General features: G+C 36.5%; 1 protein-coding gene across 4 annotated transcripts; it reads right to left on the bottom strand.

Moving 5' to 3' along the window:
• Positions 1-21,635: 21,635 nt before the first annotated feature.
• On the bottom strand, positions 21,636-54,610 carry LOC135690240 (uncharacterized). Of its 4 annotated transcripts, none has more exons than XM_065207780.2 (7): positions 54,446-54,610; positions 37,058-37,209; positions 35,795-35,943; positions 31,784-32,043; positions 29,596-29,803; positions 24,503-26,384; positions 21,636-23,425 (listed from the first exon to the last, which is right to left on the bottom strand). In XM_065207780.2, the coding sequence occupies exons 1-7, from the start codon at positions 54,537-54,539 to the stop codon at positions 23,315-23,317; spliced, it is 2,856 nt and encodes a 951-aa protein (XP_065063852.2). In that variant the 5' UTR covers positions 54,540-54,610; the 3' UTR covers positions 21,636-23,314. The 4 variants fall into 4 exon arrangements, with proteins under 4 accessions (XP_065063852.2, XP_065063919.2, XP_065064070.2 ...); XM_065207847.2 differs by lacking the exon at positions 54,446-54,610 and adding an exon at positions 41,354-42,860; XM_065207998.2 differs by lacking the exon at positions 54,446-54,610 and adding an exon at positions 38,941-39,598.
• Positions 54,611-56,411: the final 1,801 nt, after the last annotated feature.

Raw genomic sequence — 56,411 nt, 5'->3', positions numbered from 1 at the left:
ACATGAAAATTTTGTCGCAACATTCGATAAAGAGCCGCATTCAGAAAGGATATTTTTGCTAAATGTAATATTTGTAACATGTAGTTTTCAGTTTTGATAAAATTTCAGTAAATCTTTTAGAATTATCTTTCCACTTCCAACCACTAGCAATAATCAAGTTTAGCAATCAAAGAGTATGGTTTAAATTCATCATTTAATGGTTTTTTGATGGTTTTTGTATGTTTTCGATAGGGTCAATCTACAACATGAAGATTCTAGAAAAATTTTAGGCATTGGGACTGGCAATACTCAAGGCAAGTTTTCATAAAAAATTATTGGTTCATTTCGCAGTTTTTGTTATTGATGTTCCCAAAAGCTACCACAATTTCAACTAGTGTCTATAAATTCTCCATATTACCTCTATGCTCTTATTTTTCATAAGATTTCCTAATATACGGAGAAGGTTTCAGAAAACGATTGTATACTTCTACACTCTCAATTCGTTTCATTAGAATTGATAGTGAAGTCAACCTGATAAAAATTTATTTAAGAAAATTCTAGCTGTCAATTTCAAAACACGATCGAGAACAACTTGCTATGAAGACACTTTTTAGGTATGAAATGCATCAAGAAAATTCTGATGGGGCTTTAGATCAATTAACTGTGAAGTTAAAAAGTGTCTTTAAAGCTTCACATTAACTCCTTTAAGCATTACGTTCAAAGATGCAGAATCAGCCTCAAAAACGTTTAAAAAGCATTTTGTTTTAAAAATTTGCTTGTGAAAATTGTTCCTTCTAATACGATTCTATGAAAAAATTTTCTTTAATTTTTATAAAGCTTTCCACGTTTCAAATCCATGCTTCGGAAGGGCATATTTATAGACAGACAATCATTTTAAAATATTTCTTAAAGGTAGTTTGCACAGATCAGATGGCAAGAAGCAAATATTACTAGAAAGATGGCAAGAACAAAATATTATTAGAAAGTCTCTAAAAGGCAAGCAATTTTAGATTTTCCTTTTCCATGCTATTATTTTAATGGTAAATTCTATGGCAAATTTTAATGGTATATTCTATGGTAAATTTTAATGGTATATTCTATGGCCAATTTTAGAAGACAGAATATTTTCTCGAGAGAATATTTTCAAATTACAAAGCAACACTTTGACGGAAATAAGAATATATCGAAGAAACTGAATTAAAAAATTTAGAAAAAACTGAAAGATGAAACTTCAACTTACTTTTTGGTCGTTTTAGATACTTTTGGTAGAAGGAAAGAGGTTCATTTCTTCTGAAATCTTTACAGTCTAAGCTAAATCAAACAAAAAAGGTTATTGAGATGTTAAGCTTTAAAGCAAGGATTTCGATTATAATATTCAATTATAAAGCAAAGGAATTTCTATCTAATTATATTATTTTATCAGAATAATTAGAAGTCTCAGAACGAAGGCATAGCTAGTTTCTCATTTTATCAATGCTTTGTCTCTTTAATTTGCTATACTTATAATACTTTTTTCTTTTCAGGTCTGGCTTCAGTTTTTGTTGTTTTTACGAAGATATTTGAAGACATAAATTTTTTGCATTTTTTATTAACCTCTTTTGTTACAGCTTTGGTTGTTTTTGCTTCTAGAATTTCAAGTGTCCATTTTCGGTGAGTATACTTTGCACATCAAGATATGAAAATTTTCTTCGTCATCTTTCTTTCATAGAGAATATTGACCAAGTTTATTAAAATGTTTTCATTGTCAGGAGCAAATTTAGGTTATTGACATTTAATTGATATCAATATTTGAAAGCTTGATGAGAACAGTTTTTTTGCGGTACAGAACTTGAAAATTGGCTTTGAAAAAAGAACATTTGATAGCATATTGGCTAAAAGATTTTTCGTCTGATACTCTTTAGAGCATAAAACGTCAGAATAAGGGTCCGAAAGAACACGATAATAAATATGTACCCAGTTGTGGATCGGAATAGGCTAATCAGAGAAGGCTTTTAGCCAATATGCTATAAAATGTTTCCTTTTTTTCAAAGCCATTTTAAAACTTGGTGAGTATTTCATTAACCTAAATTCGATTGTTTTTTCAGAGTTTCGCAAATTGAACAATAATAGAAAAATTTTGAGAAAACCCAAAGCAGGATTTTGGGTAAGTTACAGGACTCTTCATAATCACTGATAGTTTAAAGAAATCTGACAATGTTTCATTAAAATTGAATTTTCGCAGTTTTTTAAACAAGAAACTTAGCATGCAAATTATACAAGACAATAAAAAAATGATAATTCACTTTCAGAATGATGATAGAAAATTATTGATTTGCTTGTGAAATTCTTTTGAAATTCCTCTGTCTTATGATTTTTCTTTTTCTTTTTCAGGTTTTGATTTTTGGAATTTTTGCTTTTAGAATCCTTTTTCTTTTTTCTAACTTTCTTTTATTACAGCTGGCATTAAGTTGCATAAAAGTTCATATTTTGGAACTCGAGTTTTGGTGAGAAACTTTTAAGCATTATTTACTATAAGGTTATATATTTTGATAATGGTTGCAATTTTCGATAAAGAATCATTTTCAGAAGAAATTTAGAATAATTTCAGTAAAATTTTTAAAATCACCTCTGCATTTACAATTATGCTTATCTTTTTTTGAAGAGACAACAATTAAAAGATTTGATTTTTCTTTGGTATTTTACGTACTTTATCTGGTATATTTCTTTTTATATTTTCAGGCTCAAACAAAGGCTTAGAAATTTTCAGGAGTTTTTTGAGACAGGGAAATATTTCAGGTGGGTTTTTTTAAGAATCTGTTGGTTTCTTGGCAAACCTTGTATTTGAAGTTAACCCATTAGATAAAATACCTAAAAGCTAACAATATACTTCATTTGATTCACAAGTGAAAAATTTATATGAAAAATTCTAGTTGCTTTATTTTGATGAATCAATCCCATCATCCTTCAGCGTATCAATAAGTTCCTGGAAATCATGTTATTTCAAAAGAGGTTGTATGTTATTTCAAAAGAGGTTGTTTAAAGAATCTTCAAGCTATATAGTCTAAGACGTAATAAAAGGAACACTCACAAGAATTTAGATACGAATGCATCAGCTTAAACCCAAGTGAATCTAAAATGCGCTCTTTGAGTAATCAATGGTAAATTCAATTTGCTTTAGCTTTACAATACTTCACTTTTAAGTTCCATATACAAAGACACAGTTAAAGTTTGCAAAGAAATTTGAAAAACAATCACTCTGTCGTCAAATTTTGTGTCTGAAAATAAATATTTGATTACTACTTTTCACAGTATTTGAAGATCAGAATCGTGCAATTAAACTTTCTGTTGATACAGAGTTTCTTTAGGTAGCTAGAGGTAGTTAAGATTGTCTGCAATAGTGCAATTCTTTCATTCTGTGATAGGATGTTACGTTCTTCGTGTTTTGCAAGAATTTTAGTACAGGAATGATAAGGGCTAATTTAGGCCGAAAATCATATATTTTTATAAAATGATTTTACACAGCAAAACAACACCATGAACTGTACCTTGGGAAGCCCAATGCGAAATTGCTTAATCTTGGTTGCTACAATTTATGGATACTAACAAATTATTTCTATTGACTGACATTACATTAGATAAAAATGAAAGCTGTACTGTGCAGATATAAAAAGCACTTAATGTAAATAGTAAATACCGATTTATTTTGTTAATTTGTTATACTAAGATTTTTTTATTCATCTAGGTTCTTGGTGCAGTAGACTGCAGGAAGAGAATATCCACAAAAAGGCAAGTAATTTTAAGTTTTCTTCTATATTACATCACTTCTGATTAAAATTGGATGAAATTGGGGAAGAAAAGAAGACACAAGATATGTGATTTACAGCCGATTTAGAAAGAATACAGCCAATTTTTGCGTGTTTGAAAAGTGAAACTTTGTGCATTACAAAATCTTGAGTTTGCACGAAACGAAGGGAAGATTTTTGTAACATACTGAAACTTTTATCAAACACTTCTCAGACAATGAAACATCGAGCAATGACCAGATGTTTAGAGGTGACTAAATTCCGAATCAATCATGGGAAGTATTTATGCCTGGAATGGAAAATTTTCAGCCTGTGTATTTTCTTATTAAAAGAAGCTGTTAGCGTTTTTTTACAGAACATGAAAGCCGAAATAAAACGATTTTTGTCAGGTTTTTCCATATTATGCTAACAATCAAAGCGAAAAGTATACAGTGTGTTTTTGGCTCCGATTCACATAATTTTTTTCACAGTTCCATTAATAAATATGTTCTGGGCATCAAAGAGCTCAACGGTGAAATTTTGGGATTTTCAACAATATTTGGCTTACTTTTAGTTTGAATAAAATTCCATAATAAAAATAGTGCACGGGCCAATCTTTAAACGCTGCTGACACATTAAGAAAAATCTGCTATGACCACTTAGGCTATGAATTGTTTGCATTTTGAGAAACTACAGAAAGTGTGCTTGCATTTTAATTCAATCTTTACTTTTACTGGTTACATATTGAGTTTGTTTGGGTCTGGCGGTGGCTGGTTTATTGGTTTTGTTTGGTGTCGAGGTATGTTTGGGTGTTTTGAGGCATCGTGGTTTGTGACTGGGGAAGTAAAGATCGTTTTAATGCAAATACACTCTCTTAATTTTCAATAAAAAACAATCATTTCTAAAATCATTTTCAAAATATTAAATAAAATTTCATAAGTCTAAAATTCGTTTCATCTAATAGTCCAGTTAAGTGTTTCTTATCGTACCTCAAAAACGTGGCATGACAGAAAATGCAAAATTGCTATTAAGAAATTCAAATTAAGATATTAGAAAAAATCATAGTATATAACAAACGTTTTTCTAAAATACTACTTTGCAGCGATTGGAGAAACACAAAAAATTAAAAAAACGCCTTTAAACAGGAAAAAAGCTTAGAAAACAGTAAGTCTTAGAATCATTGAACACGGTTTTGTGTAGGTTTGCTTTTCAAAATTGGAAGTTAAGAGCTTTTAAGCAGCTTATTTTATCTTCAGACAAGCATCCATATTGACATCTTTGCCTGCTCAACTTGTTATACGAAATTCAGATATATTTTCAAAAATTCAAGACTTTGTTGTTACACGGGGGCTTTCAATATTTATTTCTCTAATTAGAAAAAAGCTCACAAAAAATAGATGATTTTTTCCTCAAAGATATTTAGAAGCTTTAATTACAAAACATCTTAAACAAACAGCTAGGATGACCAGATGACTAATGTGTAACTTAATTCCCAAGAGATTTTTGGGGGCATGCTAGATTCCCAAGGGGTCCTCTAGGGCAGCTTCACGTGAACTACGCATATCCGCTGTTTATCTGAACGGGACGACAAAAGTTTCAATCATTTGAAAAAACTTATCTAGAATATTTTCATCATTCTATCGTTTTTCTGCAGCATGTTAGGGCTATGTTGCAGGACATTTCCTTTGATTGCTCCAAGTTAGAATAGCCGTCATAGATAAGGACACTCTTTTGCAAATTTACAAAATGTTTTAGATGAAGATACGATCCTTCTATCTTGCATAGGTTTACCTAATTTGAACGCTTTTATCAATCTATCAAAAAACCACCAAGTTTTTCTTACACATTAAACAGGCAGGCAAGAATTAGACGCTTAGATAAACTTGTATCTTAGGTATCAAAGGCCGTGGGTAGATCTTTCTGCTCCTGGAGACCATCTGTCCCTTGAGCCATGCACAAGAATGGCTGCACGGAGTCTGAAATAAGCTTTCAAAATTTTCACAGAAGATGGAATTTTCTCACAATAGAACACTGTAGCCTTGATGCAAAAACAAGAAAGCTGTTTACTGTTTATGGTCTTCGTAGTAAAATTAAAGATTACTGTTATCATTCAGGCACAAGTTTTAATCGTTGATTTTATGCTGCAATCGTGGTTTTATGTTGCATTCTTAGTGGGAAATTTTACGTCGATATTGCTGGCTTTCGTGTTGTTTTTACAGATCATGGATGTGGAATAACAGAATTGCCTTTGCGATGAATATGAGCACGAAGAAGAAGACGATCTCAAGAAATCATTAACTTCTTATCGTAAACGTGGACTTTTTGGTTGATTAATGAGTATTTACATGGAGCCTTCTCGCAGAATTCCAACACCGTCTTAGTTTAAGGAACCCTCGAAAACATCATGCCCCTTTGACAAGAGTAAGATAGATTTCGGAGGACAATTTCCCATAAAGACCCAAATAGCAACAAGGAAATATAGTTATTAACATGCTTAAGGATTACGTCATCGTGAATGTTGAAAATAGAGGTAAACAGTTCTTAATATATATTAATTGAATATCACTTCCCTGTCAATTCATTTAAATGTTAGGTTATTTCTGGTGATGTCGCAAGCCCCGATCAAGGTTCTCCTGACTTAAGATCTACCTTCGTTTGAGATTTTGATATTTCACCCTTCCCATAGTTTCAGATTTTGATATATCGCCCTTTCCATATCAATTCATTTAAGGGCATCTTATTTCTAAATATGTTTAGATATTAGGTAATCCCTAAGCAGGCCCCGATCAAGTTGGATTGGATTTCCCCTTAGCCCGAATTTTGATATTTACCCCTTTGATCATCGTGCGTATTTCTATTAGGATTTTAGCGATAACTTAGCAATGCGAGGAGGCTTTTTAGTAATATTTTTGTATCGTTATCTTAAGCATTGCGATGGTATATCCTTCAAGTTGATGTGAGCATGGCGCCTGTTTGCATCTTCTTTTAGGCTAGGCCAAAGCTTGCATTTAAAATTACTTGTAAAAGTAGCGTTACTGATGTAATTAGCTTTTAGATCGCCTAGGAGACAGTTTTTAAAGTTGTGCTGGGGGTTTCTTTTTAACAGGGTATTTTACTTAAGGGGTTAACAAGATGTAAACCCCATCTTGTTAACCCTTTATTTAAAATACCCTGCTAAATCTAAACCTCCAGCTCAACTTTAAAACTTTCTCCCGGGCATTTAAGTAGAACTTAATATTGTACGTAGAGTAACAATATGTGGATGATGAGGAGAAAAATCGAATCAAACGGCTTTATAACCCCCGTCTTTCTGCGGTTCCAAACGAGGCTAGACCCCCGTCCTAGAACGGGTACCAGAACGAGGCAAAAAGGCCACGAATAAAGGAATCTGATTGGCTCTTGAGGCATAAAAGCAGGGCTCTGATTGGTTTAGAATACCGAAGTCTGATTGGCTTGAAGACAATAGAATTATTCATAAGAAGCGATTTGATTGGGTAAAAAAACAATAACTGAGGCCAAAATACTGCATTTTGATTGGCTAATAAACAATGGGAGCCGCTGGCGGCCAAAGGAAATAGAATATCTTTAAAGCAGCAGCTAGCGGCTCCAGCCCGCAGCCACCAAAATGGGCTAAAATGGAGCAATTTGATTGGCTAATAACAATGACCTGTCAATCATCAGCGGCCCACTGCCCTAAACTCTGTGGCCACCCGCAAGGGCTTAAGTTTCGTCGAGAAGACAATGGAAAGACGGGGGATATTTCTCTGAGAGGTAGCAAGAAATCTTTTACAAATCTCTAAGACTTTTCAAAAGAAAGATGGGAGAATGCTATTGAAATTGTCAAAGATACCAAAGAAATATTTGAATAGATTGGAAGTCTAGACAAAAGATATCCAAGTTTAAGTTAAGAGAAAATCTATTGTATCCACAAATTTTACAAAAGAATATACAATAGAGGTTCTAACTTTTGACAAAAGAAAACGGGGGAGAGTTCAATACGATATTTCTTTTCGAACAAAAGAAAACGGGGGACATTTGAATAATGGATTTCGTAGAATACAAAGAAATAACGGGGGAAAATTCAAAAGAAAACTTGATTTTCAACAAAGGAAAACGGGGGCTAATTCAAAAGAAAATTTCGTTAAATACAAAGAAATAACGGGGGGAAATTCAAAAGAATATCATATTTAAAACAAAAGAAAACGGGGGGAATTTCAATAGAAAATTTCGTTAAATACAAAGAAATAACGGGGGGAAATTCAAAAGAATATCACATTTTAAACAAAGGAAAACGGGGGGAATTTCAATAGAAAATTTCGTTAAATACAAAGAAATAACGGGGAGAAATTCAATAGAATATCAATTTGATGCAAGGAGAAAACAAAGGGGGTAAATTCAATAGAATGTTCTGCTTTTAACAATGGAAATACATTAAGAACAATAGAATGGATGGGGTGAATTCAAATAGCATGCGACAAATCAACAATAGGATACCTCGGAGGGTAATCACGTTGGAAACAAAGGAAAGACGGGGGCTTTGTAACTGGGGTTCTGCTTCCAAAGAAGGAGGTAAAATGCGAGCGATAAAGAATGACGACAGCGAACTCGGGTCGGGTAGCAAAGACGCAGCAAACAAACTTAATTCTGACTTCAACATAATTAATCAAAGCGTTATCTGTTTATTTACAGAAAAAATTAAAATCATCAAAAACCGTGGAAGGGAGGTCTAAATATATACAGATAACGAAGCCGTTAACAGAACTACAAAAACAAAATGTTAACGATACCGTCCATAAATTTAAAAAATGTTCTTCATTTTGTTAAAGTTATGATGTGAATGTCCTCAACTTGGGGAAGCAACTTCTTGGTTTCAAATAAGTCCAACTTGCCCGGATGCTTCAAATGCGAGTGTATTGACGCGATCAAATGACTTTGCTTCTCGGTAGAATAAGCTAATAAAATAAGAAATAAACCTTATCACAACCAACTCGAATTTTATTTCAAATCACAGTGGCTTGTTAAGTTCAGTTTTTAATTATTGCTCATGATCGTTGATTTTGGGGGAAATGTTTACAGCCGCTTACATGGCTAGATATAACCTTCTTATTTAAAAGCTATCTATCTATCTGTCTATCGATGCTAAAATAAGGATTTAGGAATTCATCAATAAATAGGAAAATAACAGTACCGCGGTAATTTCGAAACAAGGACGATGGCAATATTTTTAAATCGCTCATGCTGACACTGAAGACACGTGGGGGCATGAAATCTGTAGCGAATTTTCTCAAAACAAGCCTGAATAGCGATCTTAACCCAAAAAAGACATATTATAGATAAATGCAAAACATAATATGTTTACAAACCTTTAAATGTTGCAATATCCCTTTGAAATGTATAAATTTTCGTTCAATTCTGCAGTTTGCAGGTAACATTCACATGTTTGTTCAGATCAGGCCATGACCTAAGGTGTGAAATGTTATTGTATTAAATTCAAAAGGAACTGCAAGCATTGAATTTGAGGAAAATGGAAAGCAGTGGGCTTTCGTTTGCTGGTCTGAGTAAAAGGGATCGCGGGCACGGCTGGAGGATAATGAGCACTTACTGATGTTTAGGAGTCCACGGGTTATGGGCGGACAAGAATTGAAACGGCTGTGGCCCTTGGACACTGTAGATAAGGACACTTTTCAGCGTTAGCAAGGGAGAGGAGACTCTTCTGAACAAAAGCTGCACTACACTTGAAGTAGGGATTTAAAAGTTTGGGTATACACATATGTTTTCTTAAAAACAAATTCAGTAAGAATATTGAGGCCCGAAATATCATTAAGTAAGAATAATAGCCAGGCTCGAATTTCCTCGACTTTTAAGTAAACTTAAAAAGGTTTGCGAAACACTATTCAAGCCTAATTTACTACAATCTTTTCGTGATGAAGAAAGACAGTGGCAAAGATTATAAATTTTTTAAAAAACGATTTAAGATTTGTTTTAGGCACAGAGTCATAAATTTTTAAAAACATCGAGGCTCAACAAAAATTAAAGTATTATTTTATAAAAGTGGTTACAGCTTTCTAAAGTTTTTACTCAAGGCAATAAAGATTGCAGTCATTCCTACATAACGTTAGGCGAAATATGAAAATTCCCTGTAGGTGGAATTTTAGCAAGATAGTTTGGGGACAAATTGTGACTACGCAAAGATACCAGGAGGTATAAGCAAAAGGAATCTCCATTGACAAGGTACGGAATTCCCTTCACAAAACCTACAAATTGTGGACAAAGGACGTTTGAAGCTTTGTTCTTTAAAAAGGTTATATATCTATCAACCCCTTTAGTTACTAAGAACCCCAGTATTATTGCACCCGTTCTCTTTGTAAAGGACAATGTCTTTTACTTTTCTTGTAAATAATATATTTCCAGTAATAATGTCAATTCTATCGATATTTCCATCTTCCTTATGAATCTGAAAAATAGAGGAAAAAATTCTCAAGCTTAAAATTTTCGAACACAGGCCTCTAAACACGCCACTGTAAAGTTATTTTGTAATTCAATATGAGATTGCGAGCCATTCTAATCTAGAGAATCTCAGGTTAATATGAATAAAAGAAGAAACCGAGGCGACAAAAGGCGTAATTATGGATGATAAAGGGGCGTCACAACTCATAACCCTTTAGCGGCTACAACCCTTGCCGAAATTGTTGGGACACTTGCGCAAAGCTGAAGCTTTTTTTGAATCCCCCCCCCTACCTCCCACTACAATGTTGTTCAATTGGGCTGTTTTGATCCTGCAGGGCGTTATTTTGCCCGTGACCGTGTGACCATTGGTCACAGGAAATCAGTTAGAATATTTTTCTCATAGGAAATTTTTCAACCATGGATGAATAATAGAAAAGTTTTATACACTTAACAAGAAATTAAGCAGGTTGGAAGGAATCTAAATGCTCAGAAGAAATCAACTCATTGCACTAAAAAAGATCAAAACTATGTTTCAAAAAGTAATACTGTGCTGAGGGAGCTCAAAGAGATCAGCTTTCGTTGCAAAAAGTAACAAATTATGTCATTACTGATATGTCTTTACGACCCCATACCGTTATTAGTGTTTGAGATATTTTTAAATGCAGGCTATAAAGAAAGAACCAACGTCCCGTATCACAGGTGTATTTTGGCAAAATATTCCTGCTTGTAACTCAATCACAACACTACAGATAAATCTCCTTTGTACAAAGTTATAGTTTTTGGTATGAGTCTTTCATAAAATCGCTTTATTTATCAAGACGCAGGAATTGCCATTTTAATACTCACTCATTTATTGCAATGTTCCATATTTCTTTGCTAACCCTTTGAAAGAGTTTTGACAATAGCATCCACTATAAGTGGGGCTGCTGAAAGGGGGGATGAGGGGCAAAATGCCCCAGGGGGCCTCGGGGTTGATTGCGCTATGTTAGGAATGGAATTAATCAATTGTAGCAAAAGTATGCTTAAGAACGTAAGGTGTTAAAATATTTGCAAGAAATGACTGCAAGAAATATTCTGAAATGCATTTTAAGCTAATCTAATCTAAGCTAATCTTGGTGACAAATATTTTCTGTTCCCTCCGCTCACTGGGGGCCTTGACCTTCGGTTTTGTCCTAGGAACTCCGAAACCTCTGTGCAGTTCTGATTATAAATATGGCAAAACATTTTTGATAAAATCTGAACTTTCATTTTTCACTAATGTGACTCCTTTTGTCTTCAACAACATAATCTTATCGCATTTTTGAGGTTTTTGAATCACAAAGTCCAAACTAATTTCACAGGAAATTTTTTCAAAAAGTTTACGGTCACAAGAAGTTTTGAAGAAAATAACACTCTGTGACCCTGAAGGTAAAAATTTCTTCACTGAAAGCTGTATAAAAGTATTGAGAAAATAAATTAACATTGTACGGGGGGAGGGGGTCGAAAGTTTTGAAGCGGCAGTGATATTTTGGTAAGGTAGTTTTAGACTTGCTTTGTTTATTTGCATGCTGCAATGGGAAGGCGTTCCAGTTATTTTTGGCAAGGATTGTAGCTTCAAAAATTGTGTTTAAAGGGTACCTCGACCTCAGCAAGATGTGTTGGCAACTCTAGCAGGTTTGAACAATGACTGAAGTGGTAAGCATGCATGTGGGCATCAGTCATAGGAAAGGTTGGTCACAGGAATTTTTGAAATCCCAACAGAAAGACTCAAAGCTACAACATGACAGCTCGATGAAAAATTGAGAATTTTGCTGTTAATTTTTGTCAAAGCACATACAAAAAAGTATGCATGGATTATTTCAATCTTATTGTCCTCACAATGAAAATATTGTCTTGATCATTTTAAAGTAGACTGTGTTGGAAGTTTTCATCGTAGCTGCGCTAACAGGACATAAAAATTGCATATTAAACTAGTTCACCACACTAAAGATCTGTGAATTCTGAAACAAAAATCTTTGAATTGATCTTTATATTCTTTACTTTGGATCAATGCAAATCCAAAAAACTAGCTATAAAAAGAGAAAAATGTAAAAAAGGAGCCACCCACGAAAACACAATAAGAGTGTTACTATTTTCACGACCACAAAATGACGTCAATGAGTATAGTAATCAAGCCAACTTTCAATACAGCAGACAGTATAAACGTAAGATTCTCAAAGATAGCACCCAGAATTACGTGGCACAACTCACGACGTTCTTGTCAGTAAACTTGAAAATTCATGACACCTACAGTACAAGGACTGTGGAGCATAATACAGATCGAGGAGGCTAAATAGGGAGGGGAGGGGAGTGGCTAAACATGCTAAAACCCAAGGCAATTGTTTGCATTGTTTTAAGTACATTTTGGAAATTATTTGGAGGGGGTGAGCCCCCCATCCCCCTCCGTTCCCGCGGTCTCTGCAGTAGAATCAGAGAAAATGTTTTTATAGGCATAGAAGGTAAAAACTAAAAAGCCAATATGTTAATCAAAGTATCAAATCCAAAATAGAAAAATGAGAAAAAAGGAGATAAGGAGTAGTCACTACCACCTGGTTACAGCCTCAAACTCAGATGGGGGGTGGTTGTGTGTGCCCTTGTATGTTTTAAGCAACTAGCTTGTAAGTGGGCAGAAAATGATAAAAAAGCAACTCATCAGCCAGAAACCCACGAGGGACATTTCGGGGCTTTAATTCGGTATGTCCATTTCTCGTAGGCGCCCCTCGCAATCCTGCGTCCAGGATCACGGTTGCAAAGGTCAGGAAATACAAATAAAAAATATATATATATATTATAACGGTCAACAAAAAGTAGCAATCGACACAGAGTGCTTACTAAAGTAGGACTGTAGAGTGTATGGAGGCATTTAAATTGAGTGGGTGAAGAGGATAAACATGGTACGGCGTGGCTTTGGGAAAAAGGGCAGGGTTAAATGGGAAGGGTTAAAAGTATCACCTGTGCATAACAAATTAAAGTTAGAGTTGGCGGGGTTGGGTGTGGCTATGGGAAGGGCGTGCCAAATGGGTTGGGTAGAGGAAGAAAGGGTACCTGATCTGGGAATGGGTTTGTATGTATAGATTGGATGGAGGACAGGGCTGTTGAATGTTTGGAATAAGGGGGGGGGGGGGGGGGGAATTGGGATGCCTTATCTGTTTCAGGGGCCCCATTTGAGGCCCCAATTAATTAGTGTAAACTTTGTATTTCAACATGTGTATGTTTCCTTGTATCATACGCCACAATATCGTTGTCCATAGAGAATGTGGCGAGATTATTGGTGGAAAAATGTTTGTTTTTGTTATAGTAACAGTTATATCAACGAGCTCTAGTAAAATCACACTTACGAATACACCTGATGGGTCTATCGGATGAGTTGTAATGGCAGTTATGTGACATATGTATGTCACCGAAAAAGCCGTTTGATTTGGACATGAAGTTTAATTGTTATATTTCCAATACGAGGGAATAGTTAATCAGTAAGTGTTGTCATACTGGCCTCATACCAAAGAAGAAATAGATAAGAAAACATTGGCGAGCCGTGAATTAAATTGCTAGCACTGCACCAGGGGATCATTTAAATGTGTAGTAATTATATCAGTTTAAAAGTGTTATTTTTATAGGTTAAGGTATTTCCAAGCAGTAGAACATTTAGTAGTTACTGTTGTAACAATGACCTTGTAAAAATGAAGAAAAAAGAATAGAAAATTTCCACAGGGCCGTAAATACAAACTGACCACTGGCTCCAGTAGGCCTGTTTTACGAATGGTAATTATTATGTGTGGCATTGAATAGCCTTTTTATTTGGAGGTAGGCAAATCTTTCAGATTATGCAAATTGTGAGGCAAATCGTTATGCCTGGACATGGAAAAACGTAATTGTTTTTGCTAAAAAGCTGGATTGCTAATTATTCAGAGGAAGAAGGCTGTTGTGTGGATGTGCAGCAATTGAAACAGAAGAAGGGAAGAGGCGAAAGGGGTACAAAAATAACAAACAATAAGGTTCTTATTAAAAAAACCCGAGTTTCATAATTGCAAAGAGGGAGTATTCATAAACCTAAAAAACGAGGCAACAAAGTAAATAATGACTGGATGACAAGATAAAACTTGAGGGCAGTGTGCCTGTACAAGAAACATGCTGTAAAGAGGGTGTAGGTTGCTCTAGACCACAATAGTATGGCAAAAGATCTAAATCAATGAACATGTAAGTTGCTTGATCAAAAACAGGCAATTACGATCTACATGAACACGTCGAGAGAATCCATAAGTGAATATGTTTTGATCATCGAGAATATGACCAAAGATAGAGTTCATGGAAGGTATGCTACATACAAAGGCATGGATATGACAAAGACTTAAACTGATAGCAATGACTAACTACTTAAAAAGATCATTTCTGGAAGTAAAAAAGCACTGGACTATTTAGATGAGCTGAAGTCAAACCAGGAGTCAGGTAAGGGATGTACAATCCAACGATCTTTTCTTGAAAATGGCTTTGAAAAAAGCAAACATTTAGTAAACTAAAGCTTTTTATCTGACACTCTTCAGAGTTTAAAACCTCAGAACATAGACCGAAAACTCTACGCTAGGAAATATACATACCCAGTTGTAGATCGAAATAGGCCGGGATCTTTTCTTGGTACACTTTAAAAAGACAATGGGGGAAACATAATCACAATGCTAATAGGGAAACAATCTTAATTAACAACATGAAATATACATATAAAGACTACATCACGCAAAGTCTATGGTTCGCATTTACTGTTGCTATAGTTCTCTGGAAATTCGGACCATTGAGCGATACTCCTTAGGAGCTACTTTGTGATTAAACCATTCTTTTAGTGCCATTAGTCCCAGTAGAATGTTGACCTTAGGGCTCGACCATCATATCCTATGCTTTGCAATTTCATCTTGTAAGGCTCTCGAGCTAGGTTATTTTTATAGTGCAAATCAAGAAAGTCTTGTCATATCAAGGTGTCGAGCAGAGGGACACAAGACATGCTTTCAGCAGGCCAAGAAGAATTATGAAAATAAAATAGACACTAAACTGACAAACTTGCAAAGCAAATATTTTATCATTGAATATTATTGCATGTGATTATCTTCATTATATTGTTCAGATTATTTCTTATTATTGTTTTTTATAGCAAATTAACATTCTTAGCTATATATCTTCCTTTATTTATTGTACAGTGGAGTCCCGTTAATACGGCCACCAATGGGCCGTAATAACGGGTGGCCGTATTAATGAGGAAAGGTCACATTTTGGAGTTTAAGGGGTAGAAATTAATTATAACCTCCTAAGAAACAGTTCTCTTTAATAGAATTCTGGAAATGTAGATATGCTAAATGTAAAATATGTTAAATGACTAGTCCAAAAACAAAACGGACACGGAAGTTCTGGGTTCTTGGGCCTTAATCGCCAAATCATGTTCATCAAATCATGCAAAAAATTTGTGAATTTCGACTGGTTAGTTGTGCGTTCCAGCCAATCACAGGGCAATCACACCTGAAAGGGCGTCTAATGTGTCATTGTTTACTTTTGACTCGAGGAAACATAATACATCTTCAAGGCAAGATATTGCTTCACGATACAAATGGCCGTATTAACGGGGTGGAATTATAAAGAATCTAGCTGTTTGGGATCGCAAAATATGGCCGCTGGCCATATTAACCGGAGGCCGCATTAACGGGGTTTTTTATGAGAGTATGTATGGTCATTTTTCCGGGCCAAACAAATGTGGCCGTAATAACGAGGTGGCCGTATTAATGAATGGCCGTATCAATGAATGGCCGTAGGGCAGGGTTCCACTGTACCTAACTTTACTGAAAAAACTTCATTATTGTCAAGATCCATTGTATTATATATTCGGTGTTTTCTGGTGTTGGGATGTTTGGTACAAACACATGCTGCCCCTATCCCTTGCAGCTGAGAGCTTTGGACTTTCGTGATTAAAAAAATGCTGAGATCATACAAGGTTTCTTACAGGGTTTTGTTCAATCACCAGATATTTTTTCGTTGTCCAGAGAAGTGATAATGATAAAAGTTAGCATACATGGGTGGTATAATGGAAAATAGAGATTATTTAAAAAAATATCAAAGCAAAGTTGAATGTGCTGACAATGGGATGCTCGTTGGAGTTTTGGAGAAAGTAGTTTTCTTTGAGATTGTGGAGAAAATCTAACCATAATAAAAGGCTAGGTTTGCTATTGAGATGTAACAAAAACACAAACAAACAGTTTAACGAGGAAGAAAAATCTTCAGTGTGGAAATTAGTAGTAAACGGCAGTCAAGAGAGTAGAGAATTTCAGTTATTTAATGGAGAATTCATACCATAGCTGATTGGAGTAATGATACAAAGAAAAGAAAGTTTACCAAAAACTGGCTAGTGGATATTCTAGCAAAATAATTGGTCAGCACAGGAAAGTTTGAAGGTGAAAATGACCCATAGGGTAGAAAAACAGTAAATATGCAAAGAGGAGTGGGAAAAATTGTGTTGATAGACGCAGTACAGGTCAGTCTAATATAAAAATTTTTCCTCTCTCCAAAGGCGACTTTCTTGTCTTGGAACATTTTTACTTCATGATTAGCAAATTCTAATTGCTTGTTGAAATCTGAAACTCGATCAAGCTCAAATGGGCATACAGCTCTATTAAGCCCCCTCTCTCTTTTAAGCCCCCCTTTAACAAGCCAAAATTTAAAATAAGCCTTCCTCTCTATTAAGCGCCCTCTCTATTAAACCCCCCCTTTCTATTAAGCCCCCTTCTTTAGCCCTTGATTTTGAACAAAGAAAACATGCGTGTTGAGTAAGGTATCTTGGTAGGTGTCATGATGACAAGATCATATGCATTAGATATGGCCCATGTAATGATTTCCTTGTGCACCTTAGAATTCAAGAGAATACTGATGTTGATTCTTTAATAGAAATCCCAGAGCGTAGTGGCCTTTTTATATATTTTTGAATAATTAATAAGCCCCCCTCTCTAATAAGCCCCCTCTGTGTTAGGCCACCCCTCTAGGACTTAAAAAATTTATAAGCCTCCCAGGGATTAATAGAGCTTTAACAGTACCCTTGATTTTGAAACATTAAAAACTTTTACCCCTCTATATTCGATAACATCAAAAAATGCAAACAATAACAGACACTGTATATTTGAACCATAAAAGTTGTAGAACCAAAACTTTGAGATAGGATTTTTTGATGAAGGATTTAGTTAGCAGAGAAAGTATCTCAAGTGAGGAAAAACCTTACCACAATCAGTCTTGTATCTTTTTTCAGTCACTCATCCTTGATCGTCTGTATGTAATTAAAGATTCCATGTAGAATTATGCGGTTCCTGGAACAAGACAAAAATCAAATTGATACAAAAACTATGAACTGAAAAGCTTTTTAGGAACTTTTGAAATAAATCTATACGAAAAGATAAAAAATACAAGAGTGATATGCATAAGTTGCTTATATTATCTGACAATTATCTTATAAGAGGTTGACAATATAAATCAGAAACAAAATTGAGCTTTATTTTAAAGTTTGCAAGACAATGATGGATCGATGTTCACTCATAAGGCAAATAGACTCATCAGGGATTATTGATAGGAGGCAGGCACATAGACATTAGTGGAAATGTGGCAGGATTAGAGAACATAGAGGCCAGAAAGAGTGGGAGGGAAGGATTAAAATTTGGCATCTTTGAATACGGCTGTCCTTCTGATGTGAAACAGGAACCAGTTTCAAAAAGTGTGAATTGAGTCAATGTACAATAAACAACAGTTATAAGTGAGAAGAGAGCACACTAGCTTGTTTGGGTTAGAATTAAGAACAGGAGGTGAATGTACAAAGTACATAAATCCATTGTAAAGTTAAAAAGAAGCAGAAAGACGAAGGATAAGCTTTGTAATTACAAAATTATCATTTAAGATAATATTAAAGTGAAAAAATGACCAGACTCAAAGATTGCTAATAAAATGGAAGCCCTCGCAATTAAAACAGTAGCAGACAACAAGGAAGAAACCAAGTTGAAAATAAGGATAAAAGGTTGGTCTATTTGAGCACTAATGTTGCTCTAAGCTTCAAATACCTATGTCTAGACAAGAGATCACTTAAGGGAGAAGATCAGAAGGAAGATTAAACAGAATTGGTGAACCATATGACTTCTTTTTATCTTTTAATGATTCTTAGAGTTTTCATTATCAGCCTTTCATATCAATGTCACTACACCTGGTGTACATTGCCCTGGCAATCATGAAAGCGTTTCCTTACTCCATATCATACAATCTGATAGGAAAGTTTCATGCTTTTCTGATAGATTTCAATAATAAGAAATAGCTGCATGTACAGATTGATGTTCAAGGACAAAGTTGTGTATTGTGGTGTGAATCAAGGCTGCAGTGGTATGACTTGAACAAGAAGAATATCTGAGAGTATCTCAAAAACAATAGAAAAAAGTTACCATGTGGCACTTACTCTAACTGGGTCCATTACAGTACTAATGGGAAGAAGTCAGACACCAATACTACAGTGACAACCCATAATGATGATCAAAGTGGGACTAAAGTTGAGTTAATTGAATTGTTTAATGGAAGGGGACTTGGAAAATGAATGATCTTCTCTGAAAAAGAGGCGAAGAAAAAGGTTTTCTTCATGAAAAATATCTTATAATGTTTCCAACAGTTTGGGCTCCTAGACTTACCTGGCACACATGGCATTGCTCCATACTGGCTGTTCATCATCTAGTTGAAACAGTGCATTGTCCATCCTCCTCAAGTAATTAATTATCATCTCATCAATCTCAATTCATACTCCAATTTTCTAGAACTAGTATGATATAGCAACATCACGCAACATCATTTTGGATAGGATAAACCTTAGAATACTAAATACAAACAAATCTAAAGACAGAAAGTTTCATCCAGACATTATAAACATTCTTCTTTGCAGTTTGGAAATTTCAACAAAATTTTTAAGGGGCTTAGAAGATTCCATTTCTTGTATTATTTTTAATGAAAACCAGTTGTTTTCAAATACATCAAGGTTTTGACTTTGATGGTGTTATTGTTCTTGTTATTGTTCTTGTTATTATTGTTCATATGTTATTGTTCTTGGAAATTTATGTCACAGTTGCAACCTAACAAGGTTTAACGTCTTACTCTGATGAAGCCCTGTATGCCGGGGAGAAATCTTAGAGTACATATATTCTTTAAATTTAATTTATTTTGAAAATTTTATCTCCTGACATTGGATTCTTCTTGTCGTCGTATTGCTTTGTTCCTGTATATCTTTAATGTCTTGCTTGAAAATAAATGGTATTTGCGAAGAATTATTACTTGTCACAAATGATTGGACAAAAACCAGCTAGCAGACGCCATTAGGCCTAACCAATAGTCAGCCTGTCCTGGCCTATCATTCTTTGAATTTTAGTCAGCCTTGATAACTCATTGTTCTTGTAAATAACATGTGTTGTAGACTTGCTGCAACCAAACTTTCTTTCTGTTTCATCAAACAAATGAAATGCTAGACTCAAATTCTTTATTGTTTCTCATTCTCTTTCTGGTTGTTTTTGCGTTTTGAGCATTGAAACTAAAACATTGGTATTTTTCATTTCTCCTTGACAATTTGTTACCTTTCTGTCATAGAAAGGTAAGAAATAAATTGAATTTGATAGGATTTGCATTTTTGCTGAGGCAATTTCTAGAAACCCGTCAAAACAACAGGATTTGTTCAATCAATGTCAGAATACTAGTTTTAGGGATGCCATTTTGTTATTCATCGTCCTAATACTTTTGTCACACAAGTGTACAATATATTTATTCATAGTATTCATTGACATTTTGATATATATATTATAACTATAGTATATTATATGTATTCATTGATATTTTGGTTCACTAGAGGCCCAAGAAGCGAGCACAACAAGTCCAGCGTCGCTGCAAGCATTTGCAAGTTCTCCAGCCTGGAACTGTGGAGTACAATTTTTATCTTATTCTTTTCATGTTAACTATGAATGTACGTGGCTTCCAGAGTGCAAATCATTTTTTTGTGTGTGGGGAATTATTTTTTGTCACTTACGCTTGCGTGGGAACAAATCATGTTGCAAAATGACAGGTTGCAAGCTGTGGGATTTCATTTTTAAATAGCATTTTTAAGGCACAAAAGTCCATGTTCGAACTGCGCGATTTAATCTAAATTTGCAAAAATGCATGGACAGGATTTGAGCAAAAAATTATTGCGTTCCCCGCGCATACCTAAACTTTGAAGTCTGGCGAGGCTTCATGTTTAGTATGCCAACTAACAAAATTTTATGTATGCCAAAAAAATGTTTATAATTTGTTTACACGCCGAACAAAAAAAAACGTTCCACTACTTAGCGTGTGACATTCGAATAGACATTCAAATAGACATTAGCATAGACATTCAGACTTCGATTCCTTCTTACAAAAAAACTAAAAGATATTGAAAAGATTTTTTAGTGGGGAACTTGGCTGAATTCTCTGTTGATTCGTGTATCTTGTTCATAACATGGAATGGAAATGTTCATACATGGAATGCACCCTGGTATAAATATATAAGAACCTTTCTAAGCTTCAGCTTCTTGGGGGATCTTGTTTTATGGGGTTTAGAAGATTAAATTTCAGCCTCAAGGTTTTTACAAAAACAGGTTCTTCTATGCAGGTTAAAAATAGGACAAAAAACATTAATTAACTAATAAAATGTTAATTGGATCAGCAAAAGTTATCAAAGTACGCAAACTGAACTCACTTTTCCACCTAATCTTTCAGCTTCAAACTGCTCTTCTATGTCAGTGGGTTAACTTTGCCGCCATTTTGACTGTACAAATATTCCAATCGAGGCAACTTTGGGAAGGAGGTCATCACTCATCAGCTAAGATCGGAAAATTTTGTTCGATATTGTTGCAAAATAATTTGATATCAGCAGTTCCATAACATTTAAAAACCGATAGGGTTTTGTAAATAAAAATGTAAATATGCAAACCTGCTGGTACTCAAAGGCACAAATCTTATATCAATTTGGACAAAACTTTAAAATTCTCTTGGATTTTGAGGGACTAACTCACCCAAAGTCAGATGGCAGCATCATTTCGAAACGATTCTAAAATTCTCACAATTATCAGCCACTGATGACAAGTTTGCAAATTTTTTCACGATTTCCCATCAGAGTTTTTACCAGTAACTTGCCAACTTCATTTCACAATAGAATGGCTAGTAGACAAAGAAATGAATCCTGGTAAAAAATTCCAGAATAGATCGCAGATTTCTGGATACTTTGATTTATTCTTGTATTTTTCCTTATTACCAGGCAAACAGCAAAAGAATGAGAATCATGTGAGCCTTGCTATAATTGCGATTATAGGTAGACAAGACATTTCATATTTATCAATCAGCTGGAACAAAACAGGTCAATAGCTTCAGAAATACAGATAATTGCACAAATAAGGCATTTTTTAAGCCGACAAGAATAAAATGGTCATTCATAACGATCTATGGCCGCATAAATACACGAGATTTTAAAATTCAAATAAGGTCTAAAAAATACATGTTATACTCTCAATTGAGTAACAGCTATTATTAAGCTAAATAAAATCATAGCTAAAGTCCTACTGAATTCTAGGGAATGGCATTACAGGGTGAGCAAAACTTTCGAGTTATGGTTTGAAGATTCTTTCGCATTATTTCTTTAATAGAAAAACGTAGCTTTCCGAAGTAATAGGCACAGGACATCCCTAAATAAACCAGCCTCTTTCACAATAGCAAATCGAAGGGACAGATACGTCATATAAGATGGGGAGAATGATGGCACATAGCACGCTTGGTTGCAAGGCGAATTCTTTTGGGGAAGCTAAAAGGGGTGATTGGAATGGGTAATAAGAAGGGATGTGTTGCTATGTGTACAAGGGGTCTCACGAGACGTTTATAAAAACAATGGCAAAATTAAAAAAGGGCTACTTTTTGGTCTTAACAAGGGGAATACATTTAAACTGAGCCCCCAGCTCTTCCCCTCTTTTACTGAGATAATTTCAACTGGTTAGGGAGATAACAGCGATACAATTCTGATTGGAATGAAGAAAATTTATTGCATTTAAAAACACTAACATTTGTATATATTGATCAACTTTTGAGCAAGGTCAAAAATAACTAAAGCGACATATGTTAATTTAACTGTAATATGATTATGTTCCTAGGTTCTTTCGAAAAAAAAATAAAAGGAGAAGGCAATATATGGCAATACTATTAGTAAAGCGATTGTAAAGCTGGTGAATTTAACGCCTTCTTATTTGCAAAAAATATACCCTCAGATGTAATACCCTCAGAATATGTAAAGGAAAAAGAATATTTCATTGATGTAATTAAATCTTAACTTTATTCTAAAAACTGTAAAATAATTTTCAAAAGCAAATTATTTCTCTTTTTTCAATATTTTATATCAGATTATACCAACAAGTGTATGATGCAACATGTCATACAATTTGCAGTCATACAATTTTCGCTTTATGTATATTTGTATGCGAATAACATACATGTGGCAGACCTATAAGGTAGTAGTAACATGTATCAAAGCCATATTCCATTATTGCTACATATATATCACTGAGCCAATAGCCATTATAGCTTCGTTTAAGCGTTATTATGTGATATGCAATCTATACACAGTAAATTCATTTCAAGTAAACATAATCACATCAAACTGGAAAAACATAATTGTCTGTGTCACATGACCAGTGGAAATCACAGAAACCAAACGATAACATGACTAGACTTACTCCACGAGCCTCTGTTTCGCTACTGCCTCACAACAGCAATCATTGCACAACAGAGGTAGTAGCGAAAAAGAGGCTCGAGGAGTAAGTCCATGACATTACCGTAAGGGCTGCTTCAAGTGATACAAAACAGGTCACGTGATACAAACCGGTCATCTGACATAAACTGATCACATGACATACGATATTCGATTGGAAACATTAACTCCAAATTTACTCTAGATCTACTGCATTAAATAAAGAATTGAAATTGTCAAATTTATAACATTAAATCAATTGAAGCGATTAAAATGAAAGATTTAAGAGCTAAAAAATTAACCGCAAACCTGTACAGTAAATGTCACTTTATGAATTAGGAGAGCTCCGTGTTGAGCTCAGTGCAATTCTTGAATTAATACTTTTTTCCAAATGCTCACTAATATCAGGATCTGACATTGAAATCGCGTGCATGAGCGACTGCAAGATCAAAAAATGCGACAATTAGAATAAAGAATGGTTTCCATACATTTGTGCATTCAAATCAAGCAGTCCACGAAATATCCCTCCCATCACATAATCGAGTGTCGTTTGGTTTTTTAAGCAAATCTTATCAAAAAAAGCCTGGTGTGATAGCTCGGTGATGGCACACTGTCCTCAAAGTACAACTTCGAATCTCGGCATAGATGGGTAATTTGATGCCGGAGTAACAAGAAGGGTACCTAGCTCTTGTCTACCCAGGAGTCAGTAGGTACCTAGCCGAAGCTAGGAAGGCAAAAAGAGCTGAACAGCTTGTAATACCCCATCCCCTTGGCATACAAGCCCTTGCAAGGCGGTGCTACTTTTTTAGCTATTTCTCCAGGCAGGTCAAATCAAGCAATAAATAAATATTATAGTTTTTTCTCTTTGATGTCTAAGGGAAGCTTGCAGCCAAATATAGTATTTGTCACTCTTTGTTACTGAGCCCTCAAATCTTTACTCGCAATAATTTGGCTTCAAGGTTCCCCTAACTTGTAGCTTGAATGTTATTTTATTCGTTTTGTGTAATGGCCTCGGGGAAGACATAGCTTACTGATCTCCGGGGTTTCGTTCTAGTAGTATTGTATAGTAATTTTGTAAGTAGAGTGTTTCGCAATCTGTAAATTGTAACTTTTTAGAGAAATAAAAAAAAATAAAAAAAATCAAGCAAAAAGAGAACTAGATCATTTGACATGGCATTCTGATTACGGTAACCGACAAAAATTTGCGCTTTACAACATACAATAAATATTGCAAAGGAGATGTATAACAAGGCTTTTAGAACTCCTTCAGAATATCCTAAACGACAAAATTTTCCAACAAATGTAAACAGTAAGTAAGAAAAGGAATCGTTTTGGAAGCATATAGTCCTATAGCGGTTGACTGACTTTGGAGATTGGACTTTGGAGGATGGGTACGCAATTTACAAAGAAGCGGTTATCTTGTCAACATGTTTTACTCTGTTTTGAATTATGTAACAGCAGCTGTTTTAAAAAATCATGGATTCCATGAAGCTAAAAAGGATTTAGGCAAACATACCCTGTGATGTCTTTGTGATTCGGGCGACCTTGGTGGTGTTAGTGTCACAACTGGACGCTTTACTCGGCCAAATTGAGGTGAACCACCCTTGAACGCATCACTTCCCATTTGCCGGTCTACTTCCCACGGATAGCCTTCCGACCGCCTCTCAATGACAAGACGCCTAGAGCTTCCATGAAGGTTTGCCCCCGTCAACCTACTTTGTTCTAGAGAGGATTTTTTGAAAGCAGCCGACAATGAATCCGGTTTCGGGGGTATTGGAGGTGGTGACACATTCTCTGAATTCTCCTCGTGACCTGAACATGGTAAAGGCGTCGAGTTTGGGGATCGTGGTTGCACCTTCGGGGGTGTATTTGTGTAAGGCCGAGTTATGCTGCCAGAATCGGTGGCAAGATTAGTTCTAGGAAAAGATAACTGCTCCCTCGGTGAAATAATTGCCTGCGATTGGTTGCGGTCGGGAAGGGGTGGGGGCGATGAACGGCTCCTTGATCTACATCTTTGAACCTTACCTTCAGTACTCCTGGGTGGTCGTGCCGGAGCATTGCTATTGAATGCTGATGATAGAGGGGGCAATGCCCCGGTTCTTTCCGTGTCATTTTCATTAGAGTCAACGATGTTGGAATTATGGAATTCTGGAGGCAAGGGACTCATGCTCAACATCGCGCGGGAATTTTCAATCCCTCCAGCACATTCAACCTCTTTGATGACCCTGCTTTTCGGGAAACTTGGCACTTTCCATGTGCATGCTGAACAATTGAAGAGGCACATATCGCGTTCGAGGTCATACGGGGATTTCATCGACAATGTTGGTTTTAAACCTTTATGTCTACTGATAGAAAGATCGGTAAGCGACGATACAGCATTAGATTGCGTAAGGCCTAAAATTGTTTTGCTTCTTTGTTTTCCTATCTGTACTTGCGTTGGCAATTGACATTCATTCGCTAACAATTCAGACAAACTTCTTGGTCGTTCGTGCACTCCATTTTCGTTTATAGAATTATTCGGCGAGAGATGTTGCTCTCCATCCGTAGCATCGGTAAAACTAACCTCGTTTATTTTTTCGAGACGAAGCTTCCACTGCGTGCTCAACGCACTGCCTTGCAAGTCCTCCTCGGATGTAGCTGACGTGATAAATTCCCTCGAGCCTACCGCGGGCGCACTCGCTCTTCGCGCCTCGTTAATTTCTGTTGGCTTTCCCTGTATGCCACCAGTGCTGTTGCTTTTAACAAAATTGTTCCGTTTTTGTGGTTCTGTGAGGTCGGCTACAACTTGCGCTAGAAGGGTCGACGCCTCATCTGAACTAAGCGGCGTATCTCCCTCTTCGTCGTGTATGATATCAACATAAGAGTACCTGTTCGTTTCTTCCTCGAACTCGTTCGAAGAATTTTCGTTATCACTTCGCGAATCGATCATAGTTTTTCCAAATGTTGACGATGTTTTCCAACTTTCCGCTTTTGATGTTGCCACAGTTGTTGTCACGGTGTCTTCAAGTGATTCTTCGAAAAAAAATATATCTTTACTAACTCTGTCAACGTCACAAACCGAAGCGTTTACCTCAGGTGTCGCAGAAATTGGATGTAATGTTTTACCCACTGCTTTCCCCATGTTGGGTAAACTGATTTCAGGACTAGCCTCACGGCCTACGTCGACTTGGTTTATGACGCGTTTACTGACTATGCGGCGCGGCCGAACTGACACGGTAACGCTACACTTTTCCTCCGACTGACTGCGACGAACAGCAGGGTGAACTGCTTCGGCATCGGAGTCCGAAGAATTTCCGCTCGAAATACTCTCGGTTGAAGTCGCTCCTCGGATGTCTCGAATGATTGACTCGGCGTAGCGTGTTTTCAAACATAATCTTCCTATCCCAAAATGGCAACGCCTTGAAGAAACAAGTGACTAAAAGTTATCAATTACAGCGCGCTACTGTTGATAACATTAAACCATAAAGAAGATTGATGAAAGCAATGCAGTAGATTCCGCCTTAGATAGATAAAGCTCGCCCGGAAACACCCACGATCCACCCATGCTAAACCCATTAACTCATACTGCCATTTCACTGTAAATTTCGCTGTCTGTCTGCAAAAAGGTCCTGTTCCACTAAGACTGTTGTACAAATATAGATATACGAATCTCCCGTACAAAGACAGAGATTTCCACAAAGCGCTGTTTAAAAGAAAAGCTCATTTTTTATGCAAACTCAATCTGACAGCAAATGCTGTAGTTTCGCTTCCTTATTAGTTTGAAGAAAGTAGAGACAGGGGCGGATCTAGAAATTATTCTGAGGGGTGCTAAAACGTAAGGCTTGGTAACCAAGGGTGTTGCTATGCACAAACTCCGTACCCCCTGCTAATAAGCCATAATGAAATGAAAGTCTTCCATAAACTAAAAAGCCTGGATGCCGTGATTGATATAGTAATTTTTTGCTACACTTTGATCAGAACTATGAACTTTGGCTTCAGCTTTTATGCCAAACGCAATTTGCAGCTCTCCCCCTCATATTCACTTAGGGTACAAAAGTATAGAAACTGTAGCCAAATATGATATCATTGCCCGCAGTGGCAAAAGGCCCGAGCCCACAAATTTCCAAAGCAAAGTTTAATTTTTGACTCTTTGCAGCCATTCATTAGAACTTGATCATGGCTGGTGGAATGAAGCCCTTGAACTTGAAGTGCAGTGCACGTGATTAGAGACAACAGAACAATAGAAAAAAGTCGGACAAAAGTTGAACACAGGGATTCGAACACAGCATGCATGGCATGCATCGACATATGATACCAAACCAAACAAATGAGGCCCTGAACGTTTCGCCTGGGCCTGCCGTTTTGAGTATTTTTATGAATTTGAAATCTTTAGAGAAAAAAGTATTCGTAGGAATATAAGTAGGAATAAGAAGAAAACCCCTTTTGGTCAAGAATAGTATGGGCAAGTTTTTGAAATGTTTTGTATGTAGTTCTTGAATGATTAACAAAAGAATACCTCATGGTCTATGAATAAGACGTGAAACACGGAGTTGAAACTTGAATCCGTTCTGTTATATAAACCAAAGCGTTTACAAGTTCTGCCGTTACAGCATCGAGCACCAGGTAAAGATCGTCAAAAGACCTACGGAAATTGCAAATTTGCACTTTACCTAAGCAATCGTCGCGTGCTGTATCATAATTCAACTCCCCCTGGTCAACCTCAACTCCCCCTGTTCAAGCTCAACTCCCCCTGGTCATAAAACCACTATACATTTGACTGTAGATTGAAGCGAAGAAACTCCCCCTGGTTTGGTCGGTATTCTTTGATGTTTTGGATTTTGAAATCCATGGGTTCTCGCGCCAAAGTTTAGAACCCCTCGACCTGGCACCGTGATTGGCTAGATTCACTTCCACGGGTGCAGAAAATCGTATAATTTACAGGCCACGGGTGCCTCAAGTGGCTGGTTATAAGAGGAGACAATGCTTTCCGAGTCTGTAGAATGCTATACAGTACAACCAGGGGGAGTTTGATAACACTTCAATGCATGGACTGAAATAACAATGTTGAACAGTTGTGAGACGGGGCATTGAAGCGGATATAACAATTTCAGGAGATGTGCATACTTCTCGGTAAAAGAGATAATAAATGGTTTAAATAATTATAAACAAAATTGCGATAGAATAAGCTTTAATCCCCAAAAAGTTTTTCCTCAAATCTGAGGGGTGCTCGAGCCCCCTTCGCACCCCTCTGGATCCGCCCCTGAGAGACATCTTTATTTGTTTGAAACACAGACTGCATACATCAAGGCAATCTTAAAGATGTGAGGGTCTGTGCATATGTGACAATTTCATCTAAACTAAACTAAACTAAACTTGCCAAGACTAAACTTGGCCTGGATTGGTCACAACCTAGGCCTTCCGATATGAAAAAAATACATTTTCACGTGAATATGCGGCTGGGTAAGCTCAAGGCAATTGCATTGTTGAATAACATGAAAAAATACATTTAGCATTAACATTTCTATAAAATGGATCCCATAATTCCGCAAGTATCTTCAAATAGTACCAATTATATTCCCATATTTCAAAAACTAATACAATATACTCTCGTTAAGTGGGACCCCGGACAAGTAGGACGCCCGCTAAGAAGTACACTTTTGCTCGGTCACTTGAACTTGCTTACCCTTTTCAAGCATTCGTATAAGTAAGACGCCCGCTAAGTAGTACACTTTTGCTCGGTCACTTGAACTTGCTTACCCTTTTCAAGCATTCGTATAAGTAAGACGCCCGCTAAGTAGTACACTTTTGCTCGGTCCCTTGAACTTGCTTACCCTTTTCAAGCATTCGTATAAGTAAGACGCCCGCTAAGTAGTACACTTTTGCTCGGTCCCTTGAACTTGCTTACCCTTTTCAAGCATTCGTCTAAGTAGGATGCCTGCTAAGAAGTACACTTTTGCTCGGTCACTTGAATGTCCCACTTAACGAGAGTATACTGTACTGACAGCTATTATTCCAAAAAATTGAAAGACACAAAAACAACTGACCAAAGAAGCTCCCTTAACAGGATTTCCGTTTGATGCTTAAAATACTTCATTTCATTGCGGTTGGGTTTTAAGAAAAATTATTACCGGCAGTCTCAAAATAATGAAAAGAGAAGAGTAATTTTGTTAAAGTATATAAAAAGCATGAAAGTTGGCAGATGACCTGATGACCAGAATCAGACTTATGAAGACAGAAATAATAACGACATGATTGTAAACAAATTTCAATACAGAGAACACACTGTTTCTGCGCCGTCATAAATTACAGACAACACGAGATCGTCTATATTCTTCGACTCCCAGTCGCTATCAAGTAAGTCATACTTCCACCAAAGATTGTTTTATAAGTGGTCTAGAGAAAATTCTTAACTTTAGCCAGTGGCGGACACCTATGGGGGGCAAGGTGGACCAGGGGGCAGTTTCCCGCCAATATTTTGGAAGATAATAATCTTTTGTTCTAAAACAATGTGAAAATGTGACGTCATCTTGTCAAAGCAATAGGCTTGCCCCCCCCCCGAATATTTGACCAAGTGTCTGACCCTGACTCAGGCCATGTGTAAAAAACAAAAAAGGACGACAGAGCACTTACCTCCCTGTTTCCAAAACCACTATTTGATGTTCTGGTTGACTTTTAAAGCCACGAAGATGAGTGAGCGGCCAACTCAATACGTATTCCTTCCCATCGATTTGCTTCAGAAAAATTCGAGTCTTTGACACACGTAAAAGGTAACCTCCATGGAGATTATTGTCTTCAGCAAGCGCTGTTTTCTGTATTACAACTTGGTAGCCTTTGTTTTCTATCAAGAAAGTACAGAGAGGTTAACTTTGAAGAGAAAGGCATTACTCTTTAGAGTCGGAAATAAATGGGAATGATAGGTTAGCCCTAAATGAAAAGGGATCACTTTCTAGTGATTTCGGGAAAAATCCGGAAAGCTGGGATAAGGGAGGGGGAGAGCTCTTTTTGACAAGTCCAGAATTCAATATATGTTTAATCAAAGGAAGTCCTTGTTTATGAAGAGCAAATTAAATTAAAATTATTGTAAAACAAGGACCTTTCGAATTTCTAACCGAACATTCTCGTCAGTGATAAAGGAGTTATAAAATAAGAAGCAGGGGGATCTTCAAAAATTTCGAAAACACGGGGATCCTGTTTGTTCCTGATCACAGACAGGAGCTATTCTTTAGAGCCTAAATTCACTGGTAGAATTTGATGGTGGAATATATCTGACAGCTTGCAACTGACAGGACCTTTTATTTTGTTTGTGAGTTCTGTTGAGATAAGTGAGTGTTTAGAGATGGTAAAAGTGGTTAAGGATTTGTTGCAATGTATTCTTGATATAAAACTAGGTAGAAGCAAAGTCATGATTGTAGGCGGGCAGCCAGACACTGCTTTAACGACACTAGGACACCTGGCGTGGGCGATAAAACTGACACATATGTGAGTAATTCAAGATTAACCAGGCATCAGTAACAGAGTTCAGGAAAGGGCTGATCCTTCTATGGCCAGAAATTCAAAACGCCTCTCTAAAGATAAATAAACAAAGGTATGGCTTGACTGTGGTATATGAAGGGCACTTGTTTTGTAACCTTTGTCCAGTTGTGTATTTGGGACAGGATATGTTTCAGGACTTGGGACCTATCATTTGAAATATAACCCAAAAACACACAACAGGGGGTAACGCACACGATGCCTGGGTAGAGCTGCCTCTTTCTCTGTGCAGCATGTCAAAAAATACTATCTGCAAATGTTGGATATTTTGTAAAAAAATAACCCAGTAAGCCTGCTGGAGTAGTGTAGGCTACTCGTTCAATTAATTTTTAGGGAATTGCGAAACTTTACACCTTGTGAACATCGTTGTTGATTTGTCAGCAAAAGATTTCTCATTGAATACCTTTGGAAGATTAAAGGAACTTTACATCAGCTAAAGGAGGTAGCATTTAATAATTGCCAAGCTCAGGTCTGCAAAACATAGACGTGTTCCTTACAAGATAGGCTAAACTTATCGATTTAAGGGTTCAGATAATTAGCCGAACAATATTTCAGAAGCAAACTTGATCCCTTGGCCAGACAAATGCCAGGGAAGGCCTAATAAATTATTAATCAAGCGTGCATATACTTTGTTCCTGTAATCACAAAGAAGCGAAGAATACGGTGTCGCCAAGCATTTTTTCTCATGTCATACACCTAAAATGGTAGATCAGTTGATGTATAATCTTTCTGATTATTTCTGGATGCCAGGGGCGTAGCTAGGTGGGCTGTAGGGTGTGGACATCTTCCGATTCTTAATGTTTCGTCGGTGAAAATCAGCCTAGCAGTAGGTGAATGTTTTCAATTTCAAGTCAAGGAGAGATATTTGAGGCTAACTGTAGGAGGGAGATCTTGTCTATCACTCCGGAATCAAAGGCTTGGTGAAGAAGATCTTAGCTAGAGAGATCTTGTTGAGAATAAATGCAAGAAATACTGAAGCCATGCAGAAAGATCTTTGTGGAATGGAAAATTTTTGGTGGAGCTGCTGACTAGTTTTTCGGCTCAGTGGAGAACAAGTTCCAATATTTCACAATAACACACGTCAAGGTGTTTTTGACAGCATAAACGAATCTCTGGTCGCCTAGGGTCAGGGAACGCTCTCCTAATATGACATCTAGATACCTAGAAAGCTCATTTAGTATTCCGGCAAAATAAGATGCCTGTGTAGGGGACATTGCCACCTCCTTTGTGCAGAGCAACTCTTTGATATTTCCAATAGATGATTACAAATAGCTGAGAGCATAATTACCTAATGCAGATTTATCATTGTTTTCTTCTGGCTTTGCATCGCCGTAAAAACCAGCAACTGCGACTGCCCTTCCTTGCCGCGCTGACCCTGAAGGTCCACCCTCTGGACTTGTTCTTCCATGGGCAAATGCCGAGTCTGTGATTTCTTCTGTGTAGCGTGAAAACACCCCAATCCATTCAGCTCTGAGGATCTCGTTATCACAAGCGAAGAATAATGGCGATCGGCCTAAAACCACAACTTGGAATGCATATTGTTTTGACCTGCAAATGTTTAAAGCGATTTAAATATAGATTGTTAACAGGATGAGGCAAGCAGCCAAAAAGTACAAGAAAACCACAAATAAAACCCAGGGCTTTCAATGGGGGACGCGCGACACGCCCAAGGTTATCTTTGGGAGCGTAAACTCATTCTCTTACAAGATTATCGATATAAATGCCAAGAACTCCACTAGCTTCCGTGAAAAGTCCAATTGTCTTACTATGGCTCCAGAATATTTGGCTAAAACAGATTTTTCTGTTCGCGCACATGAGAATTACATGCAGTAGGTTTTCGCATTTGAAAGCAATTGTATGCGAGAAACTAAGATGAAAATTTCGTTTGAAAGAAACTTACGCGAGGTAAAAAGAACATGATTGACAGAACATGATTGACAGAACAAGATTGACAGAAAATATACGTCAAGTATCTTTTTCGAAATCCAGCAGCAAAAAGTTAGGCCCTTAAGGCAACAAAATGGTTTCTTAAAAAAACTTGTTTCCAAATTGTCAATTTTCAAACACAAAAGATATGAAGATGGAGACTACTACAACCACTCCAAGCCAACATCTGGTAACACGAAACCTGGTAAAAAGTAAACAGCTTTGGTAGATATTTGACTTGTTTAGATAATGAAGCACGTACCTTCCAGGTTAACCAAAAGCCCACCCCTAGAAACGAGGCCAAACACTAAACAGCCTCGCTGCCTTCCGCCGTCCTCTGGACAACAACAACTTCGTGAATGTTGGTATTCTATACGCATTGTTTAAGGGATAACCTTGTTTATCTTTCATTGCTTTTGTTTCATCGACTAATAAATTCAGTTAAAAGTTTTACGTCATACTTTCTACTTCTTTTAATTCTAAGAAACAATCTCTCCAGATGTCTTGCTTGAAAAAATCTGGTTTTTAAAGTTGATTGTGATATCAAGATGGTATCTGGTTTCTTTCAAAAAGATGCGCGGATCCGGATTAAAGAAAATAGAAAAAGGGGTGAAATAGGCTTACAATTGATTTAAATCTTTTGGAAAAAGACATAACTGTGACGTGGGTTAAGCCAGACAGTAAAATCTATTAAATCATTTAGAAAATAGACAAAAATAAACGTAGAGAGAAAAAAAGGTACTTCACGTATTCTAAAGGTCAGCTTAGAAATTTGAACTCGAAATTCGACAAATTCATCGCCGGCTGTTACTACGTTGGCTATAATAGGATTATGAATTCTTAGAGGCTACTAAAAGGAGAATTGCACTGTATAATGAACTTGAAAAAGAAGTCTCTTATTTTGAATCCCTTAATTTGTAAAATCTTTAAAGCCCCGTTTACACTACACCAACTAACCTGGTTTCTCCCAGGGTTTGTTTACACCACATTTCGTGAAAGCTAACCCAGGTTCGCCCCAGGTCGAGCCCACCTCCGAAGATGGGTTAGATTAACCCGGGGCAAACCCAGGTTAGTTGCGTTTACACTACAAAAATCTAACCTTGGCTAGTTCTAGCCCGGGGTGGACCCAGGTTAGTTGGTGTAGTGTAAACGGGGCTTAAGCCGACACGTTGATCGATACGTTAAGGATCAATGGCTCGTTTGTTCAAGGAATAATCCTTTTTTGCAATTTGAAGATAAGATTCCATCTTTGTATGATGTCGATTCATGTTTATGGAAGCGAATTTGTTTATATAATATAATCAAATTGTTTACCCCATACCTAGGAATAGCACTATTGGTCAAATTTAGATCGAGGGGGTCACAAACAAAAGCCTCCCCCAAGATATTGGTTTACATCCCCGCAGTCGGCAACCAAATTCTCTCGCCTTGACTGATAGCATCGGCACATGTGTTAACTTTTGGGCACCGATTCCCCAAACTTCTGAATGCAAAAACCCTTGGTGTATCCTTCTTTGGTAGTTATGAATAACGCCTCGCCGGCTATTGGGTATTACCCAACAACACCCCTGTTCATTGCTATACACGGCAAGAAAATTTCAGGACAACTAATTGACACGTTCCCCCAGTTTTCGGCAGGATCACTATTGCCTTCGTCAAAATTCGATGAGAAAATATTGGGGAAGGGGTAATGTTTAAGGAACATATTTTTGTGATGTAAGCCTATGATTTAGAAACTACCTTTACGTAACCAAAAGTTGGTCATTAGCATTCCAAAATTGGCGTTCCTTCTTGGTAACAGGGTGTTTTCCGACAGTAAAAGGGACAGGGCCTAAAACTTTTTGTTTTTTCCAACGCAACTAGGATGTTTTTCCAAGATCCTAGTTGCTGGCCGCCCCTGTGGATAACTGCCTTACTGGAAAAGGTTTCGAAAAACTTTCCTGAGCCTTTTGAAGTGAACAAAGCAAAAACGGGGCACTAGACCAGCAGGAAGAACATTTTGGAAATCTGACATGATAAAACATCTTAACAAAGTAAATCAGGATATACGAAAACGGTGACCAAGCAACCATTAACATCCGTCAAGTAAGATTATAGTTCTGCTATCAATTTTCGCAGAAATGAAGTTGATATATACGTCATTGAGTATTTTCCTTATTGACCTGCCTGTATAAAATGACACACATCCATTCATTCAAGTTTCTATAAAAAGAGCAATACAAAGAATTCATGCATAATGGTCATCTCGTTTCAAGGAGGGACCAATGACAATTTAAAACAGCCCAAAGTTCATTTCAACGAATACGTAAATTGTTCAACCTAGGCAGGTTTATTTGCATACAGAGGCGGATAATAAGCTGATCCGATTGGGGCAGTCTGTCGCAGGGCCGTCTGCTCAAAGATATTGCTTTGACATTAAAGAAGGGGTGCAGTTCAGATTTAGGCTTTCTCTAAACCCATCATTTTCTGTACAGCAAAGAGCAAATATCAAGCAAAAACAAAACTATATACGAGGGACAGCCGGTTTTTTTAGAAAAAGCCCAAGCATTCTTTGCTCGGGACGATTTGAAAGTTGTTTAGATTTTTAGTCTCTTCTGATGTTTCGTTAAATAAAATTCTTTTTTTGGGTGTGATAATTAAAATTTCTAGGTATCTTTAGGACAAATCACAACAGCTTTTTCCCACCTTATTTCGTGTTTTTGTTATTCAGCCCATACACCCCTTATAGCCCAAAAGACACAGGGAGGGAGAATACAGCCCCCCCACCTCAAGCGTTCCTGATACAGACATAACCATAGAAATTGCAAACAAGTCCATTTAAAAGAAATAACAAAATACGCCACTTGAAGGGTGTAGGTAGGAATTTAAAAACGAGGTGCAGAGAGCTGATAAAAAAGGGCACAAGTTACGCTTAAGGGCTGGAACATCTGCCCTGGAGGGAGGAGAGGCAAAATTTTGGAAGCTCTTGCAAGCTTGAGACTATTTTTGGTGGGAAGTATGGGTAAAAAGGGGAGTCAGTAGAGTCAGCCCCTACCCTACCTAATTTGTGGCTTACATTGCAAAATTTTAAAATCGCATGAAAAAGAGGGAATTCACCAGATAGTACTTAAGTACTGTAGGTCTGACACATATTAAACTTCCTTAGTGTATCAAACATCACATTATGATAAACTCTAAACTGAAATTCTACAATGTAAATTAAGAGAGCGTTAAATGCCCTATTTATTTTGAGCTTACAACATTTGAATGAAGGCGACAAAGCAAAGGTTGAAGTTATCAATCTCATTCCGCCCATACTGACTGAATAACCCTCACATGACCATCCATTAAGTTTAAAAATAGGCTCATGATGCAGATTGAAGTATTGAATTACCTTGCTGTGTTTACTGGTCCAACGTGTTTTACGGTGTCCAAGAAAAGCGTCTGTTTGGCAACGCGCAAAGATGCATCTCGGTATTCATCTAACAGTAGGCCAGAATACGATGAACATTTCTTTAAAACGAAATAACCACTCTGCCAAGACTGAAAAGAGAAATGAATTCACAACATAAAGCTGGAAGAATTGATCATGAGCCACACAGTAGTTGAAGTGGTTTGGGAATAGGTTCTGGCTTTCTATTAAAAAAGAATTGCCTTCATGGTATCACTCGCTGCTTGTTCTTTAATTTTACAAAGTTTCGAATTTAACGAAAGTTGATCTGCAGCACCATTGAAATTGCTATACTTGGGGATACTTAAGAATTTGGCTTAAAAATTCTTTCTTGGCTAAACCACATCTTCAAATTATTTTTTTTGGGTTTATGATGGAATATTTCTTTGATGTCAGCTTCTAGCAGTCACAGAAGAAACGAAATTTATACATAGGGAAATTTAGTCACTTTTTAGTTATGAAATCAAACTGCTTAATTGATTACATAACTGGGTTTATTTTACTTTATTCCAAAAAATTACTTTTCTTTGTTAAAATTTCTAATCCAACTTGAGCAAGAGTGCCATTGGACCAAAACTTCTCTATTCCTCATTTAAACACTTTAAATATACTTGCCACCCTGTACACCTTTAAGGGTACGAAAACCTTTTCCTTGCAATTCCTTGCAGTTTTAAACAGCTCTAGACTCAATCCAAAAGCAAAAAGTCTTCATTGGTTACAAAGACTGACATATAAACTTTTGTCTTGGGAGGGGGGGAACCCTGATAAATTTAGTGTAACAAAAGCCATTGTTTACAATATAAAAGCATTTTACTTGTGCTACTAAATTTTTTGGGGTGCCAAGGCCCCTGCCCCCTGGCTTTTGAAATGGCAATGAGCTTTCAAGAGGCCAAGAAGCACAAACTTTCAAGAACTAATTTCAAATAGAAACAGAATTCAGACAGCTATAATAAAGAAATTTTGTATAGCAGAACCATATTGGTGTGACAGTTACTTGGGGCTGCCCCAGCCTCCATATTTGTTAATTAACACAAACAGGAAGCATATAGCCTAGTATAGCATAGCAATTTATTGATTCTCAAGTGAATTGAGAAAGCTATAAAACTTCTCAAGAGTTACTCAAACATTCAAGTAACGATAGTATACATTTCCTAATAACATTTAAGTCTTTAAAAAAATTTATGTTGGTTTGAAAAGATAGCATACCTTGCGCAGTAACATTGATGATGACCTCTCCCTTTTCTTGTATAAAAATCCTTGTTTCAGTACCATCTCTGGACCTGGTGTCATCCTGCCGTGACAGAAAGAATCTTCCCCAGTAAACCAGACATCAGACAATCCAGTGTTATCCCTAGGACCTTGAAAGAGCATTGCTTTATTAAACCTTTATAAAAACTGTTAAAATGTCATTAAAGACCCGAATTGACCTTTGTCAAGCATTTCTGTGTTTGGAAAGAAATCAAATTTGGATGGGCTCTAGGCAAGTTTATTCAAATTGTCCTCTCAAAGTATACATCTTGGATTTCTTGCATCATCAAACACATTTTTGCAATAACTGAAACATTCCTATGGAATTAAAGGTATCATTTCATACATAAATTTCAATTACAAAGGAGGTTTCAGGGCACCTGTGAAATATTGCAAAGTAGTGTTATTTTCAATTTGGCATGTTAGAGAATTTTTCATCAACAGTAAAAAGTAAATCTGCTGATTCATTCAATACCTATCATTCTTGAGCATTTTTTAACTAGATGAAAATATATGGCATGATATCCTAACATTTCAAACAACAGTTTTTGATACCAGGAGCATAGCTTGAAAAGCTTCAGAAGAATCTTTATATTGGCTGCAAGCAGTTTCTTGTAAGTATCTGGGTTTTCTGGTCAAGAAAAATCTTACACAGAGGTGGTATATTAAAAAACGGACATACAAAAGTTAATATTGACTCCTATCACACATAAACTCTCTATTTTCTAAGAATCAGTAAATTTAAGTTCAGGCTGACTGTTCTTAATTCTTTCAAAAATCTAATATGTTTAAGCAGTGCAATTGCTAGCTTTTTGGCTCCAGGGGGAAATGTTCAGGCCTCATTTGCCAACAAAGTGAGTGAGACAACCTTCATTTGCCTACAAGCTTGAAAATTCACCAAAAAAGCACCCACACATGGCTAAAAATCCTTGTTTTGAGACGAAATGTTGCTTAAAATTACATTTTACAGTAGCTCAGCCTCAGTTTTTTTGGCTTGTGTTCTTATAAAATTGTTCTTATAAAAAAGAGCGTAAATAAGTACGAAACTAGCTTGTAGTATATTTTAAAAAAATAACGTTTAGTACAATGTCAATAAATTTCCTATATTTTATGAACTATATCAATTCTTAACTTTTATGATTGCGAATCATGTTTTCAGTGGAAAAGGGGACGCCCAATGTGGTCGCCACACATAAATAATAATATTCACAGACTTTATGTGAGCATAGAAAATTGTGGTTATATGTAACGGGCAGATAAAGAATAGGCACATTCTAGCCGAGTAAAGCTTATGCGATTGCGATTCGTAGGAAATAAAGTTTGAGTCCTTTGTATAACATTTTGAGTCAGAAAAAAGGTACTCAAATGTTTACAAAGTCGTTAGTTTTGTCAACGAAGGCCTGCGAGAGATATTGGTAAAGTGATTAAACTTATTAAAATTTGATTTGAGAAAACTTCACCTATCAACACAAAGTTTTGTCACCTCTTTCTATAACTTAAATTTCCAAACTACACTTTTCAGCTCATCCTGAAATTTATTAATGACACGCGCTAAAGATTTGATCTACTGAATAGGCATAGTTATTTGTAAACAAATTCAAATATAAAGAGGCCTTTGGCAATGTGTTGACAAAGCTAAGAAGAAGTCAATATGCACGATATGATAATTAACTTTGTGGAATATTCTACACTTAGAAATAAAGCTGTGAAATTTTAAAAACTTTATAATACTTCTATATTAACCTCAATACCTGAAACTTTGTTAATTCTCCAAAACTTAGTCCAAATGAGTGTTTATATGTCCTTTGCAACACAGCACGCTGACTGTTGCAATCACACACCTGGTATGCTCCTTGTGTGGCTAAAGTTGCAGCACGAATAAAAAATCCTTTTGAGCTGAAGCAAACTTTGATCTGATTACCAAATGTTAAAAGCTGGTAACTAAGCGCAAACCCACGTTTGGGTTCTTCAATGAAATAATAGACAGGATGTCGAATTTCGTAGTGTGATTAAGTTAAGTGACTAAAGTCATGGCTGTCAAGGCGCTACTTACTTGTTCCGCTTCCTGTTTCTAATAAAACTTTTAACTAAAACGAGGCTTGTTTAGAGGGGTTACACACTTTTTATTTATTATTTAAGAATAATTTAAGAAAGCTATAATGTGTCTCGGTTACACATTGTGTCACTTAAGAATAATCTTAGGTTCAAAATAAAAAGATTAAGAATGTTGAGGCTCAGCAAAATTTTTTATTCTTATAAAAAAGTGTTTAGCTTAGGGAGCGACAATAGCAAGGCAAGTGGCAAATGAGTGTTTAAGAAGTGCAAAGCTGGAAATATTTCAAAATCTTGACAACGTCTCCCCATCTCCGAGAATATTTCGCGGATAGTCGAAGGTTTGAGCCTATTTTCTAAACAAACCCAAAGATTCCCTTTACATGGAGGATAGGCCTAGCCGTAAGACACTGGAAAAGATGTCCCTTGAAACATGCCATTTAGATTTATTTTTACCAACAGGGAACGCCCATTGTATCAAAGAACGCCACGCCCAATATTTGGCTACGCAAAGAAGATTCAGAGCATTGAGCCACAAAGTTTAATTTGCTAAAATATTGCCGTCTCTCCGAAGGACCACAGAGCACATGACGGACTGAGGGGGCTAAAACGTTTTCTTTGGGGGGGGGCTAAACACGCTAATAATCAAAAGCAAGGCGACACTTTGTATGGTCTTAAGTACCCTTTTACTGGGGGGCGGGGCTATTAGCCCCCTCAGTCTCTCACTTCCGTGGTCCCTGATTTCTCCTAATATTTTCTAGTCGGTTTTAGACGAATTACAAAATAAATCTGCCGAGATTTGGGGGGAGATGTGTTCCCGAGCTCCTTGTGCAGGGCAGGGACGAAATCGATCGAATCCTCTGCATTTGTTCCTCTTATTACTTGATCTATGACATTTGTTTCTATACCCCCCTGAAACCAAGAACATAAGCCAGGTAGGTAAGATTCTTTAAATACTTATTGAATTTGATGAATTCTATCGAGTATTTTAAGTCTGTTGTGCATTTTTGAATAACTGATTGACAATGACTTATGCTGTTCGAATTTCGCATAATCTCTTCCCTGTCCTGGGAAATAAATTGGCTTTCCAGTTTTCGTTCAACAAAGGAGTTTCAGATAGAGACTGGGAATGCGGGAAAATGTGGAGTTGTGTGTTACGACACAGGCTTCCCTTACGGACAATATCACGTGACAATTGCATTATTGTGCTGTGATTGCATCAGCGTCTGTAAATATGTTGTTTTGCATAGCGTAATTCAATTATTTAAAGATTCTGCTAAGGGTATATTAAGGGTTGTTTCATAAGTTGATTTTAGTCTTGTCGAAACTTTTGTCGTACTGCTGGAAGCTTTGTTGCTAGTGGGGCAGTTACTGTTGTAAAATGTCTTTCTTCTTCTCGCATCTCAGGGCAAAGCAGATACAATAGTGTGATATAAATAAATGTTAAAGTAATGGGAGTTTCTTCGTTGTTTCTGCCTTGAGATACGAGAAAAAGATGTTAACCACAAATTTTGTAAGAGGTTGTGGCATAAAAGGGCTGCAGCCATTATAGTACGTCTAGCTTCAATGCCAGAAGGTTCAATGATGCAAAGATTCTATATGCTTTAAAAAATCTCCTTCCCATCAGTACCAAGAGAGCTTTCATGTTTTTTTACTTCCTGTTTTTCTTGTAACCTGTTAACTTTTTACAGTTTCAGAACCTTCAAGGCTTTTTCCGCTGTGGATTCAAAGCGGAAATTTGGGCTTAGGTGTTTTTTGTTTTCCGAATAAAGAATTCCGCGTCGAGACGCTGTATTTCCAGCCAACAAAATTGATTTTCAGACTTAGTAGGCAGGCAACTGGAGAAACAGGTACTGGAATGGTAGTAATGGCAGTAGAGGAAACCTTTGGTTGGCTATTTTCACCAAAATAGGTCACAGGCCTGAGTCACAGGTAAACAATCGATTCGTTGATAAAGCCTGCGCACAATAACACTTGCTGATTATGTCAACTTGAGATGAATTTGTCATTCAAGCTTTTTCTATTGAGTTGCTTTGTGCATGCATAAACTATATGTTTGCTTCATACAGTTAACCGTTCTTCTAGCCCATAAACTACCGTCGTGTTTCGATAAAGGCTACTTCTATCTAACCAAAGTGAACAAGCCATTACCAAAATCTCGTTAGAAAAGTATCGGTATTGAGAGTTTGCAAAGATACTCACCTCTGATCCAAATAGTTGCCGGTGCACTAAAATACCGTCCAATTTTTGGATGCTGATTCTCTTTCGCCTGGTCTTGCCTCATGACGAAACTTCGATTTTACTGCTTAGAGAGAGGACGGTCAGAAACACATCTCATTCTGCATAGGTGCTTATGAAAGTAATTGGTCTGCCAGGGGGTCAGCATGAACTCGAAAGCAGTTTCGACTGTCTGATATTTATTCAAAAACGGATGATTGACATATGAGCAATGTTGCTCATTGCATTTATTATATTACCTTATCGAGACCATAGAGAGACACGATAGGCTCCTTCTTTTTATCGGTGGGCAAAAAGAATTGCATCTTTGCCAGTTTTTGCAAATTTCATGTAAATACTCACTTACAATGACAAAGATATGCCTGCAGTTCTCCACAAATATCAGAAAAACACATTCTTAATGAATCATTTTGCTACAAAACGTACCTTCACAGACAAAACCGATACACCGGAAAAAGGCAACGTGCATCTGTCTTTGACTTTATCAAAGACTTTTTGTATTCATCTTTCCAGGCATCAGCCAAACCTCACCAACCTCTCTCTAGTGAAATCGTCCTGGATAGAATATAACGACTGAAAACCTGAAGTTTGAAAAACTTTGACAATATATTTGCCATTTAAATGGCATGTTCTGCACAGCGACTGCAAAATGAAATATTAATGGAAAATCTCGAGTGTTTTGTTCACTATTGAAGAATACTTTAGGAGGGATTATGGCTCTTTCTATCAGAATTTTTGATATTTCAGTGGATAACTGACTTCAAAATGCAGATCAGCCATGATGCACGAAGAAAAATGCTCAATTTAAAAGGAAACCTTTCAAGTGCTAAAAATATCGTTGCTTGAATTCCTACATAGTCTGTTTCTGAGCAAGCATCCAGGCATAAACAACAAACAGCCCTGCTTGACTTGAATTTACTTCAATCGAGAAAAAAAACATTGTTGAGTTTACGTGCTTCGGTTAACTGAAATTATAATGTCTGAGCCTTTAATTTCTTTTTTAAATGGCTTGCCCGGTGCTTATGATGAACGTTGCAACACATCTTGTTTCTGACTGACTCGATGTCCCAATGTTCCTTGATTTATTTTGTGAGTTTTCTTTAAGAAAACTGATGGATTATGTCTTAAAGCTTGTTATAGAAATAGCTTCCAAGGCCCAAATATGAGATAGTATCATCTTGAGTAGTAAAGGGCCTTAATTAGATATACTTGTGGTAACCTTTCGGGAGAAGAATGCTGTCAAACCTGGGAAAGATAGTTGAGAGTTGAGACTTTTTTAAAAAAAAGTTTATTATAGTAGTTATTATAATTATTTTCATTATTGTTATCACTGTATGACGTCTTAAGCAATTTCCCAAACAGACGTGTTTATCTCTTGCTCACGAAGTCTATATTAATGTTATCTCTTTCCTTTCAAAAATAATTCCCCACCTTAATTCAATGCCGAATGCAAGTCCCTAAAGCACAAATGATAGAATTACAAATCCAACATTAATTCGGAGGGAAAGGGGTGACTCGACTTGGGCAACGTAAAGTAGAAAATTGCAAAGATTGCATTTTGTCATTATCATTTTGTCCCGGATTGAAGGATTTTATAATGAATTCTACCCTGGGTACCAGACTCACTATATAAAATAAGAGTGAGTGAATCTCTATTTTATTTTATACATAGTGAGTCTGGTACCCAGGGTAAATGAATTCAAATCAAGCTCAAAGCTATTGATAATTTATTTCTCTGAATATCTGTCTTTATTATGGATGTATATTCTCTAAAGTTTGTGTTATTGAGTTGAGTACAAAGTAGTGAATTATCGAACGCTCGAATTCATTTAAGGGCGAAAGTTCAACTTTTAGCGAAAATTTCAACAAGGGCCAACAAGAATGGAGAGCAGGTTTAAATTTGAGAGTGTACAGATGTTTTGATATGCCTAGCTAAATGCAGGTGGTTGGGGGCAGCAACCCCACTCCCCCTTCCCACTTTTGATAGACCTCAACTTTTATCAACGCTCCGCTGCGCCTTCAAGTTCCACTTATAGAAGCTTTCTAGCATACGGACTCAATACAAAGACCAATTCATCTTTTCAATTTATACAGCTTGATCAATGTTGCAGGCAGTATGCAAAACTAATGTATGCAGTGTGGCTCGAAGCGAAGAAGAATGAGTGAAACAAACAAGACAAGTTACACTTATCTCAATTTGGATTTTGATAAAACTGTACATCACCTCTCTATTTACCCCCCTGTACGTCACCTCTCTATTTACCTACCAATATATGCATAGAAATTCCAACAATATTCTATAAACGCTGTCAATCATACTTAAGAGATATGCTTGTCCTTTATATACTTGGATTGTCAAATGATAGCTATTAAATTGATGCATTGGTAATTAGAAATCAAAGAGAGCATGTGTTTTGTGAATTCCCCTTGGTTTCTTTGGGTAAGAATTATAACCTATTCAAACGGTTTCTATACTCTGTACGAAGCTGACAAGGATTACATTCGATGTTTTTTATATGATAATAACGGACTTTCCTAATAGTTTTGTCAAATCTGTATATAGGGACGGGCAAAGGATATAGTTACTGCTAGAAAATTTTCGAATTTTGATGCTTCCAGTTCCCTGAAAAAGAAAATGTTTACTAAATAAATCCTCCTTATCCTAAAGAGTACCGAAATGATGACGTAAAAAAATCTATTTTTAGATTTTATTAATTTTGATCCCAGAACCTGAAAGAACATCATGAATTACCTATAAATTTGCAAATTCAGTCTAAGGCATTACGAATTGGCTGAGATATGGTCACGTGAGCACCGGCTCTTGGCCCGTCAAACCTCTGTTATTTGGTCTTGGTTGATAAGTTAATGAACTAGGCCAGAATAACAGTAATCCGTTAGCAAACTTTAAACTTTCCGTTGGCCAAATCTCGCCCAATTTTGAGCATATCTAACTGATTTTGCATGTTGAGAGGTACTTTATGCTGTTCTTTCAGATTATGTGGTCAAATTTAATAAATTCTAAAAAATATTTTTGAAGACGTCACACTTCGGTACTCTGTATTGAGATTCTACCAGGGACGCCTACACAAGGTTAGGTTAGTAGGGGCAATGTTAATGAGGGCAAATGCCGAGGGCAAATCGTGGAATTTTTCTATTAACATAATCGAGTATTCCTTGGTGGGAAGAGGGCGAGGTTGGGGTAACATTATAAAATATTAACTTGAATACAGTGCCACCCATACAGCTGAGTTTTTGTTCATCAAAGATTCTAAACATAGAGAAAATGTTGACAAAATTATCCATACATAAAAATGGGTATTAAATGGCCTTATCACTATTCACAATATTTGGTTTTACAAAAAATCATGGCTGTTATAAATGGGCTGGTTGTAAAATTTTGATTGTCCGCTAAATTTTTATAACGATTTATCTTCTTTAGGTTCCTGTAGTACTTCTGAGGAAACACGTCGTTTGTTGTTTATCATCTATTATCTTTGCCGCTCTCTCTCTCTTGTGGTTAACCTTGTCACAGACAAATTTTTTATCCTTTGCGTTTTTGTGCTGGTGTTAACATCTTTTTATTATTTTTTAATAGATATTACCATAACGAGAGTGGTCAAAGTGGTCATTGATTATCGATAAGATTTTAAAGTATTTCTTATTTCAGGGCACTTCTGGCAAACTGCCTAACCGAAATTTAAAAAAGTTGAAGTCATAAAAAAGTAAAGGCCACTGATCATTTAAAGTCTTAGGTACATTCCGGCAAATGCCCGGAAGTAGTGTTTTAGAAAGTGTGAAAAATGCATGGTCAGCAAAATTTTTACCTTAGAATTTTTCAAACCTGATGATTTTTCAGAAAATTTTGCAAAACCGAATACAAAGTAATAAAACATCATTGTTTCCTGGCGTAATTTGATGTGCTTAGTAGAGAAGACGCAACTCCAACGTTAAAACCTCACAAAAAGCTATATTTAGTATCACAGTATAACCTTACAACTATATGCACGTTGTTCAACTAAAGCTTTGTTTTTGAATGACAGTTTGCATACACTTCTTTATAAGAACCAGTAAATTTAAGTTCAGGCTGGCTGTTCTTATTTTTTTTCTCGAAAATCTGAGGCTGGATTGTTCTTAAATTGTTTTTATATTATTAGGGTGTAAGCATTATGATTGCTAGCTTTTTCGCTCTAGGGAGGTGTTCAGGTCTGGTTTGCCAATAAAGTGAGTGAGACAACCTTCATTTGCCGACAAGTTTGAATATTTGCCGAAAAAGCACCCACGCATAGCTAAAATCCTAATTTTTGAGATAAAACGTTGTTCCAAATTGCATTTTGCAGAAGCTCAGTCTTAGCTTGTTCTTAATTTGTTCCTAATCTAATAGGGTGTAAGCAGTGCGAGTGCTAGCTTTTTCGCTCTAGGGAGGTGTTCAGGTCTGGTTTGCCAATAAAGTGAGTGAGACAACCTTCATTTGCCGACAAGTTTGAATATTCGCCGAAAAAGCACCCACGCATAGCTAAAATCCTAATTTTTGAGATAAAACGTTGTTCCAAATTGCATTTTGCAGAAGCTCAGTCTTAGCTTGTTCTTAATTTGTTCCTAATCTAATAGGGTGTAAGCAGTGCGAGTGCTAGCTTTTTCGCTCTAGGGAGGTGTTCAGGTCTGGTTTGCCAATAAAGTGAGTGAGACAACCTTCATTTGCCGACAAGTTTGAATATTTGCCGAAAAAGCACCCACGCATAGCTAAAATCCTAATTTTTGAGATAAAACGTTGTTCCAAATTGCATTTTGCAGAAGCTCAGTCTTAGCTTGTTCTTAATTTGTTCCTAATCTAATAGGGTGTAAGCAGTGCGAGTGCTAGCTTTTTCGCTCTAGGGAGGTGTTCAGGTCTGGTTTGCCAATAAAGTGAGTGAGACAACCTTCATTTGCCGACAAGTTTGAATATTCGCCGAAAAAGCACCCACGCATAGCTAAAATTCTAATTTTTGAGATAAAACGTTGTTCCAAATTGCATTTTGCAGAAGCTCAGTCTTAGCTTGTTCTTAATTTGTTCCTAATCTAATAGGGTGTAAGCAGTGCGAGTGCTAGCTTTTTCGCTCTAGGGAGGTGTTCAGGTCTGGTTTGCCAATAAAGTGAGTGAGACAACCTTCATTTGCCGACAAGTTTGAATATTCGCCGAAAAAGCACCCACGCATAGCTAAAATTCTAATTTTTGAGATAAAACGTTGTTCCAAATTGCATTTTGCAGAAGCTCAGTCTTAGCTTGTTCTTAATTTGTTCCTAATCTAATAGGGTGTAAGCAGTGCGAGTGCTAGCTTTTTCGCTCTAGGGAGGTGTTCAGGTCTGGTTTGCCAATAAAGTGAGTGAGACAACCTTCATTTGCCGACAAGTTTGAATATTCGCCGAAAAAGCACCCACGCATAGCTAAAATCCTAATTTTTGAGATAAAACGTTGTTCCAAATTGCATTTTGCAGAAGCTCAGTCTTAGCTTGTTCTTAATTTGTTCCTAATCTAATAGGGTGTAAGCAGTGCGAGTGCTAGCTTTTTCGCTCTAGGGAGGTGTTCAGGTCTGGTTTGCCAATAAAGTGAGTGAGACAACCTTCATTTGCCGACAAGTTTGAATATTCGCCGAAAAAGCACCCACGCATAGCTAAAATCCTAATTTTTGAGATAAAACGTTGTTCCAAATTGCATTTTGCAGAAGCTCAGTCTTAGCTTGTTCTTAATTTGTTCCTAATCTAATAGGGTGTAAGCAGTGCGAGTGCTAGCTTTTTCGCTCTAGGGAGGTGTTCAGGTCTGGTTTGCCAATAAAGTGAGTGAGACAACCTTCATTTGCCGACAAGTTTGAATATTCGCCGAAAAAGCACCCACGCATAGCTAAAATTCTAATTTTTGAGATAAAACGTTGTTCCAAATTGCATTTTGCAGAAGCTCAGTCTTAGCTTGTTCTTAATTTGTTCCTAATCTAATAGGGTGTAAGCAGTGCGAGTGCTAGCTTTTTCGCTCTAGGGAGGTGTTCAGGTCTGGTTTGCCAATAAAGTGAGTGAGACAACCTTCATTTGCCGACAAGTTTGAATATTCGCCGAAAAAGCACCCACGCATAGCTAAAATCCTAATTTTTGAGATAAAACGTTGTTCCAAATTGCATTTTGCAGAAGCTCAGTCTTAGCTTGTTCTTAATTTGTTCCTAATCTAATAGGGTGTAAGCAGTGCGAGTGCTAGCTTTTTCGCTCTAGGGAGGTGTTCAGGTCTGGTTTGCCAATAAAGTGAGTGAGACAGCCTTCATTTGCCGACAAGTTTGAATATTCGCCGAAAAAGCACCCACGCATAGCTAAAATTCTAATTTTTGAGATAAAACGTTGTTCCAAATTGCATTTTGCAGAAGCTCAGTCTTAGCTTGTTCTTAATTTGTTCCTAATCTAATAGGGTGTAAGCAGTGCGAGTGCTAGCTTTTTCGCTCTAGGGAGGTGTTCAGGTCTGGTTTGCCAATAAAGTGAGTGAGACAACCTTCATTTGCCGACAAGTTTGAATATTCGCCGAAAAAGCACCCACGCATAGCTAAAATCCTAATTTTTGAGATAAAACGTTGTTCCAAATTGTATTTTGCAGAAGCTCAGTCTTAGCTTGTTCTTGATTTGTCCTTAGATTGTGACCAATTTTGAGGCTCGTGTTCTTATAACATTGTTCTTATGAAAAGAAAAGAGAGTATTTGAGATTTGTCTTCCTATGTTTTCGTTGTTTTTAGCCGTTTCTGCAACAGCATGGAATAGATTTGACGTTATCAACGAAAGCAGTCATGAGATTTGAAACAGGTCTTTACAGCTCGGTAAAAGACATGAACAAATTCATCCTTCGGTGTATTGAAAATTATTGACTTCGAACTTTTTAAAACAGAGTCTAGAAGCAGCATTTATCTGCAGACTTTGCAAAAGCGACAAAACAGGAATTGATATCATGGTAGATGAAAAGAAGATAAAAGGACTTGAATAAAGCTTGTCTTTTACGTGTAAAAATTGTGGAAATGAGACTCTACTGCAAAAAAGTAAAGCATTAACTGGAAGGAAAGTTTTAGAGGTCAATGCCTGCTCTGTCATAGCTTAATCTTTGATGGCTCATGATTGTCAGATTTTTGTGGCATCATGGGACTACCACCTTCTCTTGCAAAGTCCAGTTTTCAGCAACAGCTGAAAATATATGCGAACATATTCTAAAAGCGACTGAAGGAGTATTGATTGAAGCTGATACAGATAACAGAGAAAGAGGAACCTTTTCGAATACAGTTCGATGATGGTGGTAGGAAAATCGCGAAAGTTGATGGCACATGGCAATAACGAGGACATACTTCCAGAATTGAAGTTGTGTTTGTGATGTCAGTTAGAGCTGGTGCTGTTCTTGATTATGTTATCAAATCAAAAACATGCCATGAATGTCAATGTCATGAAAAGGATGACAAGGAGACAGACAATAGAAATCTTGGCATGAGAGTCACAAGTCCCGTTGTGAAATAAACCATGAAGGATCATCAGGAGAAATGGAGGCATCTGGTGCGATAGAAATATTTTTAAGAAGTATTGAATCTAGGGGATGGAGACAGCAGTAGTTTTGGGAGAGTTGAAGAGGCATTAGAGGAAAAATATGGCAAAGATTATGAGGTCAGAAAAGAAGAATGTGTAGGTCACATCCAAAAAAGAATTGGCACTGCTTTGAGAGAATTCAAAAATAAAAGAAAAAGATGTAAACTTTCAGATGGAAAATATGTTGGAGGTAAAGGAAGACTTATAAAAGTTGTTATTGATAATATCCAAAACTATTATGGATCAGCAATCGAAATAACGAATAATCAATTGATGGAATGAAGCAAGGTATCAAAGCCATTCAGCATCATTGTATAATAAAAAACTCTTTATCATTGGAAGAACAACAACAAACTATTTTTTGGACATTCCCCCCAATAATTGAGAATTTTGAAAAAATCCCATTACTATGCATAGCTTGTTGCAATTCAGTTTCTCTGCAGAAGTTTAAGCTTCCTTTGGTTGATAGAACTTGTTTTATCAATGGCAAAGACAAAAAAGGTACACATGTTTACATATTGTTTCCATGGAAACTAATAAATTATTTTACTAATAATTATCAAAATTTGTTTCTTATTTCAATGTTATCCACTAGCAGAAAAATTGTGTATGTATTGACTCTCAAATGATATGTTGGTATTGTTAAAACGAACATTTATTCAAATATAACATGAACTACCTCTTAAATTGCTCAAACCAAGCATAAGATTTTTTCATCTTTCAAAATACATATGTTATCCTTAGACACTGGTGTAAATTCTGCAGTTGCGAGCAGCACAAACCAGCAAGACTTTGCAGTGTGCTATAGCCCCCCCCCCGCCCCTCTTTTTAGCTAAAAAATTCAAACTATTTACCAGTGAATCACCTGTCAAGCCAACTTCTGTTTCGTTTTAGCCCCCAGCTAATAAAATCTGATTATTCAAATGATAAACGTGAGCAGTAGTTTTTTAGCGGTACAAAACTTGAAAATGGCTTTGAAAAAAGCAAACATTTTATATCATATTGGCTAAAAGCTTTTTGTCTGTCCCGCCTCAGAGCATAAAACGTCAGAATAAGGGTCCGAAAGAACACGATGAAAAGTATATACCCAGTTGTGGATCGAAATAGGCCAATCAGAAAAACGCAAGCAGAAGACCGGTATATATTTGGTTTTGATCCACAATTGGGTGTATCCTTTTCATCGTGTTTTCTTGTACCCTTATCCTGACGTTTTATGCGCTGAGGAGTGTCAGACGAAAAGCTTCTTCTCCGCGATGCTTGCAACTGCGAAATCTACAATAGTGTTTATAGATAACATAATGCATTTTGAAAGATGAAAAAATCTCAAGAATGGTTTGTTTGAGAAGCAGTGACGTAGAAATAAAAAACCGAGAGAAACGATAAACACAATCTCTCGCCTCAGCTCGATTTTGGTCAAACATGTCTTTCTTATAATTTATCAAGAAGGATGTAGACTTCGTGAAAGTCATCGTTTCATGGTATTGGGCCTAAATGAAATGACTTTTTGACCAGTTGAAGAACATTCAGTGCGATTCAAATTCATAATTATGGGCGGATCTATTGCAGGACAATACAATATATTTCTGGTTAAAATTAAAATAAAATCAAAGAATACGGGTAAAATATTTACGAAATGGCGTGCAATCCAAATCTTTAAGTTTTATTGTCTCGCGATGCATTGAAAAAAGACAATGTGATATATAATGTAATATGAACGGCCAGATGTTACTGTGGATTATTTCTTTAGGTCATTGTTCTTCTGATGGAAATTATATAACTTGCTCAACTAAAATATTGAAGCTTAATTTGATAAACAAAATATAGTCAGATTATGATTTTCTGCGAGTATGAATCTTTGGTCTGTTATGTAGAAGATATGTTCAGAACAAATCGCGTCGCCAGCAGCTGCAAGAGGTATGGTTGTAGGCGTGGCTCAGTAGACCACGATCTTTTACTTCATTTCAACGGTATGTATGTGAATATATTGTATTACCTAATTATTATGTTAAGCTTCTGCTAAGGGTTTATTAGGGGTGGCTTCATAAGTTGGGTTTTGTCGAAACTTTTGCCGTACTACTAAGAGTCTTGTCGTTAGCTTAGCTGTGCTCGTAGGAGTCTTGCTGTTATTTGTCGAACTCGTTGTTTTGCCTTTAAAAGAAGAATTTTGAATTGATTGCTGTAGCCGTATTTTTGAGAATTTCCGCCCACAAAGAACTCACGTTTGTAAAACCCCCTTTTTAAGAGGATTTACACTCTGACACCAAGGGTACCAGGGTAACATTGAACTTAGTTTCACTGTTATAGGGAATAGAAATTAACGAAGTATTTTGCGGTCGTAGTACTTGTAGCTTAAAAGAGGCTTCCGAAGTTTAAAGGGTCAGTGTGGTTATGATAAAAATTCATTTGTCAGTCCTTCATAGAACTATTTTTTACTTATCACCAAATCTAAATTACGTTATACCACAACAACAGTAACCAACGTATCCACAAAAACTTGCTCAAATTATTGTCATTATCGCGCAACGCATGAGACCCAAACCTAGTACACTAATCGTACCTAGTTTTAATGTGCAGTTATAACCAATTTGTGCAGTGATAAGATGGTTTGGTGCAGTGTGCAGTGTTATAAATAGTATTTTATATCATAGTTGTCTTATTTTACACATTTTCAACCAACTTCAAGATTATTATTCTATGAAAATAAAATCTGATAGCCTGAACATACCCAGGTCGACCAAAAGAGAAAGTAAGGGAGGGGGCAAATTGCCACAGGGCCTCAACTTATAGGGGACATAATTAAATGATGGATTTCACTATAAGAATAGAATTAATCTAACGTAACAAGAGAATGCCTAAGAATGATAAAATGTTTCAAACTACTTCAAGATGACTGCAAGAAATAACTCTGAAATTTTTTTAAACCTAATCTTAAGACCAAAAACGTCTACCGCACTGATGTATGGCTAAAACGAGTATTTTGTGAGTTCAACCAAAAATAATCGGAAAATTAACAGTAGAAAACTTACGCCTTTCTTTGGAGAAACGAAAGCAAAAAATATAATTTGTTTTTCTTGAAGCTTCGGTTTCAACGGTAACAATAAAGTTTACGGCTTTGCTTCTACACCTGTGACGACTGCGTAGACTACTAGAAAACCATTAGATAAACTATATGTATATCGAGGCAAAGTTTATGTTCTAAAAATGGAATAGAAGTCATATATTAAATTTTCATTCGTGCAATCAAGTTAGTTCTGATGCAAGAACTTGAGATGTGATAGCTAAATTACAATGCCGATACGTGGTAGTATGGCCAGTGGCGGCGCCAGCTATGACAGAGTGGGAGGGTAATGGGCGTGGCCAGTGTGACAACGCCCCTTTTGCCTCGTTCCAGTGATTCGTCCATTTCCTTAGGACATTTGATCTACCCCTACCAAGCACTTTTGAATCCATTTTTAGAAGAAATATATAGACTATATTTTCAGAAAAGTGGGGAGGTAATTACCCCCCCCCCATACCACCCCTTGGCGTCGCCACTGGGTATGGCTGACGCAATAGCGACGACGTGGCACACATTACGTTTGGCAACATCTCGGTAGCCCTGAACATATCTGATACATTCTTAGCCAATCAAGCAAACAATAAATTTTGAAATCAAAGCTGCTTGTAAATTATATATTTCATTCCGATGCTTTCAATGTCTATAAATTAGCCGAGCTTTTCATCAAATTCTGTCAAACAAGAGTGGTTTTTTCAAAATGTGTTTCCCATAGATGGAGACAACGAAATTGAGTAGAAAAATAAAAAGGAAGAAAAGCATTGCATTGTATTGTATTGTATTGTATTGTATTGTATTGTATTGTATTGTATTGTATTGTATTGTATTGTATTGTATTGTATTGTATTGTATTGTATTGTATTGTATTGTATTGTATTGCATTGCATTGCATTGCATTGCATTGCATTGTATTGTATTGTATTGTAGATTATTTAAAGTTAGTTGTTACAATAGTGAATATACACTAATCAAGACTAACATGAAGCAATTTCAAGGATTGCATAAGACAGTTCATTTACTACAAAATGAGCATGGGCACTTGTTCTCAATGAACCAAGTTTTGATCAAATTCTTAAATTGTCTAGTATTTTGTGCTGTCTTTATTGATTCCGGGAGTGAATTCCAGATTTTAGGCCCTTGAAGACTTAACGATCTGATGCCATTATTGGTAGTTCTGGCTTTTGGAATGTCAAGGGGGTTTTTGAGTCGAAGGTTATGACCTGTTGTTTTGGGTACAAAATAGTCTTTTATGAAAACAGAATGATGTCTGACCGAGGGAGGTTGCTTGTACTAGACGGCAGTACCAGAAAAGAAGTTGCGATTATAGAAGACTCTTCTGTTGTCGGTTGTTTGAGGTGTCCGTAATTAGGGGGATGTCAAAATTAGAAGTCTCCATGTATGGTCGATCTATAGAGATAATGTTATCGGGAATGTCTAAAGAAAGATAAAACCGAGAACAATTTTGCGACCACATCCTTTTAGATTGGCTTAAAATATACTGAAGTATTGTTGCAGTCATGTTCTTGCAATCGTTTGAAACATTTCACTTTTGTATGAAATGTCAACTCCCCTTGAAGTAATAAATTTATTGCAGATTTGCACTTTTCTCAGAGACCAATTTTCTGAGCATCAGGGGCGACCGAACCCCTTTACCCCAGCTCCTCGTTACGCTACAGAATATATTGGTAGTGCGTAACTCTCCAAAGTTACTTAAAAGTCATCTAAGTTGCAAAATATACGTTAAAATGGCTTTAAAAACCGCTTTTATGCAAATGAAGGAGTTTGTTTTCACCTTAGGACTCCATTCGTAACATTTTCCACAGGCAAGCAGCACGGATTGGGCAACCTCCACCTTCATGTGCTTTCGTTTTCTGATTGGCCTATTTCGATCCACAACTGTATATATGTGTTTTCTAGAGTTTTGGAGCTATGTTCTGATGTTTCATACTCTGAAGAGTGTCAGACAAAAAGCTCAAGTATGACACAAAATGTTTGCTTTTTTCAAAGCCATTTTCAAGTTTTGTACCACCAAAAAATACGTTATTAATCGTATCCTATATACTGAGTGAGTTGGTAGTTTTCCTCCCACAAGTGTTTGGTGCAATTTTTAATCTTCTTTGTCCTACAATGGTCACAATGCTGACAATAGTCAAAGACATTTGCAGAACGTTAGCAATTCTCAGAATCTCGGTAAGAATTCGCCAAGATATTGCATAGGATATGCCAAGATTATCAAACCAGGATTATGCTACATATTGGAAGTCAATATGGATGTTATTATGTTCTAAAACATCTGTTGTGAAGCTTCTTCCCATATCGATTATGTTTTCCCTACAAGTTCAATTAACTTAGTGACATACAGACTAATTTTGGGATATTATAATGCAATATCACTATAAATGGTGTTTGTTATATACTTCAAAACTCACCTAATTGGCCATCCAGTTGGGAGCTGGTGCTACTGCTCTTTCGTTTCGCAATACCCCAAAGAGATACCCCATGGAACAATTTGCGTAAAGACATTTCAAAGCTTCATCGGCTGACATTATTCCAACTGGAGCATAAACTTCGCATGAAATAATTCCTTAGTTGCAGGTAAGATGAATGATAATCTATGTAGGACGGGGGTACAGCCTCTTTAACAATTTTATTCTTAAAAGCTGTGTAAATGATAAGAAGAACAAAGTTGGATTACGAAAAAGCTGACACTGCTTGATGTAAAGCCAGAAAAACTGACCAAACAACAAGGGTAATGTCATGGCGAGTAGGCAGGGGTACAGTTTAGGGGGGCTTTGAAAGCCGAGCTATCTGTTAATTTTGAACAGTGGCCTGTTTACATTCCTAGGCCCAGTATCTGCGGTGTAGGGTCTTCTTTGAATAACTTCGATGAAATGGAACAACTGGTTTCAAAAACTACGAGGCGAAATCTTCTAATGTGATTCGAGCATTGGCTAAATCTACTGTGGGACAAATTATCCCCTATTGACCTCGTTGGTAAATATGAGAAATTTGCCTGTAACTTACGGAAATATAGGCATATTTTTCAGAGACGAGCCTTGAAAATCACCTTCATATAGAGGTAAAGCGATTACGTACTGATTGTTTTTTATTTGTTTTAGGACTAAAATTAATTGGACGCAGTATTTATTTTCTAGCTCATAATGTTAAGGGTGAAAAAAGGGAATAACGTTTTTGTTCAATTGGAACAAGATAGTGCCTCCCAGCCCCCCTGCTTTGTGGTGACTGCTTATCGTTGTTTGAAAGGTTCTTTCTTCAAGTTGGTATATTGGGCGAAAATATTGATTAGATTGAGTTTTTATTTCAGTGTACTAGGCATCAAGCCCATCGAGTACTCTCCTCAATAGAGGCTATTGAAGACAGGGAGTGGGAAAAGGTAAAGCTGCGTCTACTTTTCATTTTCTTCCTCAGTTCACTTTAACCTTTCCCCCTCCCTATCTCCCTCCCCAAAGGTCTCTGTGGAGGAGAGTGCCCATCGAGAGGGGGTAAAAGGGCAATTGCCCCTCGGTCGATTAGCAAAAAGGGGACCGCTGGTAATTAAACAATTATACTGCCTCTATTTAAAGTTTGACTCTTAATAACATCGAAATTACAAATTATATCTGTTCTAACAAAGTTTAAAAAGCTATACGAATATAGTTTAAAAATAAATAAAAGAATTATATGCATTTTAAATCCAAATAAGATTATTTTTAAGCTTATTTTTTTAGGTAAGAAGGGGCCTTAGGCCTGTTTCTGGGCCCTACATAGCTCTCGGAGGCCCTGCTGGACATAAACATAAATTTTATGTTAAAGCTACAATGCTTCGTTGTGTTGTCCTTTTTTATTGCCCTTTTAGTTAGATATTCAACAGGAACTAAAACTATTTCCAAAAATGTTTACAAGTTTTCATAAAAAACACACTAGAGCCTGACAAAGATTAAATTCAAGACTGTTGTAAATTAGACTCAATTTTTGCTGTTTTTCCTTTTCAACTTTAACGGATCTGGAATTCAGGATGAACCATATTGAAAACGTTAAACTAGTGAAAACAAGGTTCTTAGAAGCACTCTAGGAAGCCAATGATCAATTCAAGTTGCGCATCGATAAATTGAGATTTGTGCAGTGATTTGCTGCTTAACTGAAATATTAAGAAAAATTATATTTTCAGGGTGGGGAATATGAATGGTATGTAATCGAGAATCGAAAGAAAGAGGGAAACTTTGGCTTAAGAAGAGTCAAAACTTAGCTTAGGCATGTCAGTGCCTGTTTGTCAGTTAGGAATTCATAAGCACAATTGTAGCAAAAAACGTTGCACATAATTATGTTCATGTTTCCCTATTTCAATATGAATGGAATTATATTTGAAGAAAGTAAAAAAAATCACAACTATAGCAA

The sequence above is a fragment of the Rhopilema esculentum genome, chromosome 17 (genome assembly GCF_057945365.1).
Source record: "Rhopilema esculentum isolate cy_ngs chromosome 17, ASM5794536v1, whole genome shotgun sequence".
Classification (NCBI taxonomy): domain Eukaryota; kingdom Metazoa; phylum Cnidaria; class Scyphozoa; order Rhizostomeae; family Rhizostomatidae; genus Rhopilema; species Rhopilema esculentum.
The sequence above is the reverse complement of the archived record's forward strand: the minus strand, read 5'-3'. Positions and strand labels throughout refer to the sequence as shown.

Bases quoted from the DNA above. Each gene is read 5' to 3' on its own strand.
- LOC135690240 (XM_065207780.2), bottom strand. From the start codon at position 54,539: ATGTCTTTACGCAAATTGTTCCATGGGGTATCTCTTTGGGGTATTGCG. The intron at 32,044-35,794 runs GTAATTCAATAC...AAACATTTGCAG, and splicing joins GGACCAGTAAACACAGCAAG to GTCAAAACAATATGCATTCC. The intron at 23,426-24,502 runs GTATGTTTGCCT...TTGATCTTGCAG, and splicing joins AATCACAAAGACATCACAGG to TCGCTCATGCACGCGATTTC.